The 60,948-nt window shown below is 34.7% G+C and overlaps 1 protein-coding gene across 1 annotated transcript; it reads left to right on the top strand.

Moving 5' to 3' along the window:
* Positions 1 to 285: 285 nt before the first annotated feature.
* LOC118184806 (carboxypeptidase B-like) lies at positions 286 to 57,794 on the top strand. Its single transcript, XM_035354533.2, has 11 exons — positions 286 to 507; positions 4,863 to 4,944; positions 11,806 to 11,942; positions 17,129 to 17,210; positions 23,389 to 23,490; positions 27,730 to 27,834; positions 30,746 to 30,853; positions 35,484 to 35,574; positions 49,894 to 50,102; positions 51,740 to 51,824; positions 57,495 to 57,794. Exons 1-11 carry the CDS (start codon positions 416 to 418, stop codon positions 57,680 to 57,682), a joined length of 1,281 nt encoding a protein of 426 aa, XP_035210424.1. The 5' UTR covers positions 286 to 415; the 3' UTR covers positions 57,683 to 57,794.
* Positions 57,795 to 60,948: the final 3,154 nt, after the last annotated feature.

Here is a 60,948-nt window from a genome sequence, read left to right as displayed (position 1 = left end):
TTTTAAATAGTTTAGACGGAAACAAACTAAAATATTATATTTGACAATTTTTTATATTTCCGATTTAGTCGAAGTATATACTAATTGTTTACCTTCAGACGTGTTACAGAAAACTGAAAATTTCTGTGTGTTGTTTTGGCAACATAAAATACAATGTGCCGGGAATGGACATTCTTTTTTAAGTGAATTCAATAATTTCAAAGGGGTAATTCTACCCCTTTGTGCCTGTGTTATTCAGAGACACGTGGTTTGCATTTCCCAGACTGTTGCAATAGGCGAGCAGAGCGGTAATTGGTGCGCTCTCGTATCAGATATCATACAATCGAAAGTATTTGGCTTCGGTGCGTGTACTGAGGTTGTAACTGTGGTGTAATTAATCACTGGTTTATATTTATTATTACGAGATTGTTTTACCATGTTTAACAAGGTGTTTCCTACATTTTGCATTGTCATATTTTTAACAACGACCATTTCTTCTTCACTGAAAGAATCTGTGTCTTACGATGGGTGAGTTTAGTTTTTTTTCTTTCGTTCGTTCCCACATGCTGTTCTTTTATTGAAACTAAGGTATAAATAAGTTTTATTAAAAATCTCGTATTCTTTTGAAATCCAAATATAAATAATTGAGAAATCATTAACACACCAATGAAAAGTCATCTCGAATTGGATCATATGGTTATAATTATGCTAATGATAGCTATTTGAGATCTTTCATACAATTCACGATGCCTTATTGCCTTATATACAATTCACGATGGCTTATATTTCATACAATTCACGATTCTACAGGAAAAAACGTCATAACGAATGGTCGCTACAACGAAAACGAAGTTAATATATTTTTATCAGTTAGAGACTTTTTGAATTAATTTTTAAAATAGGAAACACTATCAAATATTATCGGTATCCTGCTAAACTTTAATTTAAGCAAACACACATTGTATTTTATTTTGGTTTGGTTTATTTCGTTATTGCAAAGCACACGAATGTTATGTGCCTAAGAAGAAGGATGGTATCATGGAGAATTTTCTAAGGGAAACTGTCTGGTAACCACGTTACGAATGGTGATAATTTGTATTTTGTTCTAGTTAAACTTTAATCATTACTAAATGATTTATTCTCTGTCTCCATAAAGTTTTGGCTTGATTCATTAGTATTAATCCAGTTAACTTCGGAAATGTATTTTAAATTCACCGAATTTTAAACTAATATTCTTTTAGTACCTGTTGAACAAGAAAGAAAGTTAATTCTAAGACTATTTTTCATGAAAAAAATTATTTCCGAAATTGGGACGTTTCCTTTTTATTTTTTATGTGTTTCGTTTTCCGGTGTCACTCTGTATTGCTCTTACTTCTTTCTCAGCATGAGATCCAAAATTCAACGAAAACCGCAATTGGATTGAAGCCAATTGCGGAATATTATGAACAAAGAAGTTCTGAATATTAAAACAAAGAAAAATACTAATCACGTGGTCAGATGCGAATATTGTGATATCTGATGTATCATATCGTTTCATTGTTATTTAACTCTAGAATGCTAACACTTTTGTTTTAACATGCATGTTGAATTAAAATAATTGTCATTCTTTCTGCTTACTTTTTCTCTTCCTGTATTTCGGAACTTGAATGAAAACACGTGTACATTTGAGTTCGAATCTTGAGATCACTTTTCTACAGGTCAGTATTATAGCAAACTCTGCAAGGTTCAGAAAATTCACTCCGCCAAGGTGCCTGAAACTTGTAAACTTGTTGATTTTTCGGGATTTTATTGCTATTCGCCCTTACAAGAACAAGAAGGCATTTCCGAAAACATTTTGGCTGTCAGAAAGTACATTCATTCCCATAAAAATTTATTCACTAAGAAGAATTGTCAAAATCGAACGAAATTTCATGTATGCGATTAGAAAATCAAAACCGAGGGATCATTTATTACAGGAAAAACTACTGATTATTGGAGGTTCTAGTACCCTACTGAACCACCTGTAGCGTTAATGCATGATGTAATACGGCTGGGCTCCGGAGCATATCGGTCTCCCTTGTATCCAGTGCGACATCATTCTATACCAGTTGCTGTAAACTTGCCTCTACTTCGACCAAATTTCTAGACTGCCCAAATCATGGAGGTAAGACCGGAGAATCTTACCTCCATGGGTTGGGTAGATCCATGGACCATGGAGATTCTTACCTTCCTGGTCCAACCGATGATGAACAGGGGCTCATAGAACAAACTCTCATAGACACAATGTAAACCAGTTCGGTCGCCCTCATGCGAATCTAAGCCAGTATGCGGCGAAATAAATGCGCAGTGTAGTGACGAAATTATTTCGCGAATAATCATTTCTACTTTAAATGCTTTATAAATTTCAACGCTGGCCATTTTTCAGGTGAAAGTTGCGGGAATTCTGGGAAAAATGTGAAAAATACAAAGGTGAAATAAAATAAAAATGAAAATTAGTCGAACAGAACCTTAAAACTCGTTATATCCGACTTTTACGCATTTGGAAGCTAGCCGTACTTTGCTTTTTAGCGGGTTGGGGGAGGGACGTAGTTTGACACCTTAAAAAGTAATTTGTGTTAATAAATGGCTAGAATAGTACTTAGTTGTACTATGATGTGATTATAAAAATTCAAAAATGCTGAATAATCTGAAATTTCTGTTCGGCTACGACTTTGAATTCGTCCCCCTCCCCGCTATCTATTTCCTACACATAAATAAATATTTTAAGTTACTTATTATGACAAAGCATTCGAGGGCTGTCTAACTTAAGAGCAGGCATTCTTGAAGCTACAGCGAAGGAAACAAGCTTAAATTGATAATTCATTTCAAGAAAGCGTACAAAGTCCCTCATTCAATTCTCGAGCAGAATTCATGAGATGGGTTACTAATTTCAATATTCTTACTCACTGTAAGTAAATATTTTTAATCTGATAAACGTTAAATATATTTCATAGTGTAATTGTTCTGTAAAGTAAATTTTTGTGAATTTGAATAAACAAGATATAGTTTCTTAACCACAGACACAGAAATGAAGGACATGCACATTCTCTCTGTTGCTATATGCGAACATTTATGAAACAATCCTTGGTTTCCTTCATAGTTACGTTCTCAAGGAATTTATTATTTTACTTAATATTATTTTTTAAGTGCTCTATTCTTAGTTTCTTATAAATAAAGATAGTTTATTAGAAATTTTGTTCATTTTTCTTTAAGCTCTAACAATGACACAGAAAAATGATACGTCTATGCAGAGGGTGTAGTGCTAACAGTGCGCTCCAGTAAACCTGGAAAAGTTCCATTAAGGAGTCTAAATTTAAGAAATCTTGCCATAAGGTCCTAAACAAAATGGCAAAGGGTGATGGGATAAGATGAGACACTTTACCTTCGAGATGCTTCGGCAACCAGGGCCTGATTACTACCTAGGGCCCATGAGCAAGAAAATTTGCTATTGTACTTTCTCCCTTCCTTCTTCCTATGAGCGAGGAAGTTCCTGAGAGAGTCTTGTGTCCAGTGCTCAGCCGGTATAGTGAAATGGTAAACATTAGTGGTAGGCAGTGGCGTAGCTAGGGTGGGGCAAGGCGGGGCATCTGTCCCCGGGCCCAGCATCCAAGGGGCGCCAAATTAATGCTACGAAATTTTTTAATGAAATATTTTCCATTTCTGGCATACTGAAAGGGGCGCAAATTCTTCAGTTGTTCCCGGGCGCTAGAAACTCTAGCTACGCCCCTGGTGGTAGGTGGAGAGGGGTGGAAGAGTCTTGGACGTCCCTCCCCGAGTGTTCTCATATTTAGCAATATCTAAATCACAGTAGTAATGCGGAAGTGTTGGCCTAGTTTCAAGTGTATCTGCCTTATACTCTAGACTGCTTTAATCGGACTGTCCTAGCAACCGCACCGACACAGAGATAATGTCTTAATAGTGCATCGCTTTTCTAGTGGAGCAGCTTATATTGTTAAGTTAATAAATGAAAAGTTCCAGCTCACCCAAGCTTCCGTAAAAGCCTGTTCAATGATTTTTTGTTCCGTCTGGCTTCTTAGCCAAAAGTATCACGACCAAAATAAAATATCCAAAATGAAAAATATTTATTAAGACGTCGACCACAAACTGCATCCGCTATACAAACTGAAATTAACAGAAACAAAATTTCCACTAGCTTGCAGACTAAATAACAACTTCTTAGCAGAGATCTAAATTAAAGTGCAGGTAATTCATAACATCAGCTAATTACTAGCGAAGAATCGCAGCAAGCAACTCTTTGCCGGCAAGCTAATGCAACAACAGAAATACACATTAAAAGAAAACAGTTCAGTTTAAGCTGCCGAAAACTTTGGAACTCGAAGCTGGTGTATACGTTAGACTGTTTATTTACATTCTGATGGAAAGTGGCGAAAATAAGATAACCGTCATAAATTAATAAGCTAAATGGTTAGTTAAAATAAAACCTCATGAGTTCTTTCTAAAAGAGCTGTTCTAGGATGAATGCAATGGCTCTTTAGGTTTAGAGGCTATGGCGGGATGGTTCCCGGTGAATGAAAATCTTCACTGAAGTACTTAAAAAAAAAAGGGGGGGGAGGGGGTAAGTAGAACTTGGTGTGGGTTTTGAAGTTAGTAAGAATTTCTTAAATTCACCGTTAAATAGATTCTTAAATAAAAACAGAATTAAATTAATTCAGTTTCTTAATTAAACACAGTTTGGAATTCACGGGATATCATTTATTTAGGTTTATGGTCGAGGGAAGAGATGAAATTTGTTACTTATAGGTATATTATTTCCAGTATTTTTGCAAAGACCAGAGAATAAACGAAATTTCCTAATTTAATTCAAAAATTTTCAACTGTGTTTTTTCCCTTTTTATCCTTTTCAGGTATGCTTTACTTCGCATCACACCTACTACAGAACACCAGCTTCAATATTTACTCAAGCTGAACGCAAACGCATCCAATGGAGTAAGTAAAGTTTTCCGTGCTCTTCAAGTTTGCTCCTCTAAACTAGCCCTTGATGAAGAACTAAATTATTTAAAAGCAATAGCTATTGACAGGGGCTTTCCACCCAACATTATTAATCAAGCAGTTAAAAAAATTCTCATCTCAACACACTAAAAGGCACACTCTTGTTTTAGGAGATTATAAAAATTCTGTTGTTATTCCCTTCTTTCCATCAATTACCTATAAAGTTGCAAATATTTTGCAGAAATTTAACTTTCGGGTCGTTTATTCTCCCATCAATAAAATTCCGAGTTCTATACTCAAGGACCCCATTCCGGATATGAATTCCTGGGGTATTTATAGGATTCCTTGCCAGTGTGGTTTAATTTACATTGGCCAAACTAAGAGAGCCTTAAAATTTCGCGTCAAGGAACATGAGGCATATGTTAGAAAAAAGGAAACACAGAAGTCTTCTGTTGCTCAACATTGTTGGTCCGAAAACCACACTTTCAATTTTTCTGCTGCCAAAATTATTCAAAAAACATCTTCCATTGGAGAACTGGATTTTCTAGAGGCATTTCACATTCAAAAAAATCTTTCTGTTCTAGTTAACGATCCTAATTCCAATCCATCTTAGCCTTCGGCCTTTAATGAAATTGTGTTTTAGTTCTGGTTTCACCAACAGATAGCGCCACTTGCTTATTCTTGTCTAGGCTTTCTTATCTTATCTAATCATTATTTCCTATCTTGTTCATTTGCGGTTTTGCAGCTGAGGATGGTGGTTCGGTAAAACCATCGAAACTAGTCCTGTGAAAATTTTGTAAATATAACGCTGATTTTTGTTGTTTAACTTCTGAATTAAGTAAAGACTATTTAAAAGTTCATTCGAATAATAATAATCATAATTAGTTTTTATCTGTATCTAGAAAAACATTTTGCATACATCTTTCCAAAATCCTGTTGATGTAAATGGGCTAAAAATAAAAATTTTAGTTTGCTCCAAATAGTCCTTTTAGTGTCCAGGAGCTATATTTTTAGTGAATGTTGTGTTTAGACGTTATAAATATTCAATGGAAATCAAAATTATTCGTGCAGCATCGAATCTTCACGGAAACGCATGCAGATTTTAGATAGTCAATAGGTATTCAAATTATGCTCAAAACCCATTCATGTTTTTCAGATTTTAGATATCCCGACGAAAACCAGATATTAGATTTCAGTTTGATATCATGATAAAGGGTTAAACAGATTCGCTTGTGCTATCTTCTGGATGCTCTTTACCTATCTAATAATTGATTTTTAACATATGCATGCAATACTTCGCAAATATTCGAGCCAAAATAGCAGTAGTGCATAAAGCTTTTGTACTGAATTTCACAATTCCGAAAAAAGTTGAGAAGATTTAATTTTCGTAGAATTTTCTATTCTTTCATGTGAAAGGATCAAATAGGATTCTCAAGCATAAGAAAAGTACAAAGTCAATAAAAACATTGAAATCTTAAGATTTCTATTAGAGGGGAAAATTTTATAAAGTAATTTGATTGGTGTTAAAATTTAGCAAAGAAAACATTGAACAATTCATTTTTACTTTTTGCCGTTATAGGAGCTTCAGTAGCGTTATATAAACACTATGTAAAAAAAACATTGATTTGTTTCACCATCTGAAATACTATGTTATTTAATTAAATTTTAAATATTAGGTACATAAATCGCTAAAATTCTTTGAAATTTTAATATATAAATATTATGCTCTAGCTGTAAAAAGGTGGAAAGGCAACTTTTATTTAAATCTGTATAATCATAGATTTAATTAAAAGAATCTGTATAATTATAGATTTAATTAAAAGATTGTAAAGTAAATAATTCGAAGAAACAAGGTAAATAATTTTAGAAAAATATCTTGCAAATATTAGCTATATGAATCGCTAAAATTCTTTGAAAATTTTAATATATAAACATTACGCTGTAGCTGTAAAATGTTAGAAAATCGCATGAATTATGAGTCGAATTATTTGAAGATTTAGGAATTTATCTAGTGACATATATGTATATCATCTAAAGACGTTTTCCCTCTTGATGAAATCAGTCTTTTCTTTCATCTCATGCTTTCAAAATGCCTAGTCTCTAAAGACTGATAAAGGCTCTGACCAAATACTGATGAAGTTGATTGAATTGGATTGTTAAGTTACGGCAAATCAGGGCTATCTGCCTAAAAAAGTAGAGATGCCTTCGTGAAAAACTTTCTAAGGGAAACCAGCTCGTATACACGTTACACATGAGAAAAACCACGAAAAGTCCCTGCAATCAGCCCGTTCGCCGGGATTCGAGCCCCAGAGCGAACTACCAGTGTTCATCGACTTTACCGCTCGGCCGTTTGTGGGCTCTTTTGAAATGGAAGGCGATAACTTTAACTAAAATTAATGTCAGAAATACCAAGATGTTTCGAAAAGTTGGATGCTTTTTAATATAATTGCAGAATGCCTAAAAAAGAAAGAATAAATAGAAGAAAATAAGGAAGAAAAAATTAATTTTTGCATAAAATTTAGCATTTTTTAAAATGTTATGATATTTGTTTCTTGCGTTTCCAAAAATAAAATATTTGACTAAAATATGAATAACATTTTAAGAAATTATTAAATGTAGGATGATAAAATTGTGTAAAGCAATGGGTGCAATGATAAAGCTCTTTAAAGCAATGTACGCAAGTCATCCTAAATTAAAATGTCGAATATACATTTCTCTATATATTTCTTCAGAACGGAACATTAAAAGGCGTGTTAACTGTGCTTCACTGTATTTTCTCTTTTAATATATGGAGTTTTCGAACGTATCGTAGTCTGAGTCACAAAGTAGTCTTCCGAAAGAAACGCGATTCAAATAAATAAAATCAAATTCTGGAAAATTTATGTTAATGAATATATTTAAAATGCGCAGTTCGAATCAATAAATAGAAAATTTTAAAACAATTATCTGAAAAGACAACGCAACACAAAAAATTAAAATAAAAGTCTAAAAATTCAATAATTACCTAAAATAATAACTATGACTAAGAAATATAGTATAACGAAAACTATTTGAAAAATAATAATAAACGATACACCTTTTATGTAAACTACGCAGTTCGAATGAGTAAATAGAAATTTTTAAAACAGTTATTTGAAAGAAACCATGCAACTTAAATAATTAAAATGAAATTCGAAAAGAAAAAATATTTAAAATAATAAGATAAAATTATAATATAAAGAACGTTATTTGAAAGAAAGAACGAAGTGTCTTTTTTTTTCGTCTCACGCACAATGTAGAAAGAAAAATAGGTTTCCATATATTAAGAAGTTCGCCAAGTGAAGTATTCTTGGCGCAAACTGAAAAAAAAAAGCACAAATATAAATTTCTGAATTTCTTCGTAAATTTCGCACCAAATTTTACAAACTTTAGTATGTAAGCATAATTTGAGTCGTAGAATCAAAATATGGAAAATAATTGGTACGTTATTTCAGAAAAAGTCCGATTTTGTGTCAAAATATCTATGTTAGAATAGTGCTATATATAAATCTAATATATATCCTAAGTCGCGCTTTCGAGACATGAAAAACGCAATTTGAATTTTATCAATCGGTCCAGTAGAACGGGAGATATAAAAACTGCCTTTCCCCTCTCCCCCCTCCCGCACAGTGTACCTCAAATAAGAAGGTATTAGCCCCTTACACTACAGAATTTCATTATGAAAGTTTTGATTTCATGCGCACCGGTTCAGTTTTCTTACAATTTACATTTGAATAAAGTGTGTATAGCGGATCTAGAGATTTTTAAAGCAAATTATGTCTGGCCATGTAATATTAATGGTTCCCAGATGGGTAGAGGTGCAAATTCTTGTCACGTTCGTGTCATCAATGAAGCAATTCCTGGCAGTGGCATGTTTGCCACAGTCCTGTAGCTCCATCTGTTACGAAAGTCGGGAAGTGCGGAGCTTAGTGTTACCACCGAAAACGGTTGTAACGGCTTTCAGTTGAAAGAGTCTTGGTGTCCTTGAAGATGATAGATGTTCTTGGAGGTCAAACTGCGGTCTGCTGTGCGGAAATCAAACATGGTACCGCAGAGCCAAAAACGCGCTACGACTTATGCTACCGATATTACGATATCTTTCCTGATGCGAGTGCTGATTAGCTATCAAAGTCACGGCATTCATCATCATGGACGTAATACGAACACGCATCTCTGTCCGCCTATAGAAAAATGGCATCACAAGCATCAAGGCGTCGCGTCCCGCAATGCAAAAAAAGAGCCCTACTAGGTAGAGAAATACATTGAGACTGCAATATATCAACGCACAGGGCTTGCAAACCATGCCCACTGCAGCGTTCGCAAGCCCTATCACGTTAAAAGTGGTGTTAAGGGACTGTTTAGGCATTTTGAATAGCTAGTCAACACTCGCCCCAGAAAACAGATGCCTATATCGACAACTTAAGCCGAAGCCCGCTTTTGTTTTGTATGATAATTTGTTTCTACACAGCAGACTTCAGTTCTACCCTAGAAAAAACATTTACCCTCTTCAGGGACGCTTAGCCACTCGCGGCGACGTATTTCCCATTCTTGCTTAGAGATAATACCAAGAGACAGAGACAGCTAAGCTAAGTAACGCTGGCATCCACCACAGCGTAAGTAGCGTTTAGCCCTAGCATTGTTTATGCTTCACGCATACGCAACAGGCATATTTTCAGCATGGTAACCTTCGTCGCTTGGCCAAAGAACATCTATGCACGTTTGGCTTGGCGATGAATTTACAATTCAGACTTCAGCGATGCGTAAGTGAAGTGACGCGGAATGTGTGAAATTTGTTTACTTTGTGCCCAATTATGCGAGCAGTTATTTACTGGGGACTTAGAAAACGCGTATGGGGAAATAGACTTTATTCTTTTTTCACTCGTGTTGATGTTTATGAACTGCTTAAATTAATGCTGTAGGTTTTTGTAACGTGTAATAATCAATTAACTTAACCGTATTTTACATTTATTTCCAAATGTATTTTTGTTTGATATTTCATCTTATATTTACTGTTATCATAAAATTTCTTGGGCCCACCAGCGGCCGAGCGGTAAAGTCGCTGAACACTGGTAGTTCGGTCCGAGGTTCGAATCCCGCGAACGGGCTGGCTGCATGGGTGTTTTCGTGGTTTTCCCCATGTGTAACGTGTATACGAGCCAGTTTCCCTTAGAAAGTCCTCCACGAAGGCGTCCCTCCCATTAGGCAGATAGCCCCAGTGTGCTTTGCCATAATTAAATACACACACATAAAATTTCTTTTCAAATTCAAGCTTTCTACAAAGGCATGTCACATCCTAGGCAAATCATTCTTGAGAGCTTAACATAATCACTTAATTTAACTCATTTTACAAATTCGTTTTTTTATTTCATATTTATAGTCATCATAAAAGTTCATCTTTTAACAGGCATTCAGCAAAACAACATACTTTGATTCTTTCTTTTCGTATTCTTGATTACATTACCTTACCTTAGTGGTAATCCAAAAGATAATCGAAAATAAGTCTTCAAACATTTCAAACATACAAAATTACCTTTTATACTAATCACGCTAAATATAAAAAATCAGTAACTGCTTAACTTCTTCAACGCTTCAAGATTCTTATTCAAGCTTAACTTCTGCAACGTGAGAAAATTTAGCAGAATAACAACATGTCTTTAACTGCCAATCTCATGATACATCGTCAGTTCTGTATAACGCCAACGAAACTTGTCATTGCGCATGCGTGAAGCATAAACCATACTAGGGCTAGACGCTACACCACAGCGTATGTGTTAGACACTGTACTTAAAACCACTAGTAACATTCAGAAAGAGAGGGCCCATGAATTTTCCATGATGTAACTTCGAGTTTCTGAAAATAGGGTAGAGAGTTTTATGAAAACGGCTTCAGGTCTCTGGGTGAGAATATTCTGCAAATTAAAAGTATAACTTTTTACAAGGTCATTGTGCCTAAAAAAATTTGAGTAAAATTCATGATATTTAAATTTAGAACTGAGGTGAATTATTCTGTATTTTAGGTTTATTATCAATCTAAATTAAAAGCACTTTTTGAATAAATATGGGGAGCAAGCACGAAACAGAAGTTGCTAGTTTAGAGAATAGTGGCTGCGAATTAAGTAAATTAAGCTTTAAGTAAATCTGTTAATATAGTTATTCATTTCATAGCTGACAGCGGCCGAACGGTAAAGTCGCTGAACACTGGTAGTTCGGTCCGAGGTTCGAATCCCGCGAACGGGCTGGCTGCATGGGTGTTTTCGTAGTTTTCCCCATGTGTAACGTATATGCGAGCCAGTTTCCCGTAGAAAGTCCTCCACGAAGGCATCCCTCCCCTTAGGCAGATAGCCTAGTGTGCTTTGCCATAATTAAATACACCACTACACCACCATCTCATAACTGAACCCTTGAAAATATTAACTGAGTATATCTCTGCAGATTGTGGTAAGGATCATGTAATCTTTTGAAGCTTACAACAAATTTTCATTAGCTGGTTTTTGGTGCATTGCGGATCTTATAAAAGTTATGTTTAATTATTTAAAAAAACAAACCAGGGACAATGATAAAGCTGTTTTCATCAAATTTTCGACTGCATTTTGAAAACTGTTGTTAGTGAAGGTATTTTCTACGATACGTTGTTATTGAAGGTTACTACCTGTTTGAAGCCATATTTTCGAACTCTGTTTAAGGATAGGGAAAAGCTTTTAATACCTGATTGAAATTATCTAAACGCCACGTTCACAAACAAGTTCCATATCAATTGTATAAGATGATTGTGTAAGACATAGACTACTGCAGATAATTTGCTTTAAATGCTTATTTACTTTTTTTCCCCCTCTGGCAACAGCTGGACTTTTGGTTGCGATCTACGGCAGTCAACAACTCAGCGGATGTTATGGTAACACCTGAAGCCAAGAGAAGACTGTGCCGGAGCTTAAACAATATTCGAATACCTTACAAAGTCCTCATACAAGATTTGGGAAGGTTAGAATTTTCATTTTAGCGTTTCAATCTTCACCATTTTTGTTTTATGAAAGATCATGTTTTACAAAGAGCTCATAAGACATCACATAGCCCAGATTCTACATAATTGTAGTTTGTATGTAATTGGTTAAAATAAATGCTCGTAGGAACTAAAAGCGCAAACCTCTCTCTCAAAAAAAAAAAAAAAAATTATTAAGATTTTGACCTACACACATTTTGTGACGCTGTGTCTTCACTCATACATTTACTTTACAATAGACGTGCTATTCGTTCTCAAACTCATTCAAAGAAAGGATTCACTTTTCCGAGTGACTGAACGCTAATTTCTCAGAAAAGAGAGATAATTTTTGGTACTTACGAAAAATCCCGTCGACCACAAGAGACGGCGCCAATCGCGCCAAACCAAAAAAAAAAAAAAAAAAATTACTAAATACAAGAAAAAAACGTTCTATTCTTACTTTTCTTTCAAACTGATTATATTATCATTTATTTATATTTAATTTTTCATTAAAAATTTCCATCTTTTTTATTAAGGAGATATACTGTAAAAGCAATTATTTTCGCTAGGTTTTAATTTTCGCGAGAAAACATAAGTCTCGCGAAATATTTTTTTTTTTTTCGCTATTCAACAGCATGCTCTTCTGTAGTAGGCAGGTCCTAAATTTTAATCTTTTTTTTTTTTTTTTTTTTTTCGAAAATGCGTGATGGAAGAGGAGGGAAGGAGTCTTTACTCAAGAATAATAACTAACACGTGTAACCAACCCCAGCATGTTTGAAGACTTTTCCATTTTTGGCGAAAAATCGCGTAGTTTGGCGTCTTTACTTTAATAGGCAAGAATGGTCGGCGGGATTTTCTGCAAGTACCGAATTTTTTTCAGTTCACCCACCGAGAGATTTTGTTGAAACAGTACCAGGTTCCTACTTTAGGAGTTCGATTCCTATTTTAGGAGAGAAGAGAATTTAATTTTATTCATTTCCGCAATTTTTTAACATTCTTTTATACTAGAATTTTACTGTTAGTTCTATGTAGTTTGTGTAGTAGTATGTAATTTGCATGTAGTTTGAGTTCCAGTAGTATGTTCTACGATGTTTTAAAGAATCTCAAAAGTACAATTGAAAGAAATGAGTTCAGGGAATTAACGATTCGAGCCAGTCGATTCTCCCGATTCCACTACTCAATCGATTTTTCCGCTCTTCACTCCTTGATCACCGATCTTTGTTCACTTACGATGTTATTCATTAAGTTTACTGTTAGTGAGCGGTGACTCATAAAAAGAAGCGATTCAGTTCAGTGAGAAAACGTTTCTAATTTCATCCCATAAAAGAGCTGTTTTGCCAACTTCTATTTTACGGAACTTTGTTGCTGAGAGAAATCGGTGAGGTAACGAAATTTTAAACTTCTTGTAAAAAATTGTGTGCTTCTTCCAAAATTTAAAACTTCTAATAAAAAATTGCGTGTTTCTTCAAAAATTTAAAACTTGTAAAAAATTGCGTGTTTCTTCAAAATTTTCAAACTTCTTGTAAAAAATTGCTTGTTTCTTCGAAAATTTAAAATTTCTTGTAAAAAATTGTGTGTTTCTTCAAAAATTTAAAACTTCTTGTTCACTGAATGTTGTTTCATACGGCTATACGGAAACTTTAGTTCGGATGTAACAAATGAAGGTATGAAAATTAAATGTAACAAAGTCTACGGATATCATCGATTAAAATTTGGCTTTTTGTTTTTCATATTTTTTCTGAAATTTCTGTAAGCTTTAATGAAAAAATTGCTGACTTTTAAACTTAACATAATTTTAACTTTTAACCATAAACAAGGATTAAGAATATTAAATACAAAACTGTAACCTTTCAAAATTAAGTCCTGAATGTGTTATTTTGAAACTGTGTCATAAACTTTAATGGTTTTCAGAGTTCAATAGACACGAGAACAAAACAATTAAATACAATTCAGTATTAGAATCTTAGTATAGATAATCACCGATCGTTATTTATCTGAATCACTAATCAATGGAACGCATATCCTTACTAACCCTTAGCTAATATTTTGATATGAGGCGTGTATTTGGTCACTTTCAGCTTCCCTTCGGCTTCTGAATACACTGAGTGCCGCCTGAGATAATCACTGACCTGACTTTGTCGTAAAAGTCTTAGTGTTAATGTAGTCATCCTGGCAGAAGGGAATATTTCTTCGGTATAAAAATATAAATATAAATATTACATGGGCATACAAAAGGTCTGTGTATAAGCATTGATATGGTAATTACAAACATTGTCTTGTACAAGTTACATGTGATAGTTACATAAAATCATGACAGCTATGTGTACATTTAAACATTATCTGAATTCATATTTACAATACTTTTACTGAGATAATCAAAGTAAACTTGTAATTCATTTACACATTGACTGGATTTTCAATGTCATTTTAAACAGCTTTACAATATTATTTTTATCAAGTACATACAAACTGGATAGTAAAGATGCTTACATTACAATAGTTTTGCTCTTACAGGTTTGTTACTATTCTACGGGGTGAGCTATTTTTCTAGTCTTAATTTTCTAGTCTTAATGCTATTAAAATTATGCTGCAAAGATGCAATTCTCAAGCGAGGGGGAGAATTTCTTAGTACCTTGCTGAGCATAGCCTGATCACCTCCTCTATCTTAGAATTCGTCTGCTTGTTGCCGCAGGTATTCTCCGCCCATTGCGGCCAGTATTCACTGCTTGGCATTTTTAAATGCAGTTTATCGTTTTGTTGATAGTTGAAGAGGTAGAGATCTGCATCACCTACCGCACCACTTTCACACAATTCTGATGCTCGTTTGCAAATCTCTTAAGATAATGTGAGAAGGGACCATGGCCAGTGTATAGTTGAGTTTGTGCTCCACTGTACGTATGTATAAATTGAGCATGTAACTTTCAGAAACAACTTGTAGGTTCTCCTCCCTGTGCTTTCCATTTTCCATCTTTTCTGCCATTCTTGTAAAAGGCTATAGAGCGTGATTTTTTTAAATAGGACTGCGGAACACGTACTGCGTTTTCCAATCTACTGAAGTCATTGGCTGCAGATTTCTCAAGCACGTCTGCCGCTTCGTTGCCAGTAATACCCACATGAGCTGAAACCCAGATCAGGATGAGTCTGTTATCTGGTGGGATACTTAGAATTTTCTGAATACACTAGTATACTTACACCGGTGCGTCGGTGAATATTTTTTTTTTTTTTTTTTTTTTTTTTTTTTTAGCATTGAGTTTAATGAATAAAAAAAATGTTGTTATGTGCAATTTGACTAAAGAAATCAAAAGCAGAGAAAACGCAAACCTCTCCACTTAACAAACTGAGGTATGATTAAAATTTTGTTTTCATAAATGTGTGAGTTTTCTACCCACAGCCTTTCATCACCTCACATGCTAACATTATGAGCAGCCATAAAAATGTGCTAATTCGCACAATACTTTTAGACGAAGTTCCTGCCTCGGCCATTGCCGGAAAAGTTTTCCAAAATAAAATCATCCGTACTACAGTTAACTCTTCCTGGTACGTGAGAAAATTCCAGATACATACCGAACCAAAAATTCGAATTCTTCCGGATCGCATTCTCACTATAGCGTACGACTTCTTCAGTAAAATGAAGAACTTCCAATACTCTGCAATTACAAGATTTATTGACTATGATCTTACAATCGAAAATACGGTCAAAAAAGACTGACAAATATTCACCATAATGCTCATTAGGAATGTTTTACATACCCTATTTTTCATTCTACTCATCAACCAATTTATTCTAGATAGCATTTTTTCAACATTTCTCATACTATTATGTACACGAGATCTTCACGCGGACTTAACAGCACAGTAGAAGAGCAGTTCTCTGGAAACTTCAAGTTAAGGAGTTCTACTTGATTCCAAAAACTCTGAGTTTTAGCTATTGTTTTGTAAATATTTTAAAATTATATCTATGTGATGTTGTAAACATTTTTGCATTGAAATGCATCCTCAAGTGAGTACCACCAAAATTCACTTTCATGCCAACAGAAAGCGGCACTAGCAATCTCAAAATCTCATCCTGTGCATTACATTCCGTGACTTTGACACTCTTACGACATTCTCTTGTCGTCCATTTCGAAGACTGTGCGATTATACCTAATTTCTTTAAATACCGTAAAAGACCCTAGGGTAGCATTATGATGAACTGGTAAATACATCCTAATGCACAGTCTGTCTATCATAAGAAAAGCTCTCGCCAGTTAGTCTGCAGCTGTCTGTTGCTGTAGAAACGACCCTTGACCCATTTTCCGAAGGGGTGTCTTCAAAATTTACTTTTCAGTTTGCCATCTTGGCGCATTTAAATATGAGCTGGCAACCCTTGGTTCGTCCCTATTTAAAATATACTAGCCCTGTTGCTATTGCAACCCCCACCTGCGAGACACAATAGCAGGAGCTGTTCCAAAGAACGTCTATGTAAAGAAGGAAAGGCTCCATAGACGTAATGTAAACCAGTTTGTCTGCTACGCCGCTAAAAAGAAGAGAGAAATTCGCCAAGGGATTTGGCGACGGAACCTGTTGGCGAGAATTTCCCCCTTTGTGATGTACTGGACCTGGCCGAGATTTTCCTCCTCCGTCACGTGTACAGGAAATTGAGGAACACGGATTAAGATGAATAAGAAAATTAAGTGAAGTTTCACTTTCACTGGCTGTTGAACTTCCATTATCCATATTGCAGTTTGATGTCTGATTTTATATCCGTCAATATGGAGGGGAAAAATGGAGTCACAGAGCTTTAAACTCTTGATAAACGTGACCGTCGAACTTGTTCGAACTTCGACATCAGCTTCGAGCTTTGGCGCTTTTTGGCGACAGATATTTTACGCATGCGCACTTGTTTCCCCTTTTCGTTCGAAGGGAGCCACTCCTGCTGCTTGAAGCTTTCCTTCTTAACAATACATATTCTTTGGCTGTTCTTCTCGTAGACAGACAGTTGAAGCCAGTACGAGAAAGAGGTTGCAGTTTAAACTATATTCATAGGGGGGAAAGTTTTATTTAATTTATAACATCAATTCCTACAGCTTTTTAATTGCACTAACAGTATTATTCTTCAGAATGCTATGAACAGTATCTTGTTTTTAAATAATTATTCATCTTTTATGGTTAACAATTTAAAACAAAATGTGCTTCATTTCTACAATAGATTAATCGCAGAAGATCAAGCGGACACTGTAATAGTTCCTCCTGGTCTTGAATTTTTTGCCGATTACAATCCTGTAGATGAAGTAAGTAAACATGTTCTCAGACATACATTTCTTTTTTGTTTACATTTATAAGTTACTGGTAAATTACTTCAAAAATCACCTGCTTCCTAAATGCCTCTGAAGCCAACCTGTATTCCTAATGTGATACCGTTTAATCTTTAAAAATTGCAATGCGATTAGCTGCATTGTGGCTGAAAAGAAAAAAGTTTTTCTGCGTGAAGCATAAATTTTATCGGAGGTGTTAAAGCAACAAGAATCGGCGTAAAACTCGTCTAAGTTGCAGGACTAGTTTCGAAGGTTTAAATACAAGAACTTTTTCTGCAACTGCAGAGCTACAAATTATTTAAGAGAAGCCTGTGCTCAGGCGATAACAATGACAGGGAGGAAGGTCAAACCACTTGCGCCATCTGTTAAAGAAAGATTAAAACAACTACGAAATAATATCCTTAAAACCTGAGGGTAAAGACAGAGTAGAACTGGGATCGTAATTCGCCAATGGAAGACGTTTTTTGACTAATTTTACTTGCTGAAAAATGGAAATATAACTTTATAGCCAGCAGTGTTGAACAACATAAGATTTATGTGTTTTTATATTCCTAACATGTTTCATGCCCCTTAGCGTGAAATTTTTACGCTCTCTTAGTTTGACTAATGTAAATTAAACTCCAAGGAGTTCTGTATAAACCCCAGAAGTTCATATCCGGAATGAGGTTTTTAAGCATAAAACTGCGAATTTTATTGAGGGAAAAAAAAAAAAAAAAGGAAAGCAAAATCTCTGTCAAATACGTGCAATTTTACAGCTAATCGATGAAAAGAAAAGAATGATATCAGAATTCTTATAATCTACAGTCTGGCAAGAAAGTCTCTTTACACCTGAATTAAATGCATGTAACAGTGTAAGATGGTAAGATATTTAAGATTTGAATCTCACACCCTGGTCACTGATACAGCAATAGTGCGTATCACGTGAATTTCCGTGTAATTACCGCGTCCAACAAGTCATCAGACTTAGATCATGTGGGAGAAGAAAGCTTTCGGGCAAGGATGATTGAAGAACACACCTTTGGTTCATACTTCTTTTGAGGGTTTCGGGATCTAGGTTACTTATTTGGAAATGCTGAAGGTCTGGCTCCTTCCACAGCTGCAGAATTTTGGGCATAAACTACACGATTACTAATTCAGAAGTCAAACAACAAAAATCAGCGTTAATTTACAAAATTTTCACAGGACTAGTTTCGATGGTTTTACCGAACCATCATCTTCAGCTGCAAAACCGCAAATGAACAAGATAGGAAATAATTTTTATATAAGATAAGAAAGCCTGGACAAGAATAAGCAAGTGGCGCCATCTGTTGGCGAAACCAGAACTAAAACATAATTTCTCTAAAAGCCGAAGGCAAATTTGGATTGGAATTAGGATCGTTAACTAGAACAGAAAGATTTTTATGAATGTGAAATGCCTCTAGAAAATCCAGTTCTCCAATGGAAGATGTTTTTTGAATAATTTTGGCAGCAGAAAAATTGAAAGTGTGATTTTCGGACCAACAATGTTGAGCAACAGAAGACTTCTGTGTTTCCTTTTTTCTAACATATGCCTCATGTTCTTTGACGCGAAATTTTAAGGCTCTCTTAGTTTGGCCAATGTAAATTAAACCGCACTGGCAAGGAATCCTATAAATACCCCAGGAATTCATATCCGGAATGGGGTCCTTGAGTATAGAAGTTGGAATTTTATTGATGGGAGAGTAAACAACCCGAAAGTTAAATTTCTGCAAAATATGTGCAACTTTATAGCTAATTGATGGAAAGAAGGGAATGACAACAGAATTTTTATAATCTCCTAAAATAAGAGTGTGGCTTTTAGTGTGTTGATATGAGAATTTTTTAACTGCTTGATTAATAATGTTGGGTGAAAAGCCCCTGTCAATAGCTATTGCTTTTAAATAATTTAGTTCTTCATCAAGGGCTAGTTTGGAGGAGCAAACTTGAAGAGCACGGAAAACATAGGAATAAAATGAAGCTAACTTTTGTTTAGTCGGATGACATGATTTAAAGTGTGGTGGAAGGCAAACCGATGAAGGTTTACGGTAAACTGTAGTACTGAAGTTGGATGTGTTACGTGTGACCAGAATGTCGAGAAACGGAAGAGAATTGCAAGTCTCAAGTTCAAAAGTGAACTGAATAGCAGGATCAATAGAATTCATTGTTGAAAGAACTCTATTTAAATCATCTTTATTACCTTCAAACAGGGTAAAAGTATCGTCTACGTAGCGGAACCATGCCGGGAAGTTTAAAGTTTCAAACAATTTTGATTCATAATAATGCATGTAGATATCAGCCAGGATGGGACTGAGGGGGCTTCCCATGGCTAATCCCTCAGTTTGCTTGTAATATTTATTTTGGAAAACAAAATGTGTTTGTTTCAAACAGAGTTGAGTGAGAGAAATTAGCTCATCAATTTCGATGCAAGAGAAATGAAATTCGCGAAGTCTGGTTTCTAGACATCTTAATGCACCCTCCACTGGGACATTGGTGAATAATGATTTTACATCAAAAGAAACCATGAGTAAATTACGAGGAGAAATGTTTTTAACCTTTTTTACAAACTCTATCGAATTTTTTATGGTGTAAATGTTATTGTCTAATAGAGTGGAAAATCTAGAAACTAAATATTTAGCTAATGGATACGAGGATGTACCTAAATTTGATACAATAGGGCGGAAAGGAATACCACTTTTATGAATTTTGGGAAGAGCATATAATCTGGCACAATTCGCAACAGATGGGATAAGCGAATGTTTTAAGTTGCTTGAAATGATTTGCGAAGATTTGATCGCAGTTTTTATTTTGGATAAGTCCGAAGGTGAAGGATCTTTAGGGATCGGATTATATGGTCCTTCGTTTAAGAGTTTAGTGACACCATCGATGTAAGTGTTTTTATCCATGACGACTATCTGGCCACCTTTGTCGGCCTTTGAAATGACAATATCCGGGTTAGAATGAATCTCGCGCATTGTAGCTCTTTCTCTCGCAGTTAGATTTGGTTTCAAAGGTTTATTATTGAATTTCACATTATGAGCGATAAGATGCCTAATCATTTCTTTCTGTGAATCTGAAACTTTACTGAACTTGAAAGCTTTTTCGATAGGAGCCAAAATCTTTGGAATCGAGGGTTTACAGGTTTGTGAGAAGTTAAAATTATATTTTAGAATTCTCTCTTGTTCTTCTGAAAGACTAACATTAGAAATATTAACTATTGGCTTGATGTTTACAATGGGAAGATTTTTTGAACTACTTGAACTGGAAGACTGTAAAAGAAGTTTTTCGAATTTAACTGCAAGGGTGTTTTTATGACGGTTAACTGCATTCTCCGTTCTAGACCAAGACTTTTGTTCAAGGGCAGTGAATTTTGGATATGTTTTAGCGAGTTCCAGATGAAGCTTATAGAGTTCATGTTCAATTTTGGACAATTGTTGACGTGTATCTCTTATCACGGACCGAAGTAAGGCAAGTTTGCAATTTAACAGAATTCTTGAAACGCGACTCGAAGGTTTTTGATTAGATTTGATTTGAATAAAATTGGGGATCAATTTTTTACATTTAAGTAAAAAGTCAAGATGATTCAGGAATTTTTGCCGTTTCAGGCGTAATTTAGTGAAACGATTAACGGATGAAGGCATGATAAACAATGCAGAAATTCAAACTAAATTAACTGAGCAATAATAAAGTACACACAAAATAGCAGAAAAATATCTCACTGAAATGAATAGAAAACAAAATGTTTGTAAGCAAAATGCATTTTTGTTGTTTGACTTCTGAATTAGTATTTATTCGGCGTGTTATTGTGTCTTAACTACACGATTGTTTAGCAACGCGATGAAGCTTCCACTTCGCACTTGCGGTTCGTAAATGCCTGAATGAACTATTCCTTGGCCGGTGGATAGGACGTACGTACGTCCCTTAATTAACCCAAACAAAATTTTAACTTTTAAATTAATATCTTTTTAAGCATAAAGAATTCTTTTGAAGAAAATTTCTCAAATATTTCGAAGTGAATCGATCTTATAGATAATGTATTCTAGGAGGAAAGAGAAGGACTTTTAGATGGAATTCAGGTAGACACTTTCCTTTCGAGTTTATCATTCAGAATTATTAAAATATATTGTTATGAATTTTGTATCTAAGTAAATAATTTTAGTATTTGTTTGGACAATGTAACATGAAAATCTAAAGAGGGGATTCTTTGCCGGAAAAGCAAGAATACAGGGTTAAGTCTATTTAACATTGAGTAAATTTCTGTCTTGCTAGATTGGCAAAATATTGCCAAGCTGGCGGCTGTTTTGATGACTAATTTTTGTGCAAATTTGGCAAGAAATCGCCAAACATGGCGAAAATCTGGCGATATTTGGGTAAGGCCCCTGTATCACTGAAGTCTAAAGATTTCTCGGCGGCCGGGAGAAGACTATAATAAGACAGAGGAGAACTTTAGTTTTTGAGGAGTAGTAGTTAGTTCAGAAGTGAATTCGGAGTATTGACATATCCGTGTTAGGTTCGCTTTTTAGATGCGCTTTGCATTGTGTTGTGTTTAACATTCTTAGTAATTTGAAGTAGTAAGTCCTGATTGTGCTCTGTGATAGTGAGAAGATTCGTATTGCCGCTCAAACGGTACAGTGGTTAGGGGAGCCTACTGCGATATCGAAGGGATCGAGTTCGAATCCCGGAGAAGGCATGGCTGTTTGTGAATGCATAATATTTTTTCGGCATGAGAGCGCTCTAAATACATGACGAACCGAAAATCTTCTTGAGAGGGTGCTAGTAGGGAAAAAGGGATGGGAGACCTTCGAACTCACCCCCCCCCGGGATGCTGTCCATCAAAATTGGGGCGGAACTGAACGAAGTCGTACTGTCGAATCTCTAGCCAACAACACAACTGGCGCAATCTTGCTGTTCTTACCACGATGGATTTCGTGGACTTGTTCTGATGTTACTGCCGGACAAGTGAGATAAATCACAACAACAACACAGAGCTGTACTAGTATTTTTGTGAAAAGCTAAAGAACTGTGAAGTGTTTCTTTCGATAAAATAAATTTTATCAAGCTTTCATCTGTTCTGTGTAAACACACGCAACAATAGGATTTCTAAGTGTAATCAATTTTAAATAAGATGTGGAACACGAATTATATATGATATTTGTTGCTCTTTTTAATCCAAAAGGACTATTGTTTTCGTTTTGCGATTTTGCGTTTAATCACTATAAATGTTTGTTTCACTTTTCAAACTGTTGCCACCAATGTTAGAGTCCTGCATTATATCTGAAGAAATTAAACAATGAAACATCTGCATAAATGTATGTATATTTCTCGCATTGTGATAAAACAACGGTACCAAGTAGAGCGAGCCATCGAATTTTGAATGACGTAATCCTCCTACGAATATGGGCATGTGGAAGACCAAATTTGAAATTTGGAATTTGTTTTTATGATCGATTTCATATTTTCTAAAACTTTAACGAATTTTTGAGTAAAAACTCAACGATTTAAAAGCGAGCAATGGCAACGCTCTGCGGTGAAAAAAAGACCTTTTTATCTCCAGCGCGCGGAACTGTGTATCGGAAATTCTAAAGATAGGCTCATTTTAAAATTATTTTGGGACATTGCTATTGAACTGAATTTTATGGTTTAAGTGCAAAGAACATGATATTTAATAAATAAAGGTAACACACAAAACGTTAAAAAACTGCCCTCTGGACGTAATTTAAAATCTGAAACCTTTCAGATTTATTTTTTTAAAATTACTAGTGTGTCATATCATTTGTAAGAAAAACGCATGCAGTCTTTAAAATTTTCTAACATGGTATTGTTTCATTTCTTTCTAACATTTAAAATTTTCTAACATTAAAAATATTAGCATTAAATTCTTATTTTAATAATCAAGTAACATAAGTAAAAATAAGAATTTAATGCTAAAAATTAAATACAGTTCTTAGTTAGCTATTACGCGGAAATTATGTGTAAAAATGTTCAATTTAAGTTTAAAATGACCTACAGTACTGCCAAATAATTTTGCATTTTAATGGTTTAAGAATATTTATTATTCATTAACAAAATATATATTTAAAAAAATGCATTATAAATAAAAATATTTTTAGCATTAAACTCTTATTTTTATTTACGTATTTTTATTCATTCATTAATTTAGATTAATATATATATGAGAGATTTGGCTTTGAAGTATCCAGACGTCGTTTCTCTCATCGAAATAGGTACATCTTTTGAAGGGAGACCATTGTTCATCTTGCGAGTAAGTTCAATCATTTTAGTTTTATCCGAATTGTTGCATTATTAGTACAGAAATAAAATGCCCCAACCTTTCTGAGTGTGATAATCAATTACGAGTAATAATTAATTAAATACAACAATTACGTAAAATGGGTTAAGAGCTGTGTAGTTACAAACCAAAGCAATGTAACATAAAGTGAATGGTACATTTAGAATAATAACCAAAATATAGTTATAATTTTTCGTTACTAAAATTACCCACGCGGAAGGTGGTGGATAATGTAATAGCTGAAGAAGAGCGCTGCCCAAATTTCTCATCCAAATTCAAAATAAAACTGAGCACGTTGTCATTTTAAGGAACTTCCTCTGTGTGCTTCAGGCTTCCGAGAAGTAGGGTGTATGTAAATTCTTGGAGCGTCGAAAGTCAGACGTGTAACACCTGAGCTAAGTCGCCTTGACATTTAATTAGCTAATTGTATTTGATGCTTAAAAACGGCTGTGCGAATCAATAGCTCTTGAACAGAGAAGAACCATAAATCTGATTTAAGAAATGAATCAAATGAGATCGGCTTTCGCATTGCAACAGTTTTGGGTATATAAAAACTTTGTTAAAATTACGTGAAGTTTACATTTTTATACAAACTTCCCATAAGGCCCACCAGCGGCCGAGCGGTAAAGTCGCTGAACACTGGTAGTTCGGTCCGAGGTTCGAATCCCGCGAACGGGCTGGCTGCATGGGTGTTTTCGTGGTTTTCCCCATGTGTAATGTGTATACGAGCCAGTTTCCCTTAGAAAGTCTTCCACGAAGGCATCCCTCCCCTTAGGCAGATAGCCCTAATGTGCTTTGCCATAATTAAATACACACACACACACACACAAACTTCCCATAAAGAAAGCTCATAATTAATAAGTTGTTCTTTAACCTACTAAAGGTTTTTAAAGAAGCAAATCTCTTCGGACTTTGAAAAATATCGGCCAAAAAACTGTCAAAATTAAAAACATTTCTTTAAAACATTGCCATCATTTAAAAAGAATCGATTTTTACGGGCATATGAAATGGAATTTAACTAAATAATTACGAATTTTAGTTTTCTTTTAATTAGTAATTCAAAAATCAATACTTCTAAATTATTTCCCCCTTGGATGGTATGTTGATTAACGGAAAATAATTAGATACTCCGTTCGACCTGGTTAAAATCCTGGACAAAGCATTAATATTCATGACTGTAATGCTTTTGTAGAATAGTAGCACTTAAAATCTATCGCCTCTAAAGTCCTTTCGAGAAGTGAATGGTAAAAGAAGATCTTACCATTATCTTCTCGAAAAAGGGAGATCTCTGTTAAAACTGGGAAGAAGCTTAGATAGATGTGTTTTACCTAAATTAAATAATTCAGTCAGATCCAAATTAATTTTTTTTTCCTGGTGTAAGAAATATCTTTTAGAAATCTGCAATCAAAAACTTGGTATGCCTAGCTGTTATTAGCAGTGTTTGTTTCCGGTCCCCAAAGACTTTATATAATAACTCGGATAATTTTCATCGGATGAGTTTTCTTATTTTAATTTTCAGCTAGGAAAAACATTTTACTTACGGATATTTTTACCATATTTATCGCGTATAAAAATTTAGGTTTTGAACATTTTTACCAGGCGGTGCAATAAAACTAAAATTTGAACTTCTGAAAGTCTAATTTATTTGTTCCATTTCTGGAGCTGAAACCACGAGACTGTGATCAATTATTCGAGATATTCAGCTGGGTAGTGTTTTTGAAACTTTCGTTTTATACCGCCAGGCCACATCTTTCTTTAATCTCAGGTTTATTTTATAGTGACTGCTGCATTTAAGTGTTTATGTAATTTGATATGAGAAGGGATAAAACAGTCATATTAAAAAACTTAACGTTACAATTTCTAGTTTTATCATATCGTATTGAGCAATATTTGTCATTTTGTTATCGGTTTATTTTAAAGATAATAGCGTCGAAATTTTTGCCCTCGCAAGCTATGCAAGATTCATTTCTGCTCTCGTATTTTCTCCCTTCTTTCGGCATGCCTTCGTGGTGTAATGGTTAGCACACTCGGTACGTATTCTAGAGGTCCAGGTTCGAGTCCGGCGAGGGCATTGCTCATTTTTCATGATTTCTGCTTCCAAATAACCTAATGTCACTACAAAGTCACTGCTTCCAATTTTGCCATAATCTCAGTCGGAGAATATAATCTTAAGTTTTCTCAATTATCTGGAGCCTGTACTTAAAGACGTCAGTTTTTTAGGTATCTGCACAGAACATAACCTCAGATGGAGAAATTAGGATATGCAATGTCACCACATTGAGAAATGAAACATCTTAGAACAATCCTTTCTCGCAAAGATTGATTTGTCTTTTACACTGCAGCTTTATTTTGTTGGACTCACAAAAGCGCATTTCCAATATCATTCATTCTAAGTTATAGAAAGTCTTTACGCACAACCATTAACACGTCACTATGATTACATATTCATTCTTCTAAAAAGTAGTCTATGTCATGGTTGCAATAGAAATTGTCCCTTGAGGTGTTTAAATATTGTATAAATATGTCAGAAAGATCATTCTGTCGGACCCTGTGGCATAATTCCAATGATTGTTTATATAAAACAATATTTATATAGCTTGAAAAAGAGCCAAAATGAGTGACAACACATTATTAGAGACAATGAATTTAAAAAAAAAGTCAGATGATCGTGCTTTAATTTTGCTCTAAAATCTATCTTCTAAAAAATCTTATCTTCTAAAAGTATTTCTTGATGTCCAGGTTTATCACAAGGGAACACTGAATGACAGCAAATAATTAAAAGAAAAAAAAAAATTCAGATGATAAAATGCTTTAGTTTTGCTCAAAAGTATTGTTTTCATTTCCAGGTTTATCACAAGGGAACACTAGGTGTACTATGACCTTCTCATAGATATCTTTAGCTTGTTCCTAGAATCACATCCAAACTGTTGCCTTTATTTCACCTTCTGTCTCATTCCGAGAAAAGAATTTTTTTTTCACAAATTCATCGAAAATATAAAGGGTTTGTGTTACAATTATGAACTGTAAAAGGAACGGATGAGGACTCCCAGTTTCCAAAGGCCTCTGATGGCATCCACTATATAAAAAGAGGCATTATCATAAAGCAACATACCGCATATATAACGCACACCGGCGTATAATGCCCACCTATAATTTCAAACCACATTTTTTAATCTTTAGATAAATTTCTTTAAGATATATTACGAATATATCATAAATATATCTACATTTTTAGATATACACCCTTTCTTTAAGAAGAATTTCGAGAGATACATGTGCGACGCTCTGTATTTTAAAGTCCTTCATTCGAAGATTTTTTCCAGACTTTGGAACCATGGTGTACTGAATTGACAAGTGATAAGCGAAACAATTTGTGTGGGGGGGAGGAGGGTGGAAATGCTTGAGGGAGTAAAGAATTCTGCAAAGTTGGTGGCTGGTATTCAATACAGGTGTGCACAAGAACATTCTTCGACAGCTTCAAGAAAAGGCAGACGTAATTTCGGGTAAGAACGCACTTATGACCCGAATGAATTCACGGAATTAGATGTCAGATGCTTTCTCTGAATAAATTAAAGCACAATAATTAATATGCTTTACCTAAAGGAACTTATCAGATAATTAAAAATTATCCGATATTGAAAATTTTTAAGTTCATAAGCTGTGTCATTTCTTTTAAACAAACAGCAATTTGGCACATGTAGAAATCTAATATCTGTATGCTCTTCTTTTCCTTATTTTTAAATGTATAATTTTGATTATCCGGCGTATAACACGCATCCGTTAATTTCAGTCTTAATTTTTGTATTAAAAGTAAGCTTTATACACGGGAATATACGCTAATTCTGCGAGAATAATATACATGTCATTTGAACTTCATCACCTATCGCAAGGTGCACGATGTTATCCCGTAGGTTTACTCATTTACTCCATTTCATTGCTCCGGGAAATTGATAATTCTGGTATTTAATGACTATCTAAACAACTAATTCGATAAATGCCTGGCATTTGGATTAACTCATGCAATGTCCGTCTCCTCTAGCACTATATGAGGGTGCTTATCATTTTCCATGAGGTCATTGAAGTCATAGCTTTTTTCAGCAGTCGACGTTATTGTCTCTCTGTCAATAGCACTGATTCGTATTTTATTGCTTGTACTTTAGAGATAGAGACACATTATGTCATTATTGTTAACTATGATTCTAATTTTCTTAGATTTCTACGCCTTTTTCCGAACCGAAACCTTCCATTTGGATTCAAGGAGGAGCGCATGCGCGAGAACAGATAGGTCCTGCAGTCCTTCTTTTTATCGCATTACAGGTAATTAAAAATTGGCATTATTAACATGAAGTTTAAAATTATTAGAAATATGCATTATTTTACAAATATTTTACAATATGCATCGATAATTTTATTGCTAAAATTTCTTCAAAAATACCTTCATTCTTCTATATAAATTAATAATAATGACTGGAAAATAATCAATTCTTTTCATAGCATACAAGAACTGCACGAAAAGTAACGAGAGTAATGGAGATTTAGAAGTAGATGGAGGGAGACCCAAATTATATAGTTAAATTTTCTGCAAGTTGAGTCCGCAGATTAGGAGTAATTTTCAGTTTAGCGTCTTAATATGAAATTTAAAATGATTGGCAATATACATTATTTTCCAAACATTTTACAATATGCGTCGATAATTTTATTACTAAAATTTCTTCTAAAATGTTTTCATTCTTCTATATAAATTAATAATAATGACTCTTTCATGGTATACAAGAACTGCACTAGAAGTAACGAGAGTAATGGAGATTTAGAAGCAGATGGAGGGAGACTCGAGTTATGTAGTTTAATTTTTCCACGAGTTGAGTCCACCCGTTTGGAGTAATTGTTCATTTTAGCAAAGTCCGTTATTTACCAACGATCACTTTAACAAAGTGTTAGTGTCTTGTCATGACGGTAAAAATTGAAAAATCTCGAGTGGCGTTACGTCATAACTTGGAAAATCTGATTCTGTGAGCTTTCAGATTATGAGGATGCTGTTTTCGTCTTCATCTTACGTCTTTAAAGATTCACTTACGCTAGCGGAGCTTTGAGCCCAAGCATGAACGTGATGGCTTCGCTTGACGGCTTTATAATGGAATCAGCTTCATGAGTTGACTCAGTATTTTATTCTTGACATTTTCCATGACATTATTTCGTAAACCGTTTATCTGCTTCATGCAATAAATACATAGGTACTCAGGCTTATGTCAAAAAGATTAAGTGACTTTTATTTACTTTATTCGAGACGTCAAATCCAAACGCATTTCTTAGGGCCAAAGATCTGTTAGTAGATATGTTCTGCTAGTAATGTTGCGCGAGGCGTCTTTCAAGATCAGAAAACAAGCGACTGAAACCGGTATAGGTACTCGAAGAAAAGAACTGCCATCGTGAAACTGCAGACACATGGTTTCTTGATCATGACAATGTCCCAAGGTACTGACTTGGCTATGTGCGCTTTCTTATATTATCCAAACTCAAAAACCTACCTCAAAAGACATCATTTTGGGCCAAATGATAACTTCCAGGCAACTGCGAAGAGAACAGCATCTGCAATGAAGAACTCTTCCACTGCATCAACGCTAGAATTGCTGTTTTCGATCACAAAAGAACCTATCTGAAGAGGCAGACTTTGGAAACGTATATATTCAATATGACATTTTAAAAATCATTCTGATAATTTTTGGACAGATCGTGCATATATAATATAATTAATGTCGTTGATATTAACCGCCACTCAACGCATATAGAAATAGTTATAAAATTCACAATTAACAATTTTCATTTTCATTTTTATTCTTTACACATCTTTTCTTAAATTATATACAGAGACTTCTCTCAGTAATTAAACGATCTTAATAACAAAAGAATGCAATCTTAGTTTTCTTCATTTCTAATTTTCTTCATTCATTTTCTTCAAGCATTAAGTTGCTATACTTTTTCTATTAAGTTTTATGAATATCTGAAAACTCTTCCATTTCGCTCAAATCGTATGTGAACATATAAAATAACATCTAAACCTGGAAATTAAGACGAAAAAACGGAGCTCTTGCTAGTCCACGCCGTATAAGATCTTTCATTTCTTTTTCATAGTTTTAAGGAGCTTTGCTTCTCATTATATCTAAGTGAATGTAACACAATAAAAACAATCTCTAGTTTTTAATTGTGTTTTGCAAGAAGGTTTATTAACATTTAGATTACTAATGCACTAAAAATATTTTTTGATGTCATGCAATATATATTTGTCTTCTAGAACTTTTCTGTAACTTTCTGAAAGTACATTATTGTCTACATCAAAAGTAAAACTTTACGAGATTAAATTCTATAGGAATAGCAGCGCAATCATTTATAAATATAGCTGAGGACAATGATACAAAATTCTACGCAAATTATACTGCATTCATTCATCAGAATTTTTCTTCCGTTTTCTAATTAACACTCTGCAATAAATCTTTTCTAGGTGTTTTTTGTTTTCAGTTCGTAGACTTTACGTCTTGGTAAAGTAGTTCCATTTCAATTTGGAATATTTGCAAGTGATCTAGTGAAATGAACGCAAAGCTATGTCTTAAATAATTAAGTCTTTATTTTTTATCAAACAAATGCACAAATCCCCATCAGGCGTTAATTTACTCAGATGGAGAAATGATATGATAGCAAGTTTCTTCCTTACCGTTTGACTTTGCTATTTTTAACAGCTCTCTCTTTTTGTTTTTCCTTTTCTTTTTTAATTTATATTTTTGAATACAATTATTAAGATATTATTCTAACATTATTGAAAAAAACAAAATCCATATACCATATCTAGGTTAAATTTCTACAAAATTATAGTAATATATTTTATTTTCAATGAGTGAATTTTACTATTATGCTGACGATTAATATTCAGCAGGAAAAACCGTTCCATCAGTTAATGAATGGCAGAATGCATTTCTGAAATTTTAACTATAAGGTTTCTTAACCTCTTATTAATAGAGGTTAAGGAATTTTTTTTAAAGAAAATTTTATAAAGGGAAAGAAACTGTATAATTTATTTGGAGAAACTAAGAAACTACATCTGTGTGTTATTATCACCTGCTAGAAATTAAACGAAACTGTCTCTCGTGTTAGACAGGCATTTAAAATATCAGATTTCAAGTCTTTTGTAATGCTATTTTTATTTTTAAAATTCTAATTTTTTCCTTCTTATTTTTAGCTGAGCAGTTCATGCAACCGAAATGCTGAAATTTTCACGCTTGTGAATACGTTTGAATGGTATATTGATCCCATAGTTAATCCTGATGGCTACGAATATTGTCAGATTGTAAGTGATATGGTTATTAAAATGTAAATACATTTCTTATAATTTTGTATCATGTTTCACTAAGTAATCCCTCCATGATGAAAAAAAAAAAAATTTTTTTTTCCTCCCATTCTAAATTGATACGCCCTATTTTCATTTCTCTTCCCACCCCCAAGTTACTTTGAACATGGTAAAATATGAAATATTCACAATAAGGTGATCACTCAGCGTGATATGTCAAATGTTTCATAAGAATATGAATGTTTTTCTTTCCTTCCTCCCCCTGTTTTTTTTTTCTTTCGGATCGTGTAGTCTTCAACACTACAGGTGACTTCATTTATCTGATTTGAGTACGCCTTCCCTTTGTTCTAGGCCCATCAGCGGCCGAGTGGTAAAGTTGTAAGAGTTTTAATTTTTACTAACGTTTATTTTAAAACTTTACTGTCCCCTCTTGTTTTCCACTTCCGGCCAGAATAAGCACGGTTAGTTTTAGCATGCAAATTGAGCTTGCAAATTGTTAAGTGTTTAGCTTGTGGCTTTTAGCCAAGAAAGAGTCAGAGAGACTTCTCGCCACTATTTCACGCTCGCTTTTCAATTAGTAGCTGTTCTCCTTTAAGGCCAGAAACTTAGTCCTCTTGATACTGAAGACGTACTATTGTAGTTTTCCTGCATTCTGGTAATTACATATGTAAAGATTAAAAGGCCAATCATAGCGTTACTAGTCTTTGTAAAGTATTTGAGTTTAGCTCTTATTATTTAGTTATTATTTTTTACGTTTCAGACCATAAGTACTGGTCTCTGTATCCCGAAGTGCGGTAGCAGCTGTAAACTGTGAAGAATAAAGGGTAGTTAAACCCTTTCCACTTGTGTTGTATCTTCTCCACTTTTAGGAACATAGTTTCTAGTAAACTCTCTGTTCTTACTCAGGACTCCAATATTTTTGCCACAAAGCAATTACAAGAAATAGTTGCTGAACACTGGTAGTTCGGTCCACGGTTGTAATTCCGTGAAGGGGCTAGCTGAATGGACATTTTCGTGGTTTTTTCCATGCTTAGCTTGTATATGAGCCAACTCGCTTAAAAAGTACTCTACGAAGGCATACCTCCCCTTAGGCAGATAACCCTCGAGTGCTTTGCCATTATCAAAACAAACCAAACTTTTTTTTTTCTTATAAGACTGCATGAAATGTTTTACTTGAAAAAAATTATCCTAAGGTGATTTAGAATGGAACAGTAAAATATTCCTGTCTTTTGTGTGAATAAGTGCTGTGGAAAACCCTTGATAATGTCACATTCGAGTATATCTGGAGAAAATATTTCAGCAGCTTTCATGAACAGTATCATGTACATTCGAAGCACATATCCTGCTTCTAAATAAATTGTTACTACTTCCGAGGGAAAATACGCAGTGAAATACTTTGTGCTTTTAATTACGAATAAATTTATAAAATTCATAAAAATATTTGTCTTAGTTCTCTATGAAACACTAGAAGATTGCTTTTACATCTTTGTAAATATTTTAAAAAGTTTTTAATAGTAACATGTAATTGTTTTATATTAGAAATGTTTAAACTATTTCTTTTATTTTAATTTTAATTATTGCAGAAAATTTCCTTTAATTTTTTAAAAAACTTTTCAAAGATATTCAGTAATATTACATGTCTTAACAATTTTTATATTTATCTTTGCAAAGGATAAAAAATTCAGAATAAAAAGGTTCTATATGTACACGACCCGCCAGTTAATCGCGAATTTTTAAATGTCAATGAAATCACGAAAATACAACAGGCACACAGTCTTTTATTAAAAAATATTCCCAATCGCGTTCGCTGAACATAACATGAAATACCATATCGTTGATAGTGTTAATGTTGAAAAATGGCGTTTTCAAGATGCCTTCCATTTCACTGAACGCACTCGGTCAACCGATCGTGAAAATTTCCTCCAGCACGATGTAATATGTATACCGGAACTTCTGAAACCTCCTTCTGTATCCACATCTTCAGTTCTTCAGATATTAGATTAGTATGAAATTTTAATGTAACTAGCAATTTTACTGTTTACCAGATTGTAATCATCATTTGTCTTACTGTAATTCCAAAAGTATTGTTGCGTGTACGTGTTCGTAATGCACATAGAGCAGATGATAGTTTGATAAATTTATTTTCACAAAAGAAACACTTTACTGTTCTGGAACTTTCCAAAAAAGCACTCTTCAGCTCTTCTCAGTATCACAGAGCTCAATCAGTAGTTACACCTCAAATTACTGAGAACGTTAAGCACAGTGCAATGCAAAGTGTATCCAAAAGGCGAAGCTCTCACGGCGATCTCAATACTTCGATGTCAGCTCTGAACTAAACAACTGAGATTCATGTTCATCATTCGCGAATTGGTCTCAACTTCTGAGAGTTTTTGTCAATAGATCTTGGTGGCCGTAGGCAAATCACTGTTATTTTAACTTAAGAAGATGTACTACATGTGTACATCGGTCACCTGGAGGTGTGAAAATTTACAAGACCGAAGTCTGTCGATCATGGCCGTGGCAGTGGCAAAAGTCCTGCGTTCATTTATAAAGTTCATGCAAGCAAATAAACTAAAATGGTCGTATTCAGTCAAAATGAAATCAGATCAGTTAAATGAGTTAGGATTTTCATACAGTTCGTAGCAGAGAGCATTTTTTGGTCACATGATCATGTTTAACACAAGTTAAGTATTCTTTCATTAGTAAAAAACAATAAATTTTCCTTGACATTAAGACAGTTCTTTCACACTAGCTTCAGTAATTAACACACAAAGTCCAGCAAAGTAATAAAATTGATTAAAATCTATCTGTAAATTACGAAAATAACTAAGTTTTCAGTTACACTCCTAGTGTTGGATTGGTTAAAATGAATTCAGGAGACGTGGCCTGATGAATTATGCTAATTTGTAGGCGACTTTTTGTTTCTATGCCATTTTTCATTCACAGTACTTCTTAGTGAGATATTTATGAAAAACATTTAATCCTTGAATAAATAAGTAAATAAATTAATAAAATAAGAATACGAAGAACATAAAAATGAGCCAGCAAAGTCCTTTTCCTGCTTTGCCAGGAGAAACAAAGCCTATGAACCTGCTTTGTAAGATAAATGAGAAAACATAAATCTTGAAAAACCTATATACATATTTACAGTTACCAAGAAGCATTGTGGTGAATTGTACGCAGTCTTTTGACTACGCTTTCAATCGTTGTGTCATAATCACTCGGATTTCTATTGAGGTACAAACCAAAGAGCATTCACAATAATTCTCACATCTCTCAGGTCTTGCATAGTTTTCATCCGGCTGCCGAGAAATCTCAGCTTGGCGATATCTCGCCAATTTGGCAAGATAGTTCAATATCTATCTCAATGTTAAATAGACTTGCCCCTGTAACTTATTTTTCGCGCAGATATTTGCCCTTCTTCTCAATTGCATAAGCTTAAGTACTATATTTTCTCTCTCCTTTTCGCATTCCTTCGCTTCGAAGCACATTCGGCGCTTATTCGGAAGGCTCGAAGTTAGAATTCTGGCGAAGGAAAAGCGGGTTTCTTCAAATTCTAAATTTCGAAAAATTCTAAATAACTCTACGACTGTTTACCAACAGATATTTATTTATTTATTGTTACTTAACTGTGGTGGCATTGGTTTGAGTTTATCACGCTTGGCCGTACTTTAGGCCCTTGATAGCTTCGCAGTCTATTAACGTTAAGGTGCCAACCCTGTTAGAATTTTGATAGCTTCGGCTATATCTCTTTAGTTAAGATTAGTTTAGTATTATTCTTAGTTTCTTAAGTTCAAGCCGAAGTGTCGGCTTTATTGTACACTCCAAGACGGAGTTTTGTTAAACAAACTTTAATTAATTGGAATAATAAAGGGTTATTTTACCCTTCTATCTTGTTGTTTCCTGTCACACGAACTCAAGCGATTATTCGCTTATCAGTTCTTAAGATTCTTCACTTCCAACAGTAACTTATAAATTACAAAGGAACTCTACACTTTTATAAGAAAAACCTGGCTCGTATTCAATTTACTTGTGGCGAAAACAGATTTGAACTCTGATTACTTCCAGTGTTTAAGCGTCTTAATCCTTTGGAGAAATCTTTTCTGATGCACAGATGAACTACGAGTAGTATAGCAAAAATTAAGAGGCTAAATCTCGTAACTGTTTTCGCAGTGTTTTAACGACTTGGCAAATATTGTTACTGCAGTAAAACCTTGACAAATTATATTATTTTATTATGATAGTTAAACAAAAGTCATTTATATTTTGACTCTGAAATAAGAGCTGTATTATTCTGATCTTTTGTTTTTAAATTTTAAATTGCCCTTTAAAGAAAAATATCCTTTAAAATCAAAGGAAAATTCTAGTTATATTACTTACTATAAAATTAAAGTACTTTATGATAATTCATAAACTATAAATAGTCAGAACCAACAATTCGGTAAAAAGTTATGAAAAATACAGTTTCAAGTAATTTAGCTATATTATATCAGAAAGATTCAAGAAAAAGCAGTTTGAGCCATATTTCCGTGAGGTTTAGTTTTCGTTTTTAATTAAGTTATTAAATATTGTACTATATTGTATTGTGTATATAAAGTTATTAAATATTGTACTATATTGTACATTTCAGGATCGCTTGTGGAGAAAGACCCGATCTCGTTGCCCAAGTTCAAAGTGTGTCGGTGTAGATGCTAACAGGAACTGGGATTTCAAATGGAATGGTAAATTATATTTACTACTATCATAATGCAACAAATTTTAACACCTTTCTTATTTCGCTACAGTCTTTTTATAACTAAAATTAATTATTACTATGCACTATAACTTATTTCCTCTTCCTATTCAGCCGGGGCAGTGGTTAGCGATGCTGACTGTCGTACCGAAGGGCCCAGGTTCGAATCCCAGAGAAGGCATGTTAGTTTGTAAATATATAGTATCTGTGCGGTATGAGGGCACTCTAAATATGCCGTGAGCCGAAAGTCCTTTCGAGAGGTTGGTGGTAGGCAAGAGGGTGGGGAGACCCTCGCACCTATCTCCCAGTGTGTTCTCTCTTGTGTTTAATTGATTGAACTTCCTGTACCGCCATTACAGGCTTAAAAGGGCTTAGTGGTGCTATTTCAATATAGAAACGTTGAAATCTAAAGCAAGGCCTAAATCAGGCCCATAAGCAGCAGAATAACCACCATACTACCTGAAATAACTTTAAATAGAATTCATAACTAAAATATGATCTTAACGTCTAGAAACTGGTGAGATTTACCAGCTACGCAAACAAATAACACATTATTACATACTTTGTAAAACAAAATATAACACATTTTACTTACATGCATAAAAATATGTTACTGACAGAATATCATAAACGCCATAATTTTTCTTACAACAGACCAAGAAATGTTTAAACACAATCAATATATAAATTCGTTTCATGTACAGATACATATTTTACGAAATTTGACAATTTCAATTTAGTCACTGTACTTTTACATAGATCCTTTAGAGTCTTAAAGTTAGCAATATCTGGAATAAATCTTAGAACAACATATTTCATAGAAGAACATCTAAATAACAAGTGCTCATGATCGACATAACTCATGCCACAAGGAAATGCACAATTTTTAATCGAAAACCTATTATAATAAAATGGGAAATGTCCATGATTAGTTAAAGCTTGGTTAAGATACTTGTCACTTAGGCATTTTCTCTCACTTATAGTTGAGATTAAGTTTTATATGTGAATCTTTCTTTAGATACTGGGTCGTTCAACTTTGCTTGCCAAAGAGTCAAACTTTTTCTTTTCAACAAGGATTTCAAACTGTCTTTACTTCAAAATCAATAATTAGATTTTCAGTGGCAGCCTTTGTCAATCTATCTGCTAATGCGTTACCAATAGTCCCAATATGACCCTTCGTCCAAAAGAATTTAATATATCTGAAAGCGCTAAGAAAAATGAGCATATCTTTTATCTGTTTAATTAAACCGTTACTTGGACAAACATCCGTGATTGAAACAAAAAAATTCTACAGGATCTAACGTAGATGTAGAAATAAGCCAATATAAGGCTTCTCGCAGAGCCACTAACTCTTGCCTGGTAGACAGAGACATTGTCAGAATGTCTATATTTCCTTTGTATGCTTATTTTCTCGTGTGAGAACGCACAAAAGGCTGCCTCTACATGACTATTTAATTTAGATCCACCTGTAAAAACAGTGTAGGGTGTCATATTAGGGAGGCCTTTATGCTAATTCAACCGTTTGAATAAAGCTGGATGAATGCCCAATCTTTCTTCAAAGTCAAAATCTCTAGCTGAGAAGACCTCACTGAAGCAATCGACAGTTTTATTACCAGCTTTTAGTTTAAAGATAGAATATTCTTTTTCTGCTAAAATATCGATCGGAAGACATCCAGACAAAATCTGAAGAGCTACTGTGGAAACAGTTCTAAAACACTTAGTAATCCCCAATAAAGCGATTCTTTTGAATTTGCAAAATTTTGTAACGCATTCGGATCGATCCAGTCCACCATGCGCCAAATGCATACAAGATCTTTCTCTCCATAGCTCTTTTATATAAACTCTTAAGAACTTTACCTTGGGAATTCATTTTACTAAGTCTATTAAGAATATGAGTGCATTCAAACTTTATTTGATCTATAGGTGAAGTATAAAAGTGAACTTTTCATCGATCGTAATGCCCAAATATTTGATTGTCTTAGAAACTCTAATTGGTTGTCCTTAGAGTTTGATCCTAGGACGTATTGATCTAGTATTAGTTTTGGCAATACCCAAAAGAAAGCTCTTCTTTGGATCAAATTTAAGTTTAACATGGAAAGACCACTTTTCCAATTCTTGCGTGGCGAAACTTAAAGCTTTATCAGTAAGCAGGACGACCACTCCCGTGGCCAATAAAACAAAATCATTAGCATAAGCTTGCATACTAACATTTTGTATACAAGCTTATGCTTATTTTTGTGGTAAAGTTATGTTTAGGGCTATAGTAGCAATAATATTTCACAAAAGTGGACCAGATATTGAGCCTGGGGGACAACTCCTTTGGTAATTTCTGTGGTACCCCTTATTACCATCATATAAGGAAACTTTTCTTTCCTTCAGAAAATCACGTATCAATAAGAAGATGTTTGTTTGTTTCTTGGACATTTCATATCTTTTAATTAATTTAATAAAATTGGTCACCAAACGTTGTTAAAAGCGCTCTTTACATCTAAGGCTAAAATGGCAGTAAGTTTACCATTCCTTCTATTTCGATGGATGTCAGAAATTAAATTATCTATAGCCTGGGTAGTGCTTTTACCCGGCATAAAACCAAATTAATTTTATTTAAAAAATTATTTGATAATATATAATATTGTAACCGTTGTGTCATGAGTTTATCCAGCACCTTACCCCAGGAAGGCAGTAAACGAATAGGGCGAAAAGAGGAAGGAACTTCTTTATCCTTTCTTTGTTGAACAAAACTAAATCAGCCTCTTTCCAACATTCAGGAAATATTCTTCTCCGAAGACATTCATTCAGAATAGCTAAAAGGAACTTTTTATTACATTCAAAGATTTCTAAAATAATTTTCATTGCCAAGCCATCTTTACCAGGAGCTTTACCTTTATTTAACTTTTTAAGAGTATAAGTCTCTTGTGTACGAAGTCCCAATCACATATGTTTCCACTACGAGGGACGTTTTGTCGAAAGGGATAATTCTCAGAACCCGCACATTTCCACGAAACCTACGTAGCTAGGTTACCATTTTCACTTACTAAGAAGACTTGAACGCCAAACAGTAATCGATTATAACTCAGATTGAAATCACATGATCCTCCAGAAACAGAACGTTGGTCTGATTGGTTGATCTCTACTCGGGACAGAGCTGCAACCGAAACATTTTCGGCGAGGTTTCGGAAAACCTCACGTAGCCGGCACATCGTTCCGTAACTAGACGGGACTTCGCTTTCAGCGAAGCTGTTTTTTCTAGGAATCCTTGCGTTTAAACCAGTGCTACCAGAACCTCGTTTCTGATGTTTTTCAAAGAACACTTAAATTTCCTACTCTACACACTGATTTGTCTTTCTTAGCGTCACCTTCGGTTATCGGGCAAATTACACGTAAGTGAATTATGAACGAATCGTAAATAAGTGAATAACACAAATGACTACTATGAATATGACAAGCAAATATTACACAGGAACTCTGCAAACATAAGAACAGCACACATGATGTACATTAATATACCCAGTTAATATTGTTCAGTATAATGCATCTGAACAACTTCTTATATACAAGTTACCACTGACTACTAGAGTAAATATTTTCTGTAAACTCAGAATGAAAATGCATAAAACATTGCTAAAATCCTCATTCAGTACAGTCAAAGTCTTGACAGGGTTTCTTTAATGCCATAAATACCCATCTTCCGAAGTAACTTTATAAATTCCGCTGCAAATTTTTAATATTCCGTAAAGATCTTTGAGTGGGATTAGCGACAATAGAATGCTCCACCAGTTGAGTACAAATACTGATAGTCATATAACAGGCGATACAGCAGCTCAGCTGGTGGTAAGTAAGTGTGTTCTTTCTCAAAATTGGGGGCGGAACTGAGTTAAAGTCGGCTGTCACCTATATGGTTCTTAAGGCTCTTGCCAACCACAGGCGTATTTTACTCCTTGCCACGATGAATGTCGCGGGCTTGCGCTGACTTCTGTCAGACAAGTGAATATCCTCTTTCTACCCTAAAAATAACAGCATGCTTATAATACCTAAATAAGCTTTCTAAACATATAATAGAATATTATATACTTTGCTTATAATATCTAAGTTAAGGGGTGGCCAATCTTTTTGGGAAGAGTGCCACTATCTGGAAAAAAAAAAAAAAGTTACGTGTGCCACTTCCAATTTTTCCAACATACAAAAAAATATAAAAAAGTGAAAAAAAAAGCGTTTGTATGCTGATTATGGGATTTTTACGCAAATACCCCTTTTTTATGTAAGTCTGAGTAATGGATATTTAAAAAATAATGTAATAAATAAAACAAATATATAAACCAGGGATTTATTGTTAATAAACATTTTTAAAGGTTTAGTCAGTTACGTTATGTGTTAAATAAAAATTAATAATTTGAAACATTTAATTCTAAATAACTGTTAAACAGTCCGTACTTCACAAATATGGTTTTTGAATATGTAGTTTTTTTTTTAACTATGTCATCTATTAGGATTAGTTCTTGAAGATGCTAACAGAATTAGGCGTTTTAGGTGCATATCAGTTAATCTTGAGCGATATTTTGATTTTATTATGTTCATAATAGGAAACATTCGTTCGCAAACATAATGCTGATTCAAACGTACAACAATATCTGATAGCCAAATCGTGTGAATTTGGAAAATTGCTTGTTGTTGGTACAAATTTCCAAAATTCAATATAATTTGGAGCACTTGCAGTTGAAATAAATTCCTTATGTTTGCTTTTCAGTCTAGTATGCTGCTGTAGGTCAATAATTTCGATTTGGATTTCAGTCGAGTAAGAATTAACGTTTTGCAGAGAAAACGGATTATTATAATTCTTCTAATGCTTCATATCTATCGATATTATCGACGATTATATCGTTATCTATCGACGGAGTTGATACAGATGATATGATTATTTTTTTCAAATCCTATAATTTTAGACTAGTCTTTGCGTGCCACTGTTAAAACTCTACTTGGGACACTGTGGCACCCGGGCTACTCTACCCGGGTTGGCCATCCCTGATCTACGTAATCGTCCTAAACTGCGTCATTTCAAAATTATTCCATGATTTTTATATAATGAACGACGAAGGTCATTCCATTTACTGTACACGACGCTTCAGCCAATAATAATCCAGTCCATGTTAAAATTTGGATCAAGGATCAAGGAAGTGCAGTTTACGGAGTTCATAGGCAATTACGCCTTTACCTCCACATCTTCAAAGGAAATTAAATCATCCGAAAGAGGGGATTGTCAAATAGGGTAAAATTTTGATAAGCCGAATGACTTGGAGTAAGTGCCTTCACACTGAGTCAAAAAAAAGGCAAAAAACTCAGAAGGTCTTAATTTTGCGCCGAAAAAGGGCCAGAATAATTTAGATAGGGGCAGCCATAAAAATTTTGACTAGAAAAATAAAAGGTGATGTTTCCTTGAACCTTGATAATCATTTTCTTTGCATACGACAGATGAAGAATACGCAGGGGAATTCCGATGCGCGTTCTTCGCATGGAGATAGGAAAGGGAGGAGCGGCCATTCCGCGCTAGAAGTGAAGCACTGCTTTGAAGCTTGGGTCACCAGACGGGGTGTTCTTTGTTTACATTCAGAAGCTCGCTTGACAAGATTCTGATAGTATTTCGACGCACGACAGTTCCATAGAAATCCAAAAAGGGACACTCTCGCATGAAAGAAACATTCATAGTGTGATGAATAATAGCAATTTGTATAGTTTACTGACATTTATGCAAAAATCACATCTTGGTTATTTTTCGATAACTAACAACAGCGATTTTGATTATGAATTTGTTTTATAAAATTCTAAGCTGTTGCACTACAAAAATATAGATTTTAAGAAAATTGCTAAAAGAGATCTGCCAAAATTTATTTTCTAGAAGATTTGAAAAGTTTGAAACTTGATGGCTAAATGTAAATATAAAATTATGTATGTTAAAATATTTGTAATTAGGCACATAGGTCAGATTAAGTTTTTATTAAATAGAGTAACGCATGCAAGGGCTATCTGCCTAAAGAGAGAGATGCCATCGTGGAGGAATTTTGAAGAAAAACTGACCTTTGAGTGGGTATTAAAAATAATACTTATAATTTTCATTCAAATTATATTCATATATATATTTTTATGTAAAACTTTCGGATGTATGCTAAATTAGTGTAAATTACTTTACACGAAAAATATAGTGAATGCACAGAAATTAAAGATTTGCACATGCCGGAAATGATAAATAGGAAATATGTATGGGTATTTATGCATGTGCTTGCAAAAAGCATGTATCTGCCTTTGACAAAATATTTAAATATTCATTAAATTATTTATAAATGTATTTGAAATGAAGAATTTATTCACTTATAAACAACTGTGAAAGTACTGTGAAGAAATCTAATGATTAAATGTATCTAATTTATAATGATTATAAATGTTATCTAAATATATAATAACCTTAATATTAAATTGTAAACATAAATTTAAATCCTGTTGACAAATACGTTATAAAACTATTTAAGCAAGAATTGTTCGTATTGGAAAGCAATCTGTTAAAAGGTATTGTAAAGCAAATGCTATGAGATGCGCACTTAAGAACGTAATAAAGAGTTTTGGAATATGTATTGTTGAAATGAAGGGTAAAAAAAAAAAAAAAAAAAAAAATCTGATAAGTATAATTAAAAGAATTATTCCCTTTACATTTTATAATAACTCAGTTACAAGTTTTAAATAATACTTTAAAAAAAAACTTATTTTATTCCCTTTCAGAAATGTTCAGAGAAAGTCAAATACTATTTAATACCTATTTAATTATTAGGAATTAGCGAAATACTTATTTAAAGTATTTCGCTAATTCCTAATAATTCTCTAATTTAAAATGAACCGAATAGAGCATTAATTATAAATTGACTTACATTTGTCGATTTAAAAGAAGCCAAAAAATCATGTCATGTTTCAGAAAGTATTTTAGGAAGAAGCTCTATAAATAGAAAAGAAATAATGCATAATTTTAATATTAATAATAAAATAAACTTTGGTCTTAATTTTTGTACCTTAACCGAATAAAATCGAATTACCTTAATTTTTTTTTCTAATGTAATTAACGAAAACTTGTGAAAATATTTCATTCAAATTAAACCATTCTGAGAAAACTGTCCTGTGAAAAGTATAGCATTTAATTCCGTTCAGAATGAAATGTTGTTTAAAAATATGTTGTTTTCACATACTTGGGACTCTGAGGTGTTATAGAAAAAGAAAATATATACATTTATATGTATATTTGCGACGTAATTACAAAATATTTACACCTGAACGCGTCAAATCCCATAGAACTGAATGGTAAATGACCCAATGTTTTGGTCACCACGTAAGGATCGCCGGTGCTTCAGAGCAGGGTACGGAGAAACTTGTTTAGGGCGACCCCATCTTACTTCCTACCTCCATGGTTCTTCGAGGTGGGAGGGAGGGGGGAACCTGTTTACAGGTCGAAAAAGTAGTTCTGCCAGTGATCAGCTGGGAGGGAGAAGTTTCATTTTTGACCGCTGTTCAATGCGGTTTTTAAAGGCCAAAAAGGACGCTGTTAAGCGCCTAAGAAATTTCCTTTTTAAAGGAAGAGAGAAGCTATAATTTAACAATCTTTTTGAGTTTTATTTCATTTGATAGGTTAAAGTATTTTAAATCAGTCCTATTTGACTGTGATGTTTCTTATTAAAGAAACGTTAAAGGAGGTTTCTCGAGTTAATGCCGTGTGCATTAAAGAACTTTAGAGGTGGGGGGGTTAAGGAACGAGAGGTTCACGTGGCTATCAGTGTGCTCATATCTAGCCCGTTTAAATGGCAGAGCTGAATATTCCCTGTTAAGAACCGCTCTGGGTCTCTTCCGGGAAGAAGCAACAGCAGGATCGTATACGGGTAGCATATGAAGCACAGGATTTGCAACACGTTGAATATTTTTGAAAAATTTTTCCGAAAGTCGCTGTATATAGCGATTAATGGGCATAATTTTGAGGTCGTTATGAATCTCTTCGTTCCGTACAAACCACGGAGCTTTTAGAATTTGCCGAAGCATTTTAGATTGAAAAATTTGGACATGTTTTCTGTTAGTCAGTGCACATGGGCCCCATACGGGATACGCATACGTAAGAACCGGCCTAATCATTGATTTGTAGAGCAAGATTTTGTTATCAGTTGACAGGTCGCTATGACTAGCTAAAAGGGGGCGTAGGGCGGTTTTGACAGCTGTCGCACCCGCTATGATTTTGCGGATGTGAGGCTGCCAAGTTAATTTTGAGTCTAGTAAAACACCTAGATATTTGTAAGAAGAGACCCAGGGAATGGGTTCACCGAAGAGCATTAAATTAGGTAAACTTGGGATGTTTCTTCGGATGAACATAGTGGCAGCACATTTTGCGACATTAATTTTGATTTTATACAGACCGAGCCAGAGTTCTAAGGTCGAAAGGTAACTCTGCAATTGTGAGATTACCTGGAGGGTGTTGGAGTGTGGTGAAATGATGGCTGTATCGTCTGCGTATAACGCAAGATCGATATTTGGGGCCTTAGGAATATCATTTACATAAAGGTTAAAGATTGCAGGGGCGAGGAGGCTACCTTGAGCCACCCCAGCATAGATTGGGCGGGGAGAGGAGAATTCGTGGTTAACTCGCACGCGGAAACTGCGTCCGGTCAAGTACGAGTTAATAATTTTAATGAGATGGGCCTAAAAACCAAGCCGCATGAACTTGTAAATAATCCCGTCATGCCAAGCCCTGTCAAAGGCTTTGGCAACGTCCAGATAGACAATTCCAGTTTTCTCTCGCTTACGAAAGCCTTCATGAATGAATTCCACTACACGGAGTAACTGGTGTACCGTGGAGTGTTTAGGTCGGAAGCCGAATTGTTCCGGGATTAGTAAATTTTGATCCCGACAGAATTCATTCAGGCGATTAAGTAAGACAAATTTATAGATCTTAGAGAGAGAAGATAACAGACTTATGGGTCTGTAATTGACGGGCAGGTTTAAATTTTGTCCCGGTTTTGGAATGGGGACGACTGCTGCAATTTTCCAGCAGTCGGGGAAATAGCTTCTCCTGAGCATTAAATTTATGAGTACCGTGATCCATACGATAAACATAGGGGGGAAGTTTTTGATCAATATTAAAATATATTATAAAAGGCAGCCAGATCAAGAACTGCAGGGGACCTTCTAACAGGGTAAAAAGTCGGGAGGGTAGGAGCTATGATCTGTACATGGTTACTCTGGCACCATGAATTTAGACTAATACCATACCTGTTCCTATTAGAACAAAACCATGCGGTATGGCGTGAATTTAGATCACCAGCAATTATTAGGTGATTTGAAATATTCAAAAGTTTATCAAAATCACTGACAGGAAAAGCTGGCCTTCCACGTGCTCTAGACAGTGGAGGTAGATAAGCTGAGACTATTGTCAGCGGGGAGGAATTTTGAAGGAAAATTTTGATGATTGTCTCTTCCAAAAAATTTAAATCAGGGGACGGTATCATGTGGTGCTTTAACGAACGCTTCACATAGATACAAGTGCCACCACAGGGATTTCTGCCCTGTGACACCCTGTCAGTACAATAAATGTCATAATTCCCAATTTTGGGAGTATTCCCTGGGGTAAGGTGAGTCTCTTGGACTAAAAACACGTCAATATCGTGCTCTACTATAAAATCACGAACTTCGTGAATTTTCGATGTTAATCCATTGGCATTCCACGTGCAAATGGTCAGTTCTCTGGTGGTGTTTGAACTGTTATTCATAAAATTGAATTTTAAGCCGTTATTAGAGGTTCATCACTGAAAAACAGAGGACATGGGTCTAAAAAAGCCGAATTAGGTTGAAAGCTCAACATAGCTTTCATAAATATAAAATGCCCTCATTAAAGCATCTGCTTGCCTGAATGTTAAAATTTGCGATCTGAAATCTTTGGCAACCAGTCATAATGAATTCGAGCCGAAGGCAAAAAAAATTCTTAACCATTAGCTCCGTATTGGACGCTTCGTGTGTTTCCTCGGCTTCTCTATTGTGATGACTTGCAAACTGCTGTTGCTCTTTCTCTCTTCAAACATATTACGAAAGTGTTACACTATAACAATGCAACTATGCAAGACAAGGCACTAATTTTTCGCCCAATTTAGCGCTCCTTCTGTTTCAAAAACGTGAAATCAAAAATAGAGTATTCAATCGACTGTGCTATGTATTTAAAATAATTATAGTCAGCTAACATAAATACGAATTCTTGAGTAAATGTTATCACTAAAGTTTTTAGAATGAGTGGAGAATACAAATCGTCTTCATATATTAGCACTCAAATGTAGTCCCATGTCATATTTCTTTACATTATCCAAATTAACAGTGTTCAATTTCAACAAGTCCTAGTGAAAGTGACCACCTCGCGTTTCTAGGTACGTACTTCTGTTTTCTTTGAGTAGATTAAGAGGTGGGTCAATACATGTACTCTGAGTAACACTTTCACCCCCCCCCCAAAAAAGGGACAGTTATCTATCTCCCGTTCTACTGGAACGATTGACTAAATTTAACTTTCGGTTTTTCATGTTTCGAAAGCGCGACTTAAGATATATATTAGATTTATATATATAGCATTGTTCTGATGTAGGTATTCTGACACAAAATCGGACTTTTTCTGAAATAGCATACTTAATTTTTTCCATTCTATGACTCAAATTATGCCAAAGTCCCAAGTTTTGTAAATGTCGAACGAGTAGATTTTAAGAAATTAGCTTTTGAAATTTTAGCTCTTCGATGTTAATTCAATTTGGTATATATTTATCAATATATATATCTGTTTTTTTTTAAATTAAACTTGATTCCTTTTTTCACAGTTCGAAATCTAGGTTCAATCCAAATAAGTTTCGCAGCTATTTTCTGATTTGTTTTTTAAATTTGTACTTTTTAGTAATTTTTATAAATTTTCGAAAAAAATTTTAAATTTAAGTTTGGCCATCATCTTAAAGTAGATATAGTTCTAAGCATATCTACAATACATCAGAGTTTTTCATTCAAAATTTCTCAAGATTTTATATATTGGCACATTTTGAAATGTGGTCTATTTGTTATAAGCGATAATAACACCAAGTGTGGAGTTATCTTTCTTTATGAAATTTATCGGAAATGAAAATAGGTTACTATAAATTACGAATTTCGCCAAGTGAATTATTCTTGGCGAAAGCTAAGAAAAGTGCGCCAAGTAAAATTTTTAAATTTCTTGGTAAGTTTATCAGCAAATTTTACAAAATTTAATACTTAGGCATAATTATTTGAATCGTAAAATCGAAATAGGAAAAATATAGTATTTCTAAAACCGTCCAATTTTGTGTCGAAATACATACGTTAGAACAAAGCTATATATACAGCTAATATATATCTTAAGTTTCGCGCTTTCAAAACATGAAAATCACAAATTAAATTCCTCAGTTAGTTCAGTAGAACGAAAGTTATAGAACTGTCTAACTTTATTTTATTTTATTTTTATTTGTGTATGTGTACAGAGTGTACGTTTATTCTCCAAATCACTTCGTTTTATTTTTCGATACGATTCACGTGATCTTTGTTCTGTGATTGCATAGAAAATTGCGGAAAAAAATAAGTTTCAATTTGCAGGAGTAAAAAAAGGGGTGTTTGTTCCCAAACCTTTTTCAGTAGTTAGGCTCTGTGGAATTCTTTTCACTCAATGACCTTCTTTATCTGATATCGGGCGAACGATGAAAGCATCGTTCCTTGATGTTTGATAAGTCATGGAGCTCTAAAGTAACTGATTCTGTATCTACAGTTTTGTTAAATTGTTTTATTATGCTTAGTCTGATGCGCAAATGATGCCATCAGCGTGTTTTGCAGATGCAACAAAAACTTCTTTTGAAAACTGGGAATCCCTGCATAGAACTACAGAGTTAATTAACTAATTAGTTTATAAGGTATTGGACTACGTTCGACTCCCACGTTTTGAAAAAAAGTAAAATTAATCTATTATTAGTGTTTTTTTAGTAGAATACTACTTAAAATGGCAATAGGTGATAAAATATTAAAGCAAAATTTTTACTTGCATTTTGCTTTACAAATATGTTAAAATTTCAGGATTACTAAACATAATCCCACAAAAATATTGAACAATATTTAAATTTTATTTTTTCTTTTACATTTATTAAGGTATAAGGAATTAAATGGGCTAAAATTTAAGGGACAAAATAAAATGCCCATCAAGTATAACTGCTTGTGTGCATACACCAGCTATTTTCGAGAAATTTTGCTCTTTTCATTCACAGATTTTTAAATAACAAAATTTTAAATATGTACACAAATCTAAGCTTTTACTCCTTTTAATTCACAATATTGTATAGAATATTTTTCGAAAGTTTCATAAATTTACTATAGTAATATTTTTAATTATGCAAATTTGTAACAAAAACTAAAAATAAAATTTTTTAAAAAGTACGTTTACGTAAACACAAACAGAATGAAATGAAAATGTTGTTAAATGCGAAACTGAAGTTGAGAAGCTAATCTTGTTCCCAAACACTTAATAATAAATAGAAAGTATTAAAAACCTCTTTTCAACATCACAGAAAGCGATGAAATGAAAAATTCCCAGTTTAAAAGTATTTAGAATAGTTTGTGCCCCCTTCAAAATGAGCTTCCTGCCTTTTTTAACAACTTCCGGTTCACGATGTAGAACAAGAACAACCACAACTTTCTTTCTCACCGGAGAGACCAAACAAAAGTAGTTTGGGGAAGCTAAAACTCTAAGCTTCAAAATAAAGTAATAAGAAATATTTGGAAAATTTCATCAAAATTGACGATTAGAACTTAAACAGATACTTTAAAGAAGAAAAGCAGCACTGTAGTTTATATGACACAATTACAACACATACGTGTGTGTGTGTGTTGTAAATATAATAGTGTTGCATTCTACGGATTCGTAGATTTGGAGTGATTGACGGCAACAGTTGACGAAGAATCAAAACACAATTTTTTCGTCAGTATTACACAGGAAATTCCAAAAGACGCGTTACAATCGTTGAAAAACTACGATAAACACGCTGAAACAATTAGCAACACAGCCTTCAGGCTATCAGGGTATAACGGTGAAGACAAGCTTCACGGCAAAGCACTAAAGTACAGCTCCCGACTGGTAGATCGCTCTCCAGTTAATCTCTGAACTCAAAGCACTACGACTGAACTCAACACACTCAAGATACTCTTCATGATAAACTGCTACTCCGCGTACAGGCAGGGAATTTATAGTTTTTGATCTGCCTTCGAGAACATTCTCGGGAATGAAAAACCGGTAAGAATTGTTCTAGAATGTTCTCGCTTGGTCTAGGCGATATTGCCAACTTTGTCACCAAATAAGCGATTTCTCGCCAAATCTGGCAACCCTGCTGTTCTTTGTCACTTTCTGGCAACCTCAGGCCCCTTTGTGGAGAAGCTGTCTTAGCGCAGCTGGTTATTTCGTAACAATATTGATGCGTGCGTACGGATTCGTAATAGACTGAATGCACACAGAACCGATGATAGCTTAATAAAATTTACTCGTATTTTACCAAAAGGAGAGCTTTACAGTTCTGGAACCTTGCACAAAAATACTTTTAAGTTCTTCTCAGTATCTCACAATCAGTAGTTACACCTCAAGCTATTAAGAACGTTAAACACGGTGCAATGCAAACGCATCTAAAGAGCTAAATTCACATCAAGACATCTCAACGCCCCTTAGTCGACTCTGAATTGAGAAACTGATGCTCTCTCCTATCTTATATAGTTTTCTTCCGGCCGTCGAGAGGTCTCTAGTGCCTTCCACTTCTCGAAATTATTGGAAGGCTTATAAAGGCCAGATACGGTTACAGTTACATATATAGGTTAGTTTCATTTATTCAGTCATATTACCAATTACAGTTATACATGGACCGAAGCAAAATGTTGCCAAAATCGTCGGCAAAATTCGCGAAAAGTTTGGTGACTTTTCACGACAAAAATTTGTCGCCAGAACCATCACCAGCTTGACGATGTCTCGCCAGTTTAGCGAGATAGCCATTTACCTCAATGTTCAAAAAGACTTGCCCTTGTAATCTTATTTTTCTGGCAAAGCTTTGCTTTCTCAAGGCCGTTCCTGTTGCATTATACAAAATTCATAACAATACAATATCGTAGTTTTTGTAATAGGAGTGACATGTAGAAGCCACACAAGACCTTTTTAAATCCATTTATAAATTATATCAAACTTTCGTTTTGTGTTGGATATACTAAATATGATAATATTTTTGGTTCAAAACAGATGCAGCGGGATCCAGTACCAATCCGTGTTCCCACAACTATGCTGGACCTGAACCTTTTTCGGAACCTGAGACAAGAGCTATCGCGGAATTCATGTTGGACAACCTCAAGGGTCGACTTGAGCTATTCATTGACATCCACAGTTACTCGCAGAGGTGGATGACGCCATGGGGGTACACTACAAAGTTGCCGCCAAATTACCGAGAGCAGGTGAGTAAAAATATTCTGAGACATTAAACAGATTGGGTTTTGTATCGGAAAATTTATACAGCTCAAAACGAATTGATATCAGATCATTTCGTAATAACACGAATTTTACTATTTAAAAAAATTTTTAATTTTGGGGTTCAGATCGTCTAAATAAAGGCACTTTCAGCTGGAATGCATACTAGCTGTCATAAATGAAAATTTTGGATTTTCGAAGTACATTAATTTTTTATATTACATAATTAGAGTTGTAAAACATAAATTTCCAGCTCTTTATAAAGTCAGTAATAATAACCTTAATAGTAAAGCATTTATTTTAGAATATTTAAGAAGTATCATGATGTGCATCAAACTGAGAAAACAGTGATGAAAAAAGATGAGTACCTTCTTGATGTCAGTGATTAAAACATTAGTCTATTTTATTTTTCAAAACCTCTGGCGGTATGTTCCAATAATGAACACAAGGTCACACATATACAAGATCTTTTACATAAACCCACAGAAAGAAATCGCAGAGTGACAAGTGTGTTGTGCATGTGCTTCCTTTGCCGAAAACAATCCAGCACTCAAAATGGTTGCGTTGGTGACGGGAGGTGAGGTTCAGAATGTGTCTTGAAATAGACTACCGCTTAGATGTTGTCCATGTTACCAAAAAGAATCCTATAGAACATTTCTAAAGTATGTAAACAAAATTTTTTACTTCCTTCTACATATCTACATTCTGTATAATTCTTATCGATAAATTTTTTTTTCAATTAAATAGTTATAGCCTTTTATAATCGCTATATTCGTTTTGAATCTCCCTCTATATAAATCATCACAAGTAATTTGTATAACTATTGCGCTTGCTTACAGTTGCGACTTCGCAAGTACGTATAATGCCACCTGAGAATAGAAATAGTAGAAATAATGACATACAATTCTGTTTCCTGAAATCTTAAAATCTATTCTCAAAGTGTTCTTAAAAGAAGGACATCATGGCAACAAATTTTCCACTTATTGCTCTTCATGTAGAAGTGCTGCAATTTCAATTTAATTTAAGATACAGTTATTCTTTGATGAAATTGTCTACCAGCGGCCGAGCGATAAAATCACTGAACACTGCTAGTTACGATCTGAGTCAGATTTCATGCGAAGGGGCTGGGTGTTTTCGTGTTTTTCCCCATGTGTAAAGTGTATGCGAGCCAGTTTTCCTCAGAATGTCCTCTACGAAGGCATCCCTTCCCTTAGCCTAGATAGCCGTAGTGTGCTTTGCCATAATCTACTAAACGAAACTTTGATGGAGTTATTTTAGTCTGTGAAGTTGCATTTTTCAGTGTAGTTTAGCAGACAACCATTTTTAATGGCATGAACTTAAAACATAAATAAAATTACTTTCGTATACTCTGCAGAGGAGCAATTAAAATATTATGCATATTATGCAAGTATCATTTATGCCTAGTTAAAAAAAAAAAAAAAAGAAAGAAATTGAGCACTTTGAATTAGCTTACTTACATGCCTAGAAATAATTTAATTTAAAAGCAAGAAAAATTGAATTTATTATATTTTCTAAGTTTATATGTATTATCTGTGCTAAATACGACACATTACCGAGATTTGTTTCGATAACGATTGAAAACATTTTCCTTTTATTCCTACAGAAGCTATTAGCTGAAGTTGCTACTAAAGCATTGGAAACAGTATACGGTACAAAATATACTGTGGGTTCTTCTGGTAGTATCTTATGTAAGTATATTTTATTTATTTATTTTTCGATATCCATTTTTAAAAATTAATATAGTTATCAAATATTAGTTATATTTTGAAAATATCTGAATTTTTATTTTAGTTTAATTAATTAGTAATACAAGATTCATGTCTCTAAGGATGTATTGATTAAATAAGATTACTAAAGTGTAGAATCTATTAGGTTTTCGAAGCAAGAAAAACGAGGGTTGCCCTCTCTGTGATTCGAAATCAGGACCTTTCAATTGCTAACCGAACGTGCTTCGAATTACAACATGAAGGCACATGCTAAAGAAAGAGAAAATTCCTTGCATTCGTCTAGCAGTCCCAAAGTTTGGTACCCAACAGTCATCCATGACGATTCGTACTTATTTGCATACGCTTTATTAGAAGGGAAGTTGCAGAGCAAAAGATAGATCAACATTCGATATAACCTATTACATAACGCTTCACTGTAGAGGTGGATAATCTGCTTCAGAATCGATCCATTTTACTGAACGATTGATCAGCGTTTCGGCGAAAACGGAACGGTAAATCTTTAACAGTTCACCGAGAGCTGCTGTTGAGAAGCCTAACGAAAAATTTGATTACTCTGACACTAGCATTCTTTCCTTTATTATTTACCGAAAGCCTCTGACCTGTTTTCTATGTGTGTTATGTATATATATATATATATATACGTCGGTTCGGGCAAAAGTCATGGCAACTATTTTTTTTTTCTTGAAGATACCGGTTAGAAAATGTGACATATACAGATGAAAGGACAAGGTCTTAAGTACATGTGTGGACAATGAATAGCACTGAAATATCGTAACACGTGAATTTATTACGGTAGTATACAGGGCAATATGGCCTTCACCGTGCAAAAGAATGATAACACAATACACATAAAGTTGACATGAGTCAATGTAGTACCGTGCGGTCACTGTTCTGCCATGAGGAACAAAGTGGCAAACAATGACACCCCTGACGTCATACGCGACGATCACCATCAATTTAACCGGGAAAGGATTCTGACGGACCTTCTGCTGCCTTGGTGATCCAAGATGTCGCCACTCTGCGGATTGACATTTCAGTTTTGGTTTATATGCCCTGGCCCAAAATTCATCGATGGCGATTATTCGTGACAAGAATTAATCGCCGTCCTGTTGCCAGCGTGCAAAGTGGTCGGAGCATATTGCATAGCACACCCACCTTTGAACTTCCGTCAGTGCATGCAGTACCCATCGCGAAGCGATTTTGCGTAGCTGTAGCTCGTTACGCAATATCCTGTGGACGGTGCGTTACTCGATGCCACTTGACCTCTCTAACTCCAGTAACGTCCATTGTCTGTCTTTATCCATGAGGTGCTCGATAACGCCACACTCACCGGTCGTCCGGAATGTTGCTCATCACTGGTTGACGCACGTCCTTTCTGAAACTTTCTTACCCACCGTGCTACTGTACGATATGGTAGGGCATTATTCCCAAGGGCTTCTACTAATTCACTGTGACATTCCAACGCATTTGTCCCATAAATGCCATGGCTATTTTGATGTAAGCGCGCTGCTCAACACTGGTTATTTCCATCTCGCACAACACTCACCAACTGACAGATTTCAGAGCTCACCACAGAGCCATCTGTTGTTCTGCATACACACTATGCCTGCAGAACTTCCACATGACACATATATGTTTTGTGATCCGTTCACGAATGGACAAGAAAAAAATAGTTGCCATGACTTTTGCCCCAACCCTCGTATATACACTGGTGTGCAAAAATTAAGGTGCAAAAAGGTGTGCAAAAAATAGCATATCAGCTGAACGAAGAGGCAGAGAGGACAGAAAGACCAATCAGGAGATTAAGTAAGGTGATGTACGGTAGCACATGCGCAGATATGCAGGTAGACGTAATGGGGGAGTGTCTGAGTAGTATAAAGCATGTTGTCGGTGTAAGATCAGCATTTCTGGCAAAGAGATTGCACGCCGTATAGCAGTTAAAATCACACCGAGTTGCTGCTTCAGCGAGAAATGGCGAATAATCAATCTGTTAGACGACATCTGGATGCTTTTACCCAAGGTCGAATCATTGGGAAGTTGGAGGAAGGCCGCAGTGTGACAAGTGTAGCTGCAGAGTTCGGAATTGCTCACAGCATCGTTTCACGACTTTGGAGACAATTTCAAACTACAGGAACAGCTATCCTGGGGTTTAGTAGTGGTCGTCCACGAGGAACCACACCCGCAGATGACCGGTATATTGCCTTACAGGCCAGAAGAAACAGGCGGCAGACAGCGGTAGAAATCGCTAGACACACGACACAGGCGACTGGACGACCGATATCGCGTTTTACCGTGGCCAGAAGACTGCAAGGTGGTGGTCTGTTTGTACTACGCCCTGTGCGGTGTGTACCTCTAACGCCTGCCCATCGGAGAAGGCGTTCTCTGTGGTGCCGGGAACACCGGAAATGGAGAGACAATGAATGGGGACGAGTACTCTTTACAGATGAGAGCAGATTCAGTCTGAGTAGCGATTCTCATCGCATACTCATCTGGAGAGAGCGGGGAAGCCGCAATCATCCCTCGAACATCATTGAAAGGGACAGGTATGGAGGTGGCGGTGTTCTCGTTTGGGGAGGCATCATGCTTGGTAGTCGTACAGACCTTCACATCTTCGACGCAGGTTCAGTCAACAGGACCCGTTATTGTAACGAGATTCTTCTTCCATATGTGCATCTTTTTAGAGGCGCTATGGGTCCGCAGTTCCTTTTCATGGACGACAGTGCACCATGTCAGCGCACAGTAGCTGCCGAACAGCTCTTAGAGAGTGAGGATATTGAACGTATGGATTGGCCGGCACGATCTCCGGATCTCAATCCCATCGAACATGTATGGGATTTTCTAGGCAGACGCTTGGCAGCTCGTACCTTACCACCAGTAACAATTCCGGAGCTTCGATTGGTGCTGCAAGACGAATGGGCAGCAATGCCTCAACAACTCTTTGACACCCTCATTCTCAGCATGGGCAAACGCTGAGAAACCTGCCTAGCAGTCAAGGGAGATCATATCCCCTATTAAAGACCGGATGTTTCTTGATGGACACCCATCACAGGGATGTTTCGGCCTTCAGTCGCATTGCGCTCCATGCTACTTTTTCAATAAAGCTTCTTTTTATCCCTCTGATTTCTCTTTTAGTAAGTGTTGTTTACATTACTCATGTCCTTACGTATTGGGGATCTTACGGTATTAAATGTGTTGATTTGGAAAGCTTTTGTACAAAGTTATATTGAAAAAACCGTCTCGTCCTTAATTTTTGCACACCAGTGTATATGTATATATATGTATATGTATATATATATATGTATATATATGTGTATATATATATATATATGTGTGTATATATATATATATATGTGTGTATATATATGTGTGTGTGTGTGTATAATATATATATATATATATATATATGTGTGTGTGTGTGTGTGTGTATGTAGAATTCTCTTTTAAATCAGATTTCGACGTATTATTTTTTAAATATGCTTTTATTTAACGATAAGAAATAAAAATAAGAAAAAATAAATTAAGTAAAGATGAAGTTAACGGTATGCAGGATTAATATAATGATGCATAGACAGTCCTTTACACAAACATTCGTGCGTAGCTTTAAATAGTGTGATGATCTAGAGTCATCACAGCTAAAGGCATAACAGCAAAAGAATCTAAATTCATAAACTCTTGAAGACGAGTGAGCCGTCAGCTTACCTCTACGTCTGCCGGCTATCTCTCGCTGTCTGGAATGATTCTCGCTGAGCGATGCTGATGACGTCATTACTGGCAATTCTAATTCAGCATCGGGCGCTGATGATTCCCACATGTGTGTGTGAGCTTTTGGTATTCTGATGTTTCATACAGCATTCAAAAAACAAAACATTAAATAAAACGATGCATCTCAGCGAAACTGACCACCCATGTTTGTAAATAGAGGAAGTTTTCCTTTTCCATCTGGCTAATTCTTACGGAGTCTTCATTATTCGCACTTTTCATCGCTCCTGCTACAGCCGCAAATCTGGCTCCTGCGGAATCTTGATTATTGCCCTTTTCGCTTCCTTAGAGATGTTCCTTTGAGTTTTATTTCGGTTCTTTGAATACAATGTCATAGTATAGCTATGTATATCAGGTATTAACTAATTACACAACATTACGGTAATATTATGTTAAATAATAACTGAGGAACTCTCAGTGAAGTAGAGAAGGGCAATGACGATGTTTGCCGACTGGAATGCTTAAATTAAACACGCATTTCATTGGCAAATTCCTTGTCCTCCTGTATTGTTTAATACAGTGTTTCCCCGAAGATGGACGTTCTTGATAATTTGGCAGCCTACCCACCCCATCGCTAAATAGCACTATGTAACTCTACTAGATACTTTTGTTTGTGAGGTTACTTCTCTATTTTGAAACAGATTTATATATAGTATTGTTCTAACATAGGTATTCTGACACAAAATCCTACTTTTTCGGAAATTACATACCGACATTTTTCTATATTTCGATTATACGACTCAAATTATGCCAGAGTCCCAAGTTTTTGTAAAAATCGCACGAGTGGTTTTTAAAAAATTAGCTCTCAAAATTTTAGCTCCTCAATCTTCAATGAATTTGGTATACATTCATTAATATAGCCTTTTTTTTTAAATTAAACTTACTTCATTCCTTCTTCACAATTCGAAATTTAAGTACAATCCATGTAAAATTGACAGCTATTTTCTGATTACTTTTAAAATTTGTATTTTTTAGCAATTTTTATAAATTTAAAAAAAATTAAAGGCCTATGAAATTTTTATCATCACCTTAAAGTAGATATAATGCATACCTGCAAAAAATCAGAAATTTTGATTCAAAGTTTTCAAAGATATACGTGAATTTATACATTGGCCCGTTTTGAAGTTTGTCATAAGAGATAGCGCCAAATATGCTTTACGCACTTTGTTAAAATTGCTTGAAAGAATGTTCCGCTCGTGCACAGTGGAAAAAAAAGAAAAGGAAAATAGGCTAATATAAATTCAGAATTACGTAAAGATAAGTTTCTCACCAAAATTTATAAAATTTAATATCTGGGCATATGAATCGAAATATGGATAAAACTGGTATATCATTTCAGAAAAAGTCCGATTTTTTGTTAAAATAACTATGTTAGAACAATGCTTTATATAAATCTAATATATATGCTAAATCGCGCTTTCGAGACATGAAAAATGCAAATTAAATTTCGTCTATCAGCCGAATAGAACGGAAGATCCGACACACGCGTGAGTGTAACTGTACCTTTTTTTGCGGGTGTACCTGCATAGTAAATTGGCCATCGCCGGTACATAAATTGTATACTTCAGGTTAAAATCATTCATACCCCTATACAGGATTCATCGCAGTCTTTTAATTCTTTCTCCTGGGTTACTGTAAACAGTTTCCCAGTATTTGACTGTTAAGCTAATCATCTTGAAAATCGCTTTTCAGGCCAGCTTTCATTACAACAGTCTCTTAATGAAACCAATGAAAATGCAACATCTAATCACAATTGAGATTCAGGTCACAGATTAAGAAAAATTACAGTAATTTTATTGAGCATTTGATTTACATAATTTTACTTGCGTCATAACTGTAATTTTCTTGCGCAAATTTTTGTTTTTCTTTCAGATACAGTCAGTGGCGGTGCAAGAGACTGGGTGTATGGCACTCTGGGAGCAAAGTATAGTTACGTGGTAGAAGTAAGAGACAAGGGAGATTTTGGTTTTCTACTGTCTAGGAAGCAGATATTGCCGACTGTTGTGGAAACATGGACTGGTGTGAAAGCAATGGCGTGTGCCCTCTCAAAGTGGGTGTGACTGAACATAACTGAAAAAGAGTTGATTTTTCCAGATAACCTAGGACTGATGCGATTATCTTTTCATGTTAGAAGAATTTACTAGAATAAAAAATGGAACGGCGTAACATTTATATTTAGTTGCATTCATGTTTTCATATTCTATTGAATTTAAGGGACTTTGGAAAAATTAATTTATTTCTATGAGAATGATACTAACATTAATTTAGATATATTAATTCTTTAATATGCAGTTTTAAGATAGAAATTTTAGATATGCAATTTTAACTATTTCGTGATTTTAACTATTTTGAAATTTAATTTTATGGGGTGTAAGTGCGAAGAATGATATTTAATAAATAAAGTTAATTTCTAAAACGTTAATAATGAGAAGACAAAAGAAAAAAATGCAGATCTTCTTTCTAAGAAAACTGAACATCGATACGATGAACTGAGTAAAGACGGAAAAAATAGTAAGAAGTGTGCCAACACTTAACACTGCATAGGATATTCTAAATATATGCTGCTTTTAAAATTTTTGTAATTTTTCTGCTGAATTGCATACTGCGTTAAGTGCGATGAAAATGGTCCTTAATAATAAAGCTATAGAACAAAAAGAAATGCGTTAGCAAGAATGAATGTAATAGCAGATTGGTAACCTGCGAATTCAGCGAGAGAGTAATAAACATTAACAAATCCCATCGACCGATTTTTAAAATCTGAACCCTTTCAGATTTCTTAATACTAATTTCTCCCCCCCCCCCTCCTGATTTAAATGCACATGGGGCAAAATATCAATCATTTATAGCAGGGTTTCTTAAACTTTTTTCTGTCGCGACCCCTTTTTACCACTGAAAATTTTTCGCGACCCCCAGAACCCCATAATAATTACAAAAATTTTGTGGGTTTCCATAAATATTGCGCAAATCCGACACAAGCGTGAGTGAAACTGTCAATTTTTTCACTTGTACTATAATATACTATTGCAGTTTTAGGTCATTAACTGTAATTTCTAATTTTAAGACATAGAACAATGTGAAAATTTTAAATAAGTAAGAGATGAAATGACAATGTCACGTGCAAAGCAAGGAAAATGAACGTTTATAGTATAAAAAGAATGCGTCAAAACGTTTTTTTTTTTTTTTTTTTTTTTTTTCTTTGTCTATATTGTCTCATCTTTATTTATTTTCAGATACACTGGATAAAAATATTTGGTAATTGTAAAATAATTATGATAAGTTAAAGAAATATCAAAACTGCTAAAATTTTTGGCGACCCTCTGCTGGCCCGACGACCCCTTGGGGATCGCAACCCACAGTTTAAGAAACCTGATTTATAACAACGAAATTTGCTTCTGGTTCATATCTTCTAAAATATCTCATTCAACACTGTTGCTAAGATCACAATACTGTTATGAATAACATCGGGAAACAACGATTAATGTTTCGTTCTAGATGCTCTAACACACAGTTTATTTGCATACCGAATCACGCACAATGACAATGAAGGAAAATTTATTCTTATTTAGGTTTTGTAAAATATCTCGTGTGATACTCTGTTGCTACCATCCCAGCACTGTTATAAATAACATTTGGAAACAGCCTGTATAAAACTTGTACGTTATGATCACGAATTCACGATTCTATTTTTCACGAGTTGTTACATTCTTTCTCTGCTGTCAGTCACGTGACCTAATCGGCGACAGACGATAAATAATAAAAGACGAATTGGCTCCATCGGAGGGAAAAGAAATAATTTCAACAAACTCGCCCCCGATGAACAATAGGTTCATCACAAATTTAACTAACCTCTACAATATTACTATAAATATAAGAAACAAATAAAAATTACTTACATATACAGGTCACATTATATCAATAATTTCTTAATACCAAGAAAATTTTTTCTCAAACTATATAGAAAACAAAAAACATTTAAATTAACATTTCTCATGATCACCACAAATCCTTAAACCAAGGGAAATAATAAAATGAATAAATGAAAATAAGAAATGAAAATAGGAAAGAATATTTTGTTTTGTCTATCATTAGTTTATCAGTCATTCAGTCTATTTTTTGACCAGTCACTGATTATTGCAATTACTGATATCATCAATTTCTAAATTGTACAATAGCTGCACTGGACGTTTGATTACCGAATTACCAGTTTTCACTTCACACGATCTGATCGTTCCATCTCTACCAATAAAGGTTTTGGTTATTCTTCCTAATTTCCACCAGCGTCTAGGTAAGTTTTCATCATGAAGAAGCACTATATCATTTACGTTGAATGCAGATGGTTTCTTCTGAACGGTATAATAAGCAGATCTCAAGCACAGGAGATATTCTTTTTTCCATCTGTTCCAAAAGTGATTTATTAGATTTTCTCGTGTACGGAAACGTTTTAACATTACTTCTCTGGAACCTGGTAAATTCAAGTCATTCCTCCTTACAGCTGGCAAACTCAAGAGTCGTTTACCAATCAACAGGTGGGCTGGAGTAAGTGCGGAGGGCTCTTCAAGATCAGAAAAGACATATGTTAATGGACGCGAGTTTATCATCGCTTCTATTTCAAGCAAAAGCGTTTCTAATTCACTTTGAGTCAAAGATGATTTCCCAATGTTCTTTCTTAAACTAGTTTTTACACTGCGAACTAAACGTTCATAAAAACCGCCCCACCAGGCAGCACGTTCCACAATGTATTTCCATGCGATTCCATGCGAAGCATAAAACTTTTTTAACTTCAGGGTGGTTAATCACTTTCCACATTTGCTTTAATTCAAGTTCGGCTCTTTTAAATGTTCTAGCATTGTCCGAGTACACAGTGGAACACAGACCTCTTCGGGATACGAACCTGCGGAACGCAAGTAAAAATTCTTCAGTGCACATGCCTTTTACGAGCTCCAGGTGAATAGCTCTTGTAGTGGCGCAAGTAAACAATAATATGTAATATTTGTTGTCATTTTCTTTTACATACAAAGGACCTGCAAAATCGAGTCCACAAATTGCGAAAGGCGGAGATTCATTAACCCTATCCGCTAGTGACTTGTTTCCAAGACGTACATTATATTTTTTGCATATTATGCATTTACTCAGGATTGATTTTACATATTGTTTTCCTCTTAAGAGCCAGAATTTTTCACTTATATGCTCTAGAGTATCAGATACTCCCGCATGATAAACCTTTTTATGAGCGTCTCGTACTACTAATTCACTTAATTTATGTTTTGAAGGGATTACTATTGGATGTGTGTTGTTAAATAGTAGGTTTGAGTTTTGTAACCGACCT

Source organism: Stegodyphus dumicola, chromosome 12, assembly GCF_044657685.1.
Source record: "Stegodyphus dumicola isolate Sdum_Otavi_A_Nest chromosome 12, ASM4465768v1".
Classification (NCBI taxonomy): Eukaryota; Metazoa; Arthropoda; class Arachnida; order Araneae; family Eresidae; genus Stegodyphus; species Stegodyphus dumicola.
Note: the sequence above shows the minus strand (reverse complement) of the source record. Positions and strands in the feature narration are given on the sequence as shown.

Bases quoted from the DNA above. Each gene is read 5' to 3' on its own strand.
- LOC118184806 (XM_035354533.2), top strand. From the start codon at position 416: ATGTTTAACAAGGTGTTTCCTACATTTTGCATTGTCATATTTTTAACA. The intron at 11,943-17,128 runs GTTAGAATTTTC...TTTCTACAATAG, and splicing joins CTCATACAAGATTTGGGAAG to ATTAATCGCAGAAGATCAAG. The intron at 17,211-23,388 runs GTAAGTAAACAT...TCATTAATTTAG, and splicing joins ATTACAATCCTGTAGATGAA to ATTAATATATATATGAGAGA.